A 71499-nucleotide genomic window follows, 5' to 3' on the forward strand; every position below is an offset into this window, starting at 1 on the left:
TTTTACAAATTGCTTTAAATCTTACTTAGATTTATATGAATTTTCACTACGATTTATTGCATATTGCTAGAATACTATATGTGCATTGCATCTTAACTGTCATGTATAAGGGTATGTAGCCTTAAGTTACACATCCTGACACTTCAGTCATCGTCCAATCCTAAGTGGGGGCTAGGGGCATCGCAGATTATGTCTTCTTTCTCCTCTTCTCCCTTAACTCATGTCATTCTTCTTTTATATCACCTTCTAATAAAGTGGAAAGAGAGGGTGTGAGAATATTTTATTTCTAGTTTTCAATTTTTTCATAGTAGACCCACCCTCTCTAGATCCTTTGTGGATGCTAATCTAAGTACCAAACCATGTAAGTTACTATCTCATTTATTTTCTTCCATCTTTTCTTATCTTTTTATATTTATGATTATGTGATTTTTCCATCTTCAAAGTATCCAAACCATCTGACCATTATTTGCTATCTACCACTTAAAAATGAGCTCATGCATCTCATAAAAGGTGACAATACAAGATAAGGCACACTAACCAATAATGAGAAAAAAAACAAGGACGTTGTTAGGTTCACAGATGAATTCCATCGAAGGTGGCCACCGAAAAGAATAAATTTTTTTTTTTTTTTTACTTTTTTCCATACATTTTTTTATATCTTTAAATTTATTTTTTTAAAAAAAAAATTCACAATTTATTTTAAAAATACTTTCTTAATCACTAAGTAAAAAAAATCTGTTGCTGCTTTCAGTGGCCTTCATCTGTGGATTAAGCATTATCCAAAAAACAAGCCTTCATCAGTAGACTTACTTGGTCATGCTTTTCTTAAAATATTGTTGTATAAGACTAAACACACTAACCAATAAGATATGACACTCAAGTGAAAAAATTGGTATAAGGTGGATCACATACCCAAAATGGGGGTTGGGGGTACCCCTTCCAATTTGACTTCTTCTTTTTCATTATTGTTACCCAAATGAATAATTTAAGAAGGAGGTGATTTGGGTATGTTCAAGAAAATCAACAAATATAAATAAACACACGATATAAAAATATGTAAACATAATACTAAGTTGTATTGAACATAAAGAATAAGGACAAGAGAGATGAAAACTCAGTATTTTAATGAGTTTTAGCCTCATTACCTACATTCTCACCTCAAGCTATTACTTGAGAATTCTCAAATTCTCAAATTCAATCATTCAAGACGAAAATAGATAACTTACATCTATAAGCAATTAATACTCATGGAATCCATGTAGAACATATTCTACACTTACGTGTAGAATGCTTACTACACTTACAAGGGTTGTAAAAACCCATTTATAATCATTCAAAAATTGATAATGGGTAATATATCAAAATACACACCTAGATGAGTGGAAATAATACAATGCAAACTATATCTCTCTCAAAATGAACAAGTTGTTAAACTCAAAACTAGAAAAAAGAGATTGAAAGCTTTTAATGAATGAGTGTTGTAAAGCCTGTAATTGTGGTCTTAGAAAATCTCAAATGGACTACTTATGCACATATGAGATGTGGCGTCCTCGATCCCCACGTGTTATTTTTGTGGAGTTCGTGACACCGAGATGTTGACCACACGGATCACGCACCCCAATGACCAATGCTCAGAATGTGTACAATATGCAATAAGTGTACAAAATAAAATTCACAACGGAGAAATAGAAAGGTCTTTTTTTATTAAGTACCAGAATTTGTTCAAAAATAGTAAAGTAACTTTACAAGAAATATACAATCATCCGACAGGTAAATTAAAGACAGGAAATAATATCAGGGAAACAAATCCCATAACGCTGAACAATATCTCAGCAACTCAGACCTTCGGCGGAGGTGATCCCTCGGGTTCATACTCGGGCTCTGTGTTAGACTCTACGGCACCATAAAACAGAACCGTAGGGTAAAACACCATAATGAGATTATGACATCTCAGCAAGTAATTAATCAAAACAACATCCAAGAGATTTAAAACATATTAATAAATTCATGAGTCCTCATACGGACAAATATGCATAATAACAACCCACATTCATTTTTCCCAAAAATACACTTTTAATACTCACACCAAAAATCTCATTTTTGGCCCCGATCATAATTATTACAAAATTATGCATGCACCACGGTCTCCCCAATGGACCGTCCACACACCCTGGCTCTCATCGTCACATCAAGGGTAACGTCCGTGCATGAGACTTCGTAACGAGCGATGCCCAGTTCCGCGCCCAGCGTGTACATGGCCAAGCATCCTCTAACCTCATCAGCCAAAAGGTCACGGAATCGGTACGAGAGCGTTACCGTCTCCTCCGTTCCCGTCGTCGCCCTGCAACAACTCAGGGGACGTCATGTCAATCTGTTATGCTCCCGAGTGACCAGAGGAGCTCCACTGAGATAATGCCTCATCTCGGCTTGGAGTCGTGATACACACACACCCACATATTTAGTCTCATTTACAAACAGACAACGTGACATCAATAACAAAATTTATTAAAGACGATAAATATGCATTACAACAGTTTATTTGAATACATTTAAATAACTCATTTACAATTTCTCAATAATACAGTTTCCCAACTACACGCGTAATCCCAACCTCCAATCCGGCCAAGGCCCAATTCCAACAACTCCAATTAATAAATAAAACCCAACACTTCAACGGTTCAAGGCCCATTTCCAACAGACCAACAAATCAACAGTTTACAAATGAAAATTATAACAATTTATTAATTAAAACTGAAAAATTACATACACACGAAGTTAGAAAAATTCTGAAAGATCACTCGAAAGGGGCGTTGCTCAAGTAGCGACACAACGGCAGCACACGGCAAAGTTCATGGCGGAGCAATGCCATAAAGGCTCTGAACTCACGGATTTGGGTAAAATTACAAGTTAAACTACACGGGTGACTCACGGGGATGGTCCAACAGCCAAGGAAAAATCACTACAAACACAACACAACCCTTCGGATTCACCAACAAAAATATAGAACAAATCTCAAAATATCAAGAGATACGAAATGCTTAAGCGAGAAAGGGAAGATGAGGATTTCGGAAGGATTTAATTGCAGAAGCCGTGGCCTATTAATGGGCCAAGTATGGCAGTTGGAGGGACCGCGCGGTGAAGCTGCGAGTTGACAACAGCCTTTGGTCTTCATGCCGAAAGGCACGGAGGCAACAATGGAAGGAGGAGGTGGCAGCTGGAGGATGAAGTGTGTGACTAAGGTCCGCATGGTGATTGAAGTAGCTGTTGGAAGAATAAGTTGCAGGAAGAAGATAGAAGGAAGAAGAAGAAAGAAGAAGGAGGAGGAAGAAAGTCGTGCGGCGCATTAAGGAAGCAATGGAGCTCTAGCTTCCTGACCAAAAACGGCGCCGTTCGAATTAAAATGGGAGGGCTGGGCTCAGCTTGTGCACGGGTTGGGCCCTCCTTCACACGGGCTGGGTTAGTCTAGGCTCACTAAACTCACACACCCACAGCACACAATGAGAAACACACACCCACACAGCCCAAGTGAAATAAAAACACAGAAATTAAAGAAGTCCAACCCGGAAACCCACACAAAATAATAACATACCATAAATAAAATAACACAAACAACAAAATTAAAATAACACAAATAAAATGAAACAAATACAATTAAATAAAAACTAGAGATTTAAAACACATGAAAATTAGGAATCTCACAACCTCCCCCCTTAAAAGAAATTTCGTCCTCGAAATTGCCAAGTTCCTTCATTGATTCCAAAACAAGATACATCACAAAACTCAAAACAAGCTTGAGAAAGAAAACAAACATTCAAAACTACCCAAACAAGTAAGGGTAGAACTTTCTCATGTCTGCCTCTCTCTCATGAAAAATCCTGAGCCAAAGGATCTCCCCAAGATACCATAACTAGAGGTATCATCTTGGATCTCAATTGTTACTATTTTCTGTCCAAGATCTGAGTTGGCACAACTTTATACGTGAGATCAGGCCGGAGTTGAATGTTTCCTAGATCAACGAAACGTGGCTCTTGCAGTACAAAGCTCTTCTTCAATGACGACATGTGGAAAACATCATGAATCTCTCCAAAATATTCTGGCAAAGCAATACGGTAAGCAACAGGTCCAACCTTCTCCAGAATTTGAAGGGCCAACATACCTCGGACTAAGTTTCCCTTTCTTACCAAAACGCTTAATGCCTTTCATTGGAGAAACTTTGAGGTATACCCAATCACCTTCCTCAAATAATAGATCTCTTCTCCTCGTGTCCGAATAGCTCTTCTGATGACTCTGCGCAGCTGCCATCTTGTTTCTTATAACTTTAACCTCATTTCTCATCTCCTGAACAATTTCTGGTCCAAGTAGATTCCCTTCACCAACTTCATCCCAAAACAAAGGAGATCTGCACTTCCTCCCATAAAGAGCTTCATAAAGGGCCATTTGAATAGTTGCTTGAAAACTGTTATTATAAGCAAACTCTATAAGCGACAGATGATTTTCCCAACTTTCCTTAAAATCCAAAACACAAGCTCCCAACATATCCTCAAGGGTCTGAATAGAGCGTTCTGACTGACCATTGGTTTGAGGATGATAAGCACTGCTGAATTTCAACTTGGTGCCCAAAGCTGTCTGCAAACTCTTCCAGAATTGAGACGTGAATCGTGAGTCCCTGTCTGACACTATACTCTTGTGTATTCCATGAAGACACACAATTTCCTTGACATATAACCGAGTCAAACTTCCCAAAGTATCAGTGTTAGAAATAGGTAAGAAATGGGCACTCTTGATCAACCGATCAATAATAACCCAGATTGAATTCTTCCCACTAGGCGTCATTGGTAGTCCAATTACAAAATCCATTGCAATGTTGTCCCATTTCCACTAGGGAATAGGGAGTGGTTGAAGATAGCCAGCGGGCCTCTGATGCTCAGCTTTAACCTACCGACAAGTTGTACATTTTGCAATAAACAAAGCAATGTCTCTTTTCATACCTTCCCACCAAAAACTCTTTTTCAAGTCTCGGTACATCTTTGTACTTCCAGGATGAACTGAATAAGGGGCTGCATGGGCCTCAGCCAAGATTCTTTCTTTAAATTATGAATCTGTAGGAATCATCCTACGATTGCAGAATAAAAGAATGTCATCTCTGCTTAGACTGAAATGCGCAGGTCCTTGCGACTTCTTGACTCTTTCTTTAATATCTAACAGCTTAGAGTCAATTTCCTGCAAAGTCTTTAACTCCTCAAAATCAAGAATTCGGATATCATGAATTGAAGTCAACACCTCTTCCTACTGTGAACTCTTAGCAAAAAGTCTCCTCATACCAAAAAGAAGAGAGTCTAACCCTGGTGATCAGCCTCATCAATCGAATAAGACTTCCGACTGAGCGCATCTGCAACATGATTTGCTTTTCCTGGGTGGTACTTAATCTCACACTGATAATCAATGATTAGCTCTAACCATCTCCTCTATCTCATGTTAAGACTTTTCTACGAGAAAAGATGTTTTAAGACTCTTATGATTAGTGTAGATTTCACAAGTCTCCCTATATAAATAGTACCGCCAAATCTTGAGAGCGAAAACCATAGCTGCTAACTCCAAGTCGTGCGTGGGATAATTCTTCTCATGATCTTTCAATTGGTGGGATGCATATGCCAGAACTCTTCCTTCCTGCATAAGAACACATCCCAAACCAAATTTGGAAGCATCACTAAAAACCACAAATGGCTTATGAGGTTCCGAAAGTGCCAAAACAGGTGTTGTAGTTAACCTCTTCTTCAACTCCTGAAAACTCTTCTCGCATTTGTCGGACCAAACAAACTCCACATTTTTCCTGGTAAGAGTAGTGAGAGTTCTAGACAATCGAGCAAAGCCTTCCACAAACCTATGATAGTAACCGGCAAGTCCCAAGAAACTCCGAATTTCGTGCACCGTTGAAGGACGTGGCCATGCCAAGACAGCTTCGGCTTTACTTGGATCAACTGCTACTCCATCTCGGGACATGACATGACCAAGAAATTTAATCTCCTCCAACCAAAATTCACACTTTTTCATATTTGCATAGAGCTAATGATCTCTTAACTTACCCGAAACCAATCGAAGGTGACTGGTGTGCTCTTTCGGTTCTCAAGAATAGACCAAAATATAATCAATAAAAACTATCACAAAGGAATCTAAATAGGGTCGGAATACTTTATTCATCATATCCATAAATGCTGCAGGGGCATTGGCTAATCCAAAAGCTATCACTTTAAACTCATAATGCCCATACCTAGATCTAAAGGCAGTATTAGGTATATCCTGATCCTTTATCCTCAATTGATTGTATCCCGACTTTAAGCCAATCTTTGAAAAAGTTGTTGCACCTTGGAGTTGATCGAATAAATCATCAATTCGAGGTAGGGGGTACTTATTCTTAATGGTTACCTTATTGAGCTCTCGGTAATCTATACACATTCTAAGGGTACCATCCTTCTTTTTAACAAATAGTACTAGTGCTCCCCAAGGTAAAAAACTAGGCTGAATAAACCCCTTATCAACCAGTTCCTACAATTGACTTTTCAGCTCTTTTAATTCTGCTAGCACCATTCGGTACGGGGCCTTATGAACAGGTGCCGCACCGGATTCTAGATCAATGGCGAACTCCAAATCACGAACAGGTGGCAAGCCAGGCAAATCATCCACAAACTCATCAGAAAACTCCTTCACAATTGGAATATCTGCTAAAGATTTCTTCTCCGAAAGTGCAGTCACCACATGAACCAAGTACGCATCTGCCCCATTAGCTAAGTCCCTGCTTGCTTGAATGGCAGATATAATTGCAGGTTTTGCCTTTATCTTACTTCCTGCAAACTCTAAATACTTTCTCCCAGGTAGTTGGAAACTAACTATCCGACTACGACAATTAATGCAGGCAAAATACTGATATAACCAATCCATTCCTAGAATAATGTCAAACTCAAGTAATTTAAACTTTATCAAATCTGCCTTAAGAGTCATTCCATTAATAACCAAAGGACAACCTAGGGTAACTTTTGAACACCACACAGTCTCCCCATTTGGTAACTTCACTACCAAAGACTGCGATAAAGGTTTAAAGACTAGGTTGCACATCAATGCAATATTAACAGATATGAACGACTGAGATGCTCCCGAGTCAAACAAAGTGCAAGCATAAAAATCATATAGTCGAACTCTACCTAAAGAAATTAAAACTATTGATGAAGTCTATAAATCAAATCACACAGTAGCAATTTCAAAAGATTAGATAGAAATCTATACCTATGATGACTCCAGCATTTTGGGTTTCCGGAGCTTCATCATCTACCTCACCAGTGTCACTACGTAGACTCTAGCTTGAACAGTTGGTTTTGGGGTAGTCCTCCCACCACGGTAACCGCCTCGATTCGCCTGCATCATGGTAGGGCAATAACGAGCAAGATGTCCCGTTTGCCAGCATCTGAAACACTGTATCCCAGACAAATGGCACTCGCCTACATGAGACCTATTGCATTTGCCACTTATTGGCACTCGTCCCCCCATTCGTACTCCAGTGGCCATCTGCGGTCGGGCTCCAGTCCTAGTAATAAACTTAGGTGCAGACCCCGAACTACTTCCTTCCTTGAAAACTCTTCTCTTTTGACCGATTGGAGCAGCAATAGGATCAATAAACTCCCACTCTGCAATCGTGGCAACCTCCACTAATTGCTGAAAGGTCAGAATTTGCAAACAAGCAACCTGTCTACGGATCTCTAGCCATAGACCCTCCTGAAATCGCTCGATCTGCATCTCTTCTGTAGCAATCAAATGTGTAACAAACTTCCCAAGTTCTATAAACTTCCGGGCATACTGCTCGACCGTCATCTCCCCTTGCACTAAATTGTTAAACTCTCGGGTCTTCTGTTTCCTCATAATGTTCAGGAAGAACCGATCATTGAATTCCTTTTTAAAACGCGGCCAAAATACCGCAGCAATTGATCCTAACTCCATTTCCAGAAGCTCCCGCTTGGTCCCCCACCAAGCAGTCGCGTCATCTTGCAGCAGGTAACTTGCGTATAACACTTTCTGAGTTTCAGTACACCCACAGATCTCAAACGTCTTTTCGAGATCACTAATCCACCTCCCAGCACTAAGTGGATCCTCTTGTCCAGAAAAAGCAGGGGTTCTATGAGCTAAAAAACGTTCATACGGACAACAGTTCTGTTGCTCCATTTGTGGAGGAAAATTTTGTTGAAAAAATGCTGTCATACGAGTTAAAGCTCTAGCCATAGCGAGATTCCCATCAATACGAGACAAGTCATTCTCAGGTTCCGGATGTGGCATTCCTGATCGGTCCATCTTTCTGATAAAACGCGCCTTTTAAAACTCGATATTTAATAAACAAGTTAAAATACAATAAAATATTCTGGTACTGCACCTAGGTATTTTTACGGTTTTACCCAGAGTCAGACCGCTCTGATACCACCTGTGGTGCCCTCGACCCCTACGTATTATTTTTGTGGAGTTCATGACACCGGGATGTTGACCACACTGATCACGCACCCTAACAACCAATGCTCAGAGTGTGTACAATATGCAATAAGTGTACAAAATAAAATTCGCAGCGGAGAAATAAAAAAGTCTTTCTTTATTAAGTACCAGAATTTGTTCAAAAATAGTAAAGTAACTTTACAAGAATTATACAGTCATCCGACAGGTAAATTAAATACAGGAAATAACATAAGGGAAACAAATCCCATAACGCTGAACAATATCTCAGCAACTCAGACCTTCGACGGAAGTGATCCCTCGGGTTCATACTCGAGCCCTGAGTCAGACTCTATGGCACCATAAATCGAAACCATAGGGTAAAACACCACAATGAGATTATGACATCTCAGCAAGTAATTAATCAAAACAACATCCAGGAGATTTAAAACATATTAATAAATTCATGCGTCCCCATACGGACAAATATGCAGAATAACAACCCACATTCCTTTTTCCCAAAAATACACTTTTAATACTCACACCAAAAATCCCTTTTTTGCCCTGATCATAATTATTACAAAATTACGCATGCACCACGGTCTCCCCTATGGACCGTTCGCACACCCTAGCTCTCATTGTCACATCACTGGTAACGTTCGTGCATGAGACTTCGTAACGAGCGATGCCCAGTTTCGCGCCCAGCACGTACATGGCCAAGCATCATCTAACCTCGCCAGCCAAAAGGTCACGGAATCGGCACGAGAGCGTTACCATCTTGTCCGTTCCTGTCTTCGCCCTGCGACAACTCAGGGGACTTCACGTCAGTCTATTACGCTCCCTAGTGACCAGAAGAGCTCCACCGAAATAATGCCTCATCTCGGCTTGAGGTCATGATACACACGTACCCACATATTTAGTCTCATTTACAAACAAATAACGTGACATCAATAACACAATTTATTAAAGACGATAAATATGCATTACAACAGTTTATTTGAATACATTTAAATAACTCATTTACAATTTCTCAATGATACAGTTTCACAACTACACGCGTAATCCCAACCTCCAATCCGGCCAAGGCCCAATTCCAACAACTCCAATTAATAAATAAAACTCAACACTTCAACGGCCCAAGGCCCATTTCCAACAGACCAACAGATCAACAGTTTAAAAATGAAAATTATAACAATTTATTAATTAAAACTGGAAAATTACATACACACGAAGTTAGAAAATTCTAAAAGATCACTCGAAAGGGGCGTTGCTCAAAGTGGCGGCACAACGGCGGCACACGGCGGAGCTCACGACGGAGCAATGCCAAAAAGGCTCTCAACTCACGGATTTGGGTAAAATTACAAGTTAAACTACACGGGTGACTCACGGGGATGGTCCAACAGCCAAGGAAAAATCACTACAAACACAACACAACCTCTCGGATTCACCAACAAAAATATAGAACAAATCTCAAAATATCAAGAGATACGAAATGCTTAAGCGAGAAAGGGAAGATGAGGATTTCTGAAGGATTTAATTGCAGAAGCCGTGGCCTATTAATAGGCCAAGTATGGCGGTTGGAGGGGCCGCGTGGTGAAGCTGCTGGTTGACAGCAGCCTTCTGTGTTCATGCCGAAAGGCACGGAAGCAACAATGGAAGCTTGAGGTGGAAGGGGGGGTGCGTGGAGCAGCAGCTGGACAGCAGCTCTTCGGAAATTCTCAACCGAACAACACCGAGTAGAACAATGGAAGGAGGAAGTGGCGGCTGGAGGATGAAGTACGTGACTAAGGTCCACATGGTGATGGCAGCAGCTGCTGGAAGAATAAGTTGCAGGAAGAAGATAAAAGGAAGAAGAAGAAAGAAGAAGAAGGAGGAAGAAAGTTGTGCGACGCATGAAGGAAGCGATGGAGCCCTAGCTTCCTGACCAAAAACGGCACCGTTCGAATTAAAAGGGGAGGGCTGGGTTCACAGCACGGGCTGGACTTAGCTTGCGCACGAGTTGGGCTCAGCTTGTGCACGGGTTGGGTTAGTCTAGGCTCACCAAACTCACACACCCACGGCCCACAATGAGAAACACACACCCACACAACCCAAGTGAAATAAAAACACAAAAATTAAAGAAGTCCAACCTGGAAACCCACACAAAATAATAAAATACAATAAATAAAATAACACAAACAACAAAATTAAAATAACACAAATAAAATAAAACAATTACAATTAAATAAGAACTAGAGATTTAAAGCACATGAAAATTAGGAATCTCACATGAGAAACTTGTTTTCATTTTTCTAAGTTGTCTTTTCAAATTTAAAAAGCTTCTTTCCTTTTAGAAAATGTCAAAAGGAGTGTTCCTCATTTTTCAAATTTTGAACAAATTTTCTCACTATTTGTAAATGTCAAAAAGAGCATCATTCATTTTTCAAACTTTCAAACAAAAGTATCTCCTTTTTGTAGATGTCGAAAATACTATCACTCATTTTTAAAATTTTTAAACAGCACTTTCTCCTTTTTGTAGATGTCAAGAAGATCATCATTCATTTTTTAAATTTTCAAACAAAAGCTTCTCTTTTTTGCAAATGTCAAATACATCATATCATTATCTTTCAAATTTATCTTGCACAAGTGAAAGATGTAAAATCGATTTTTCATGAGTTTTGAAATATTTTTAAGTCTTCAAATTATTAAGAAATGTACAAAAAAAAATTTGTAGACTTTCATTGATAAACATGTTCATTTCTCATGCTCAATTTGTTGATGTTTTTATCCTTAAACCTACATTATGTGGATAATCTTAGACCCCTTGATGCTTGAATTTGAGTTTATTTGTTAGTTATCGTCAGAATTTATAAGCAGGTATGACTTCCTAGATCATGTCTGAAAATTGAACAAGGCCATGTATGGATTCAAACACGTGCTATGCATTCCTCTACAATTTTGTTGATCCGTCATTTTTCATGTTTGGTCAACCTCGTGGTGTTTTGGTTCTCCTTTATGTGGATAATATTACTATCACATGTTCTAATAATGTGCTTATTGGTCATTTCATCTCAATCCTCTACTCCAAGTTCTCCATGACGGGCTTAGGAATGTACTATTACTTGTTGGATGCCGAAGTAACTCCTGCTCCATTACTTCTTAGTCCAAGTATGGATTAAGATAATTGATCATGCTTGCTTGTAAGGTTGTTTCTACTCCCTTATCTCCAAGCATAATGCCTCCATTTATGACATACCTTACTCTAATCTAGCTCATTTCGGAGCCTCATGGATGCTCTACAATACCTTATACTCACTCGTCCGGACCTTGCCTTCAATGTCAACTACAAGCTTATACATGCATAGGTCTACACTTGTCCTTTTCTAGCACCATGGATCGGCTTGCTACCCCACCACCAAGCACTTTATAACCAGCGATTGTACTTTTCTGGTACTAATCTCTAATAAGATATGCATTCCAGCATTGTTGTCGTGACTCTCTCCCTACATAATCTCCATGTATGGTAGATTAGGATCCCATGTATAGCAAATGCATAGTTGTAGGCTAGCTATAAATGGTAGTTGTTGACCTTTGTATACTTTATTCAAATCAATACAATGCCTATGTCTCTAGACGGCATTCTGGTTTCCTCACATGGTATCAAAGACCCCTGAGGCATCAACAATGGATATTTCGTCTACCTTTTCGATCCCTCTTATACCTAAGTTTTCTTCTCTTGATTTCTCTCCTACCAGCACCCACCTACCTAATATCTCTATTAAACAAGTCTCTAGTAGTTACTTGTTGTAGAAAGCACAAGTGGTCCATGTTTTGCATGGTCATGGCCTTCTTAGCTATGGCCATGTCCACCAAGAACCATCATCGGCGAGGATGGTGCATTATGTTCCAACCCAGCGATAGCCCATTGGCTACGCATTGATTAACTAATCCTCAGTCGGCTCAATAGGTCGTTGTTTGATGCCCCTCTATCACAGGTCATCAGCAGTGAGTCTTCTCATGATGCCTGGACTATGTTGGAAACTTTGTATGGTAGCCATATACGAGATTGTGCCCAATAGATGAATGATGAGCTTCAACCGCTCACAAAGGGTGCATCCTCATTGGAGGATTATTTGCACAGAGCCAAATCCTTGGCTCTCTTCCTTCGAGGTACATGAAAATCAATGGATGACAATGATTTCATCATGTGATTCTCAAAGACTTGGGTTTTGAGTTTGACCTCATCATGGCCGCCCTCTCGTGTCACTTTTCCTTTGCTTGAAGAGGTTATTAGCAAACTACGAAACTTTGAAATGCGCATTCTTGCTGCATGGGAAGCCTCCTCTATCGCTGCTCTCTATACTAACCGTGGAGTAATAATTATGGGCCTTAAAGAGGTTGTGGCAGCCATGAACATAGTTGATCCAACACCCAACACGTCACTCACTCGAGATACAAAGGCAAAAGGGGTGATCGATCTCAAGGTGGTTCCTTTAGTGGTCATCCTTAGCAATCACCAAACTGTGGGGGTAGAAATTCTAGACGTGGTCATGGTATCACTTGTTTCTACTATGCCAGTTTGAACAACAAAGTCGTTAGTTGCTTTGCCTCAGATGAGGAGGCCGCCCAATACAAGGCCTCTCCTACTCTGAAAGTAGGTGATTCACGTGATGATACTTGGTATCCTGACACTGGGACAAAAAACCATATGACCTCCAACACTACTAACGTTGAAGGTATTCAAACTTATTCAAGACATGATTCTATAATGGTAATGGGTTGCCTATTTCTAGTATTGGTCATGTCGCAAACCTGCTATTGATATTAAATTGAAAAATGTTCTTATAGTTTTTATTATCAAGAAGAATCTACTTTCTCTCTCTCAACTTAGATGAGGTTATAATTGTTATTTGATGTTTTATCTGTGAGTTTTCTTCTTAAGGACTTGAGGACGGGTCATGTGATGCTTAAAGGATCAGTGGTGGATGGCTTGTACCCAATCAATCCTCACACCGCTCCAGTTGGACATATGAAAAATACAGTGTCTAGCAGCTTGTGGCATGCCTACCTCGGACACCACCAAGCCTTCTATAACCGGCTACAGTACTTTTCTAGTACTAATCTCATCTGTTGGTGTGCTAAAAAACAACATACTATTTCTCACTCATGTACTAAGGCCAAATAGCAAGTTATGGTTCATAATGCTACTTAAATCACATGGTAGGCCTTTGTTGTACATGATTTCAGTGGTCGTATGTCTTCTCCACCAAAATTATTTTGTGACTATCTAAGTGCTCTATACATAACAATTAACGTAGTTTTCCATGCACAGAGCAAACATATTAAGATCGATTACCATTATGTTCGTGAACTTGTTGCCCTTGGTCTACTCCTTAGTCAACATGTGCCATCTTCTTCTCAGCTTGTTGATATTTTCTCCAAGCAACTTTATAAGCCTAACCTTTTTTCACTATGAGACTAGCATGGCCATGTATCACAGATTAGTTTGCAAGGGGTTATTGAAGGAGTCGGACCTTCCTCTGAGATTGTTGAAGATTTTGAGGATCAGCTCGTACAAGATCATAGTTAGCATAGTCAACTATTTCCTTTTCTATTCTCTAAATTGTGTTGTGATTATGTATAATCCCTTAGATTGAGCTCCACTGATTGTAAAGATATATACCATATGTTATAAATAATATAGACTCTCACTCTAACAAATAGAGCGAATCAATCATAAAATCACAACCCAATGCTCTTCTTTTATGCGTACCGTTTTCTTTTCTCCTTTCTACACTTTTAAAAGAAGTTGGTTTATGGTTTCAAACACTCTGTCCCATACAGAGAAATCCAGGTCTTCTACTGTGAGGTTTATAAATTTCCTCTCCAGTTCTTATATTAACATGTCAAATGATGTTAAATAATTTGTTTCAGCTTACATTCATGCATTCAACTTTAAAAGACGAAATTGTTGAGCTTTGAAAATTTGATGCAAGATCTATTTAGCCAATATGTATCAATTTTAGAATTTGTTCACTCAATCATACTCGTTCCTCAGTATTTGTCTCCAACCAACTAGTATTAGAAAGATATAATATTTCAATATCATTAAATATACTTATAAGTTAAACATATATTTTAGCAGTCCACTCTATACTTAAGGCACTTAGTGGTTCTGATTAACAGGGAGAGAAAAAAATAATGGATTTAATATGTTTTTCCAGTCATATGGTTTTGGGGCCATAATGCCAAGAAGTGAATGCTTAAAAGGACAGTTTTTACAACTATCACAGTCAGTGATGGTCCTGGTGAGGTTTTTGCTTTGTCTCTTGACAAACATATTGTCTCTTGGGCGATAGTCCATAGAGTCTGTTACGATGGATGATGAGATTACTAAATGATGGGGGTCTCTGAAGCTCACTGATGAAGAACAACAGGAGCTTATACTACCAGAAGATGCAGTTACTTTAACCAAGCTCAGGGGCAGCCATTGCCTCCTTGCACTCATCCTTAACGACAAAATTGCAAACCGTGAAGCTTTCAAGACCACAATGGCAAAGGCGTGGAATACTACAGGATGGATAACCTTCAAGGAGCTTGGCACCAATAGATTCCTTCTCAAGTTCCAACTCTTATCGGATAAAACAAAGGTCTTGCAGGGAAGACCATGGTCTTTTGACCGTCACCTTGTCTGCCTTAAGGACTTCGAGGGAGAGCTATCTCCAAATGAGGTGCAGTTCTCCTCAAAACCCTTCTGGGTTCAAGTCCATAACCTCCCTTTTGCAGGTATGAATAAAATGTTGGGGAAGAGGATAGGTGCAACCATAGGCAGGGTGCACACAATGGAAGTTGATGCCCAGGGGTGTGGATGGGGCAGCTTTCTAAGACTCAAGGTGGATGTGGATATCACCAAGCCCTTGAAACGAGGCCAAATGATCAACCTGAGAGGTAAGCCATGCTGGACCTATTTCAAATACGAACACCTCCCTACTTTCTGCTTCAAGTGTGGCCTACTGAAGCATGTGAATGGGAAGTGCTCAAGCTTTAATCAACCCCCTCAGACTCGAGAACAATACGGTCCATGGCTTAGAGCTTCCTCTACATTCCCTCAACCATCCTCTGTGAAGAAGTATGGAGGCTCACCGGAAGTTTCCTCTCAGGGACCTGCATTCCAGGAGGAGTCAGAGGAGGAAGGTAACCGGGATACTGGTAATGGGCAGTCTCAATTAGCAGCAGAGGCAGAGGCCTCAAGTCAGGAAATCCCAACATGTTTCAAGGAACCTATCTCAGTCTAGCCTTTCTCTAGCCAAACCAACCAAGATAGCAACAATTCCTCTGAGCAAGTCTGCAGTCCATGAGCTTGTCTGAGGATCCCCTCTTTCTCGGGATTCCTGCTGAGCCAAATGAAGCTCTCCTTGGGGTGCAGAGAAAAAGGTTAGTCACATAAGCCAAAACTTGCCTTTTCTTATGAAAGAAAATAATAGGGCAGCTGTCAATAACACCACACCAAAGGCAAGCTTTCCTAGTAAGTCAAATCCCCCTAATTCTGGAGTAGCTGTTAGTCACAAGAAATTGCTCTCTTCAGGGGAGCTCCTCCAAAATGGGAAATCGAGAGAAAGAGAGAGAATAAAATAGGGTTTTTGATTACTATTTTACATCACTAACGGCGCCTATTATAAGGTCACCTACCCTAACAGATGAAAATAAAGAGCCATGGGCTGACACACTTACTAGACGCGAGATAATAATTGGACGGTGCTCGTTTGCATTCAAAACTCACTTCAACTCATTTCATCTCATTATTATAACTTTATCAAATTTTCACACAAAATATAATAAATAATTCAACTTTTTTAAATTTCAAAATAATTTTTTCAAATTTTCACACACAAAATATAATAAATAATTCTATTTTTATTTTATTATTCATAAATTATCTCAACTCATCTCTGAATCCAAACTACTCGTAAATTAAATAATATGGACTCAACCACAAACTCGTGCCCAGGCTAGACCGTTAACCCATTCGACTCTACTGGACTTATTGTAAACTGCAGCAAGACCCAAACCCAGCCCAGTTCACTTGCAAGTACGTTGACCGAAGCTTCCCTCTTCAGAACACTTCACTTAAACAAACACGAACCTTCCTCTTAAGTTCTTCTTCTTCCTCTTTAGTTACCTCGAGATGCATCTCCTCCGCCGCTCCTCTTCTCTGCTCCTACAGTTCCCGGCGGCTGTGTTACACACTCGCATATAACGAGGCTGGATAGCAGAGACGGAAAGACACCTCCTGCCCAAGCGAGTGTGGTTGCCAGGATGGCCGACTGCCCAGGACCAAGGTACATAGGCAGGTAGCAGGCCTAATCTAGAGACAAAATAAAAGACCTGGAAATGCATATGTATAATAAGATTTGTGAGGGAGAGGGGTAGGCAGGTGAGAGGAGGATTAGGGAGGAGCAGGAGGTCCTTCCTCTTTCTTCCCGAAGAAACTGAAACAAAGGCATTTAGAAGGTGAGAGGGAAATGGGAATCTGGGAAGGAGCTTCCGTCATAAAAAGCTTTTTTCAACACAGTAGGAGAACAATGATTTCTCTTCGACTTCTTTTTGTTGATTAATCTTTTAGTTGCATTCAGTAAGTTTTGCAACCCATTCAAATGATAATGGTTACAAACACATGGAGAAGTTTATCGTGGCTCCACAATAAGCACAGTGGTATACTGAAATTTAAGCATTCAAAGATGCATTGTATAAGATCAGCCATCATTACCATGTCATTGTACAACTACAAGTGTAGTAAAGACATTTCTGAGTTACGCGTTTGGTACAAGCAGGGTGAGGACTCTCGATGTAAAGGAATCTTCATTAGTTATAAGGAAAATGATAGGGGATAAATCTGGGAGTCAAACACGCGTTGTCACGTCTACATCAATTCCATTTTTTGGCTTTCCCATTTTTAACCCTCTCTCTTTCTCCACCCCTTTTTTGCCACCTCCAAGCCCAGATCTGAACTTCTCCTGCCATCTTGTCTCTCCAGCTCTTCATCTCTCCCATAATCAAAGACAAACACATAAGCAGCAGGGAATCCATACGCAGCAATCATAGCATCCGACAAAACAACCTTGAGCTCACATTCCAATGAAGAGTATTCCACGTACCAACTTCTTGAATACATGCTAATTAATGAACTAACCACAGCAACTACAAATTAATTGAAGCCAAACTCGTATTTCAGAGCATAAGCATGAATCTACCACCCTGAATAAAAATATCTCAACCCAACCACCCTGCAGAACTCCTCAATACACATCCCAACAAGTAAACTAGCAAACAAAAATCCCGACTGATTCATTTTTGAACAAGCTGAAACTCTGCTCGCTAAATTCCCATAAAATAAAATTTGCGTTTGCCTTCAATAATGGGGAGAGATGAATTACTAAATTGAGGAAATGATAGAAGTTTATATCTGGGCTTGAAGGAGGCAAAATGTGGGGAGAGAGGAAGAGAGGTGAAAATGGAGGGTGGCAGAGGAAGGGAGAGTTGAAACTTGGAATAGATGAAAAGAGTGCATTCTGTGTTTCTTTTTCTTTTTTAAAAAATGCTGAGAATCTTCAAAAAATTAAGGATCATTTACCTACTTGGTCGCATTTACTTTGGAGATCCAGGGAGAACGATTTTTTGTGAGTTTTAACTGTTATGTTATCAGGAAGTTTGTCCAAAACAAATCGAGAAAAATTGTAGAATGTGCATATGCTTTGTTTCTAGCTTATTCAGCTCTTCGAAGGAAAGGGTATGCCAGCCTGATCTGTTTGAAATCTTAAGAATTTCAGGACTACATACATTTCATGTACAATATTTATCAGAATAGAATGGAAATTGTGCATCAATTGTGATCAAGCTACACTCAAAGGTGGTGGAAAATTTAATCAAACATTTGCTAAACAAAAACTTCGATGTAACTTATGAATGTGTCCATTAAGAAATATATCTTGAAGCCTCACACAACAAATGGCAACAAAAGTTAGATCGCCTTTACTTAAAGAATCTGGCACCTGCAACGTTGAGAATCCTGGGGTCCTTCAAACCACTGATCCCATAATGGGTTTATAGGGCCATTTGTTCTGAATCAAAATAAATTGATGGCTAAAAATTGAACCCAAGAACAGCACGTATATAAGACAGACAAAGTGGAAATAAGTGCTAGAACTTACAGTGGGAGAAGTGGATCGGGAATCATGTCTATGTTGCGCAACAATCTGAGAACCAATAAAAAAACAGGTTACCATGCAGTCCACAAATCTTTTGCCATAAATTTTAGTGATGCTAGTTGACAGCATATTCAAGGTGCTAATGGATGGAATGAGCTACGAATAAGTAAAGATATACTATCACTTTCTTGCAATTGCAAGAAAAATCCAAAAGAAGTTGCCCTACAATACTTTTTTTTTTAAAGTAAAAGTATTATATATATATATATATATATATCAATAGGAGTAACCAAGTACACTGGATATATACAAGAAAATCCCTAACCCATACTAGAGAGCAAGTTGCCCTACAATACTTATAGCCTATTGGATGGAAAAGAAATATGAGACCTCTTCCACCTGCCTATTGTGGAAAGTACTTGCATTATTTTCTTTTCTCTTTATTTCTTTCAAATAAATCGATTGTTATACTTACTCCTCACATAAGGTTGAGACATTCTCTGTTCTTTGAAACTCTTCCAATTCTTCCTGGGAAAATTTCACGCGAAAGCAAAATAAAATAATAAGCTGTGAATTACAATTGTATGCATAAAACACAACAATGACTCCCAGCAGCAATCCTTTGCAAAGATTAAGGCAGAGATGAGAAAGGCATAAACTTATAAACTACAGTGCCATCAACAGGAGAAACTGGCAAACTGAAGCTAATATGGATGAAAAGGAACAAATTATCATGGCTTTCCTTCTGTCCTATTTTGTAAGTCTTTTTAGTAATTAAAAAATAAAAATAAAAGAACTGAGCGAAAATGAAAGAACTGCATGCTGTCCTATTTTGTAAATTGAATGAATTTTTTTTAAAGAATTGGCATATATATAGGTATGTGAGTGAGAAGCAAGCCTATATTAGTGACCTAAAGCTCCAAAAAACTTATGGAGATAATCATTTCAAACTCAGCTGAACTACATAAACTACCAAGTAAAACCTTGACCTTAGAATAGGGAAACTTAAGACAGGGCTGGGAGAACATTGAAGCCCAGATAAATTTCTAGATGCTGAACAACTGTTGGACTACATCGCCGATGAGCATTTTCAATATCTAAGAGGATGTAGACATGTACCACAAGATTGCTTATGATTTCTCACCTAAACATGTGCATGGTGTACATATATGTAATATGATAGAGCATGATACAGTTCAGATTGGATACTATTGGTAAGAAATGCTGGAGAAGTTCTCAATATTTAGAATAAGGCCTAAAATTATCCAGGAGATTAAGAATTTTGAATAATAAAAAACAAGACCTAAATGTATTCAGCAACATAGTGCTCCTACATATGTTAGAGAGAAATCCACATAGGCAGTTTTGAAAAGCTGACAAAACCCAATAGCATTAATGATTTAAGATATGAAGATATACAAGAGCATTGCTAGAACTTGGAACTTGTAGAAGAGAAGTGGATAAACATTAAAGAAGTTGAGTGGTTAAAGAATATTTTTTATTTGACAATTTAATTATGCACTGGAGGGGCATATGCTGTGACATTACACCACACAATGCACTCAAAAAATGCATGCATTGCCTTGGTCAAATTTATCTCAAAGCTCCTCATAGCCAGCAAGAATCTAACTTCAAGTGCTCACTTCCATGCTTTATAATTTAGGATACTAATTGAAGCGTGCCATCGTAACAGAGAAAGAGAGATGAAAGACAAGTTGCCTAACTACTTTGCATTTAACACGTTCAATTGGCTTAAGTAAAACAATTGCAACACAGATAAAAATAAAGGTTCGTTATTCAGAAGCCATAACATGTTCAAGCAGTATGTTTTTGATAAAACAGTTAACGCATGACAACACTTGGTCACCTACCAAAGCTCCTAGCATTATTTCTTATTTGATGACCCACCTAACATATATTCTCCAGTATTGTGTCTTAAGCATTTTCATTTTGCAAAAAAAATATGGGTTCATGAGCATTTGCATTGACATCCACATCCATCCGGGCCCAATTCTTGATTAGTGCCAGAAAACAATTGGCAAACCTTACAAATAAGGCAATTGGCAGCACTAATTCCACCACGGCTGCCAAAGCAAGATATTCCAACTTCTTTCCTTCACTTTGTTGAGATTTAAACTTAAGATCTACCGCAATTCCAGCTCCACCCATTACCATTTGATCCAACCGCCGAGTAGTAGGATTAATTTGGGCTGATCTTTCGACACCCAAACCCAAGTTTTGATACAATATCAAGGCCTGGCACCTGGGTCTTGACTCGGTTTGTAAAAGGTGAGGCGGGTCGGAATAACGCTTAGGTTTAAATCTTACCTCCCAACAAATGCTACAGAAGTCTAAAGGAATTAACCGAATATTAAGCCAATATCAAGCAATAGAGTGTTTCCCCTCCATCCGTACAGACCCTTCGGCTCCAATTCTTTCACAGACACAATCTTTTTACTTCTTTAAGCAAAGTGTGAAATCATTTTGTTATTATCTTCTCCGCCATCTTTTAGTAGCTACAGACGCAATACACACACACCCACATATATATACAAGGAGAAAACAAATTCTGGGTATGTCTTTTTCCATTGAAAAAATTCCTGGAAACCAAAATTCCAAATTACAAAGGAAATGCATCTAAATCCAACTCAAACCAAAACTATAAATTAAAAAGAATAATACCAACAACCACAACAATAATAATACAACCAGAAGAAGAAGACAGTAACCTCTAAGAATCTGCATTCCTGTTCAACACGCTTGAGTTGGGCGACGATCCGGTGGTTGCCTCTCTTATCAGCTGCTGTTGTGACCACTGAAGCAACGGTGGCTTCGTCCATCGTTGACGCTGTTTCAGACGCCATTAACCAAAAAGTCAAAATTCAGAAGAGCAGCTCCAAAGACGACGCTCATCCCAAAACGGAGCTGCCCATTTTTCTTTTCCCACTTCCTAAGTTCGAATTTATATATATTAATACTATTAGAGGTTCATGTGACAAGTATGCACAATGCAGCTGAACCAAGTCTCTCCGCATCCTCTCGATAATATGATGTTTTCCTATCAAAAACAAAAAAAAAAAAACAAAAACAAAAAGAGCCTCTCCACATCCGAAAAAGTTGTTTATTTTTTGTTCTATCCGTACAAGCTTCTTTGGACATATTTATCTTCTTTCAACCTATAAAATAAGTCAAGTTTTGAATAAAAAACAAACAAAACATATTTTTTTTTTTTGAAGGAACAAACAAAACATATTGATAATATATTTCTAATCCCAAACTATTTATTTTGATAGTTACTAAACTTATCTTAACTAATTATTATTATTTTTTTAAAATTTTAACACAAAATATAATAAATTATTTATTTAATTTTTTCAAATTCTAAAATAATAATATTAAAAAATAATATTTTATCATCTCAACTCAATTCAATTCAACGTCTAAATGCAGCCTTAGTTTGTATTTGTATTTTGAGTTGAGTTCTTTATGAATATTAGTGAGTTGAGATGGTGGAGTGAGTTATGTAGGGCCACCTAAAATGAGTTTAAATGTGCCTAGATGTTAAGATGAGTTTAGATATATTTATGAAAAATTAAAAAAAATTATAAGTCTCACGTGTAAAGAGGTGTTAACTTGAAAAAAGTTACGTGTCTCACGTATAAAGAGATTTCGAGTTTAGATGAATTTAATATTTAAATGTTAAAAGATGTCTAAATTTAAATCGGTCAAAGAACAGTGTTAATGACAAATTATTAGGCTTCTTTAGAATTGTCTCGTAATGATTTCAAATAAGTTAATGATAATCTATACTCATTAAAGTGTTTATTAAGACTCGACTTGTTTCTTAAATTATCTTTAAAGTCATATTAATAGCGCAAGTAATAAAAATGTTCTCGATTTTTTTCTACTTTTTTATTTTAAGAAATACGAACTCATTATCAATTAACCAAGCAGTTTGAACTTTGGCCAGTACAATTGACAGAAGACGAGGCAAATTATTTTGGATTTCAATCCTAACAGAGTAACAGTAATATCACGGAAAGCTCTACCGCCTTTTATTTTCAATAGGGTTAACTAGGACTTAAAAAAAATAGTATTATACCTATCTTATTTTTTAATTGGAGAATTTTTTCAAGAAATATATTATATTTTTAATATTTCTTAATATGGCATCAAATAATTAATAGATAAATAAAATATAATAAATAATTTTTCAATTGTTTAATATTGTCAGATAATAAGATGATGATTAGCAATACTCTTTATCTTTTCAAATGTAAAACATGTTAATATAGTTATTATGTTAATTTGGGTTAGCAATCGATCTTTACTGTTTATGAAAACAATGTTGAAGTGATAATGCCTGATTCAAGCAAGGAGACTCGACTATAGTTCAGATCCTAGTGCCCCTTCTAGATTGCTTGGTGAAAATTCTTAACCAATGGGTATAGGAAATCAGGGAAATAAGGGGTCCGGATTTTGTCAAAACTCGTGGCTTTGGGGTTACTTAGGGCCAGCCAGGTTCTGGTTCTGAACTTGGTAGCAGGGAAGAGGGGCTCCGTGCCACCCCAAACGAGCACCCCGCTTCCACCTGGCACTCAAGCTCACACACAATCGCCACTGCCAAGTCCTGGTCATGCTGCTAAAGTTTCTTGCGAAGGAGAAAGGAAAGTAGGTTCGCTGTATCCTAGGTTCTTTGTTCCTCCTTCTGATGTTGTTTTCGCTTCAGTCGCCGGGATGTCCTTCGAGGAGTTTGGGACCCCGTCTACAGGGTTTGGCGACTCATACGAGACCAGTGCGAGTGTAGTGACCATTCAACTTTAGGTTCAATGGGAGAGATGCTCTTGACCGAGGACTAACACCCTTGTGTCCTTCTTGGCCAAGAGTCACCTCCGACACCTAAGTCAGTTTCCACCAAAGAGATTTTTCTTGATTATTTAAATGGGAGGGTGTGAGCATACCTCTAGATCTTCTCGTTGTTCTTTATTTGTATCTCGCGTTTGACAGGAGTCTCACCTATTGCTTTCGATCTTTGGTAATTATACTTCTCTAAGAAAGCATGTCATCGCATTTAATGCAGTAACCCGTGGTACTTAGGACCACGTTGGAAAGCCATTCAAAATAATGGGCTTCCTTAATGAACCCTCAGCTAATAGGCGTTTGACCTCCTCTGCTATCGACGTGTACTTCTTTGTATTAAAAGTCCTTCACTTTTGGCAGATCTTCTTGGCCTCTAGGTCAACACAAAGGTGGTGCTCAATGATCTCTGTGTCGATACTCGGCATATCCTCATGGTTCCAGGCAAACACATCCCTGTGCTCTATTAACAGTTGTATAGTTTCCATTTGACTTCAGGCCCCATCCTGGTCCCAATCCTCGCTATTGCCTCTAGGCAATCTTGATCTAAAGTTTTGAGCTCCAAGGGTTCATCGACCTCACCCTACTTCAGTCTTTGCTCATCCCACATCTCAATCACATGCTCAATGAGCTTAGGGGCGGTGGCAACGATGCTTCTTCAGCCATTTCCCTCGCCTTCCCTTTGTTATGTGCACATTCATTCCTTCGTTTCTAAGAAAAAGGTTGACCTGCCCCTAGAATCCACAAGATATCATCCAGATTTCACAATAGGGTGCATAGTTTTTGAGAGGGCTTTGGTGAGGATTGCCCTCGGCATCCACCCGCATCATCTTTCTTCAGTTCAGGCTCTCACTTCTTTGGGGTCCCTAGGTCTGTCTTTGCCACCTACTCATCGACTATCCTGGGGGTGAGGTGTGTCGAGCAACCTATCGCTCTTATTCCCCATTTTCTTGCATTGTTGTTATCCTCCTTTTGAGGTTAAGGCATCTGTCCCGTGTCCTTCCGTGTTGTGGTTGGCGTAGAAGTGGCGAGTTCCTTTGTTGTGCTCGTCTCGTTTGCCATCCCTATACGCATGTCCCCCACTTCCTGCTTGCACGTTTAGGTTCGCTTGTATTACCTAAAGCTCCGACCTTAGAGGGTGCATCACCAGCTCTTCTCTTTTTGTACGGGTGTTTTCACGTCTTTAGTTCATTTTGGTAACCCTTGTCGCTTCTGGTTTCTTTTGATCTTCTTTCTATTTGCTCCATCTTGGATTCTCTCAAGACAGTTAAGGCTCTCAAGGTATCCTCTGCATTGACAAAGTCATTTGCTTTGTCCATGATCTCTCGCAATGTTGTAGGAGTTTTTCTTGTCAATTCTGTCATAAAAGGGCTTCTAGGCCAAATGCCTCCTAAAAGTGCTGCAAGTATAATCTTCTCATCCTAATTATTTGTTGTCACGCATTCCTTATTAACCATGTAAGGTATGCCTTCAAGCTTTCATCTTTTCGTTGCTTCATTGTAAGAATATACTCAGTTGGTCATCTTCTATGTCTATTTGTCATAAACTGGGCTAGGAATTGCTTGCCCAGTTCCTCAAAATTGTTGTTTGAACTTGGTTGTAAAACTTCAAACCATGCACTCACTATCCCTTGAGTGTTAAAGGAAAAGCCCTACATGCAACTTCTCCAGGGAAACAATGGAGTGTCATGTGGGCCTTAAACTGTGGAGTGTCAAGTGTTTAACAAGGTCCCTAGATCCGTCATATGGGTCGATCTAGGGGACTTTGAACTTAGGTAGGAGCAGTACCACTATGATCTATGTGCTGTAAGGCAACTCTATAATACTGAGTAGGTGGTTGACGGACGAGGATAAGCCTATCTTTCTAGCCATTTCCTCGTTTTGTCCATAAGGTTACACAGCTCGTTGCGCATCCTTCTCTTTTTTTCGTCATCAAAAGTTTGTCTTATCCATTCTAGGACTCCACTTCGTTCTGCTCATTACGGCTTGGCGCAATGTCTTCCTCGAACCCCGTGTCTCTTCATTCAAAGCTTGGTTCTTCCTTTGGAGGTTCTTCACTTCTAAGGGCATCTTTCTTAGCCTCTCCATTATCTCGGCAAATCTTGTACCCATTTTGTTGCTTGTTCGCCCATCAGTAGTGAGAGCTTCTTCATCACGGGTTTCTTGGGAGCACCTTGTTGGAGGCATGTGAAAGATAAGTTGAGTTTTCCAAGATCCCATAGACGGCGCCAAATTCTTCATGATGTGTTTCGCACATTAGCAATTGTGTCTACGTTAATCCTAGGTGATCCCCTTCAGCTCGAAATAAAAAATAAAAAATAAGATGCGCTTGGCTTTCTTGGCTAGAGGTCACCTCCGATGCCTAAGTCAGTTGCCACCAAAGATTGATTGTCCAAAAGAGAGAGTGTGAGCGTACCTCTAGATCTTTCCTCTATTTTTTATTTGTATCTCGCCTATGGTGGGAGTCTCACCTACTATTTTTTATAATTTGGCAGTTGTACTTTCCTAAGGGAGCATGTCGTTGCATTTAATGTGGTAACTCCTTAGGCCTTAGGACCACTCCCGCCTGTCAAGGACTTGGCCTCTGAGGTTCCCGATGAGCCCCTTCTTGACACGGATAGGTTCGTTTTGCAAGCTCATTGGCGTGCTCTTCATGGGCTTCTTATGAGAGATGAGTTGGGCTATCACTTTCCTCCGGTAGCTCTGCCCCCATCCCTAACTGACAGACCTTTGGGTCGCTCGCTCGACCTTATTACCTTATGTGCACAATTCAATGAGCTTGTTCAATGGACCTAATTAGGTTTTATCTTTTTATTAACCCAATAATAAACTTTCTTTAAAAGTGTACTCATAAATTGGTTCCCAAATTTTAGTGACAAGTGTATAATTTCTTTTTAAAAGAATGGTTACAAGTAGTCGTCACAAACAATTGAAGAAGAGAAAATGCCCATGCAGTATTTGTTGTCAAGCCATTCCGTTTTGTTTGTTTCCTTGACATTTTTCTTAAAGAGTTTTGCTACTCATCATCACACACAATACACTTATTTTTATTTTTTATTTTATTCCTCTTAAACTAATGGAGTTCTTCTACTCAAAATCCGTACAACACAAATTTGATAAGGAAAAAAAAAATCATGTATGGTGTGTGGTGTGAAGATGATGAGTAGAATTTTTCTTTCCTTAATGTCATCCACTTTTTAGGAGTGGAAAACATGAGGACACTAGCACAGTATCTGCCACTGCTCATCCTTTCTTTTTTATTTTTTATTTTTCCTTTCATTTCAAATTTTCAATGTTCATACTCATGCCTATGCAAGCAAGAGTAAATATGTGGGTGAGAAGCATCCAACGGTTCTTTCTAATTCCACATGATCAAGATTTTGGAAAGGCATTATGTCAGTGATGCCAATAGTAATAAAAAATTCAAAAATTTTGATCAGAAAAGGAGAATGTAATTTTTGGTTTGATAACTGGCTAGGTGATGGAACAGATGCGGAATTGCAAAATGTAAGGGGAGATGATGGTTTAATTGTGGCTGAAATCCTAACTAAGTCAAGTTGGGATATTCCTAAATTACATGCTCTTGTGTCAAAAGAGATGGTTGAGAAGATAATTGCTTAGCTGGGTTAGATAATTGCTTGGGCGGGTCAGAGATGAGATGGAATGGTTTTAAATGAAAAATGAAAATTGAAAAAAATATTATTAGAATATTATTTTTTAATATTATTATTGTTTTGAGATTTGAAAAAGTTGAATTGAGATTTGAAAAGGTTGAATTGTTTATTATATTTTGTGTGAGAATTTAATAAAATTATAATGATGAGATGAGATGAAACACTTCATAAATCTAAATGGGCTTATATCTAATATTACTGGTATAAAAGATTGGCGGCTTAATGCCTAAGCAAGTTAGGCAATTGCCTAAAGCACCCCCACGCAACTCATGACCTCTTAAAAAGTAAATTATTAATGTCCTCTATTAAGAAATAAAAGCCCTTAAATCCTCTAAGAAATAATATTGGTATTCTAATTATTTAGAAAATAATATTAGAAGGCCTCCAAGGAAGTAGTTTTCTAAAAAAGATAAAAATAACTTTAAAGAAATAAAAACATCTAGAAATCCTAGTTTTTATTAATTGAAATGAAAAGTAATTGACATTATAAGCTTATATAAGAGAAAAAAAAAAGTTGTTAGTGTAATTAAGAAAAAACTAAATGAAGATCAACAAAAGCACTTACAATGGTTAGTGTATAATTACATAACTAAGAAAAAGTAAAAATTTGTAGCATTTATGTTCAACATAATAGTTTGTTACATTACTGTATTAAAATAAATAAAAACAAAGCTTCTAAAGTTTTTGCCTTAAGCCTCAATTTTGATTGAGCCGCCCCTGATAAAAGACACACGATTCTGACCAAGTTTTTCCTAGTTCATGTATGAACATTATAGATAGTCTCGAACATATTTTTTGCAGATAAGAAAAGTGGATACAAATGTTTTCTATATTTTCTAAAAATATGATAATTAAATTAAAAAAACATAACCATTAGATAAAAGAATAAAATATGACCATCTGATCTGCAAAATAATACCATTAAAAAAGTGGATAAAGAAAAATAAATAAATAATATTTTATTATCGTAGAGAATTAGATGGCAAATCCTATATGAGGTCAAGTTTTAAGTAGACCAACTAAAATGCCAAAAGTAGCACAGGAGCTAAACTATAACTAAAACTTTGTCTACACCAATGTGTCGTCTCAAGAGAGTTGAGATTGGTTTACTAAAAGTTCTAGCTGAAATTTGACTAAGTCCCGTTTGATTTTATAGATAGTCTCAATTCATCTCATTTCAACATTCAAACATTATTCAAGTCTGAGTTAGTTTCACTAACATTTGAAATCATCTCATTTCATATTATCTCATCTTCTCTTATTTTAACATCCAAACATCATTCAAGCCTGGTTTGGTTTAATAAACATTTGAAATCATCTCATATCATCTCATTTTATATTATCTCAACATCCAATCATCATTTAAATAAAAACAATTTTCAATTTTCAATTTCAAATTTTTAACTTTTTAACTTTTTCATTTAATCATTACAACTTTTTTAAACTTCCAAACAAAACACAAAAAATAATTTAAATTTTTCAAATCTCAAAACAAAAATTATATTGAAAAATTATATTCTTCTTTTAACTTTATAATTTTCTTATTTAAATTTTTCTCTCTTATTTCTCAAAAAAGCTCATAAAAATCTTAACTTAAATCATTTTAATATTATTCACAAATTATCTCACTACTATTCACATTTTTTTTTAATCTTATCTCATCTGTGTAATCAAACGAGACCTTCAAACACTTTCAATTTCAAAATTTTGAATTTTTAACTTTTTCATCTAATCATTATTTAATCATTACAACTTTTTCAAGTTTCTAAATAAAACATAAAAAATAATTCAACTTTTTCAAACTTTAAAATAAAAATACTATTAAAAAATTATATTCTAATAATATTTTAATTTTATAATATTTTTATTCAACTTTTTCTCTACTATTTTTCAAAATCTCATAAAATATTTTAATTCAAATCGTTTCACTATTATTCACAAATTATATTATTATTATTTACAATTTTTTCCTCACATATCACATGTGTAACTAAACGAAGCCTAAAGTTATCACTTTTTTTTCTTTGACAATTCATTCGAGATGCGCTCCTTAATGGATTAGTAATTTTTTTTTTTTTTTTTGAAATTTTTAAGAGATTGTTTCTTTATTGTACCCCACATTAGAAAGTAATAAATTATAGTTTTTTTTTTTTTTTCTAAATTTAGTGAAACATTACAGGTCATGTCAATTTAAGCTAAAAAATAGCTAAATAGGGAACTTTGAAGATGAATTATAGCGAACCATATATTTTGAGTAGTGAAATGCTAATGCTCATAACATGATTAACAATTAAGGTTAAGAGTATTGTACATTTATAATATTTTAAACCAAAATCATCGGGTTTGAAGTCATCGTTTTACCAATACAAATTAACTATTAACCATTACAAAATAATCTTTTAATCTTGTGGCATGAACTTCCAAACAAGAAGAAGAGAGAATGAAAAGAAGCCTAGAATCCATATCCTAATGCACATAAAAATAAAAGGAAAGAAAATTTCATATCCTAATGAGACAAAGTCAGAAGACGCAGGAAAATAATGGCCATGCTGAATATCACTCACTGAATGACAACATTCTATTTTTTTTCCTAATTTTTTTTCTATTTCGTGCCATTAATTTTAATTTTAGAATCTTGCTACACAGAAGTCTCACACTCTACACGCCATTTAAAAATATATAATTTTACTTTTTTATTCTCATATTTCATATGCAAAAACATGTGAACAGAACCAATATGCAAAAATTTGTAACATTTTATCAGAAAATCTTAAATCGATTTTCTGTTAAAGATGTAACAATTTTCATGAGTTTTTGAAATAGTATATGTTTGTTCAACAATTTTAACATTGAACTCAGTCTTAAAAATAGACTGAACCCAAGTAGTTTTGTAAATAGATTTAACATAAATCTTTGGAATACTCTATCAATTAAAATCAATAGAATCATTTCATGAAATATGAGGATAAAAAAATAAAATTATATATTTTTAAGTGGTGCAAAGGCGTGTGGGGCTTATGTTTAAAATTTTTCTTAATTTTATAAGAGATTTGGGTTGTGAGTCGGCTGCAAAACATTTACGGTTGTTGAAATGAATTTATCAGATATTATTAAATGTTGAATAAATATTACGATAATTCTTTTATATATCTATTTTTCTATCACTCTTAAGCAACGCATGAATTAAATTTGACGCTGCAAATACAATGAAATAGACAATAAACTAATTTGCTACACAAAAATGAATCAACTCTACCATAAATCTTAACGATTACAGGAAAATAGAAGAAACCTCTCGAATATTTTCATAATCAAGTATGAATAATAATAATCAACAACCACTTAAAATGACTTTAGGCTTGTCATTTTTTTTATAGATTTACAATTGAAGACTTCAAAATAAAATTAAGATAAAAATTAAAAGTTGAATAAATTATTGTTAGAATATTATTTTTTAATATTATTATTATTTTGAGATTTGAAAAAGTTGAATAGTTTATCATATTTTATGTGTGGATTTAAAAAATTTATAATAATTAGATGAGATGAATTAAGATGAATTAGAAGACTTTATATCCAAACAGTACTTATATGTCAGCCTCGTTTGGTTATACAACACAAAATATATAATGTCATCTCATCTATTCATTATAATTTTTTTAAACTCTTACATAAAATACAATAAATAATTTAATTTTTTAAATCTCAAAACAAAATTAATATTAAAAAATTATATTATAATAATATTTTATTTAATTTTTAATTTTTATCACGTCCCACCTCATTTGTATAACTAAAAAATCATCACTCGAGAATCTAGTGAAAGCTTCTGCCTAATTTTGGCTCGGCCAAGCGTTAACCAAGTATCAAGCCAACCCTTATTTTGAATTTTTTGAGTGCTATTTTCTTTCTTATTTAAGCTTATCTTGTCGCATAGATCTTTATATGTCCTTACCGTCAATGCACACATGTCACTCTAACGTGAAAAGTGTGACAGCCATTTTTTTTTATCATAAATTAGATCATAAATTTATAATGTGTTAAACTTACCTCAAATTAATTATTAATAATTTTTTTATAAATTTAAGTTCATCTCAATTTATTTTATACATTTTAATCTAAAAAAATTAAATTTTTCTAAACTTAAAAAAATTTAAATTTATAATATTATTATTTAGTGGAGTCACTTCGAAACGTAATTTTAAGGAGACTTTAATCGAGGAAGAACCCACCACATGATTGGCACGTAGCAAACAAACCACGCAAATTGTCTGTACTCAAATTGTCGCTATGGGCTGTGGTTGGCTGAGGTGCTCGTTCTCTCCCTTCTCCCACAAACCCACTGAACTGGTAAGTCCCTTTTCTTCCGTTCTCCTAGTTTAGAGATATATTTTATCTGTTATTTTAGTGAATAATAACTACCCCACATGTGCATGCAGAGTATGATTCTCACAGACTAACCTACTAGAACCCAAAACTGCTTAGATTAAATTTGCTTGTGGATTTTCTTTATACTCATCAAATCGGTGTATTCAGGTCAGGTTCTCTACTATTCCGTACTGGGTTTTCTGTGTTTTGATATATTCATAATTTATGGCTTCTGCAATGCTCAATGGAGCTGAAAACCTCACACTCATCAGAGGAATAACCCCAAAAAGGTTAGGATTTATCGGGTCAGATTTTCATGGGAGGCATCTTTCCAAGATGGGTTTGGTGTCCTGTAGTAGAACTTCCAGGGGTAGAACCATCTTGCCCAAGTGTAGTGCATCGGCTCCAGGGCCGGCTTCACAGCCTAGGTTCATACAGCACAAGAAAGAAGCATTTTGGTTCTATAGGTTTCTCTCGATTGTGTATGACCATATCATAAACCCTGGGCATTGGACTGAAGACATGAGGGAAGATGCGCTTGAGCCTGCTGACCTCAGCGACAGGAATATGATAGTCGTAGATGTCGGGGGTGGAACTGGTTTTACCACTTTGGGGATTGTTAAGCACGTGGACGCCAAGAATGTTACAATTTTAGACCAGTCGCCTCATCAGCTTGCTAAGGCTAAGCAGAAGGAGCCCTTGAAGGAATGCAAAATAATCGAGGGTGACGCAGAGGATCTCCCTTTTCCTACTGATTATGCAGATAGATATGTATCGGCAGGAAGGTATATTCTGCAATATCTTTTTGGTCTTATTCTACCTTTTCTTTATGCGATATTGTAGTGTACTTTTATTCTCTACTGTCCTTAATTCAATTCCTAACCATGTAGTGCTTTTTTTTCGTAGTATATGGTCTTGGTTGTGGATCATACTTAATTCAATTCCATACATCTACATATTCAATCTTCTCCTCCCCTTTCCGTGCCAAGCTCACTGGATTTGGGTCACCGGAAAAAAAAAGGAGGAACGATTGTAGCTGCTAAGTCTGAAGAATAATTTATCAATATTGTGCTTGAGCTTGTTTACCAGAGTAAAATAAATATGAAGATTTTTCTTAACTTTATTTTCTCCATTAAAAATGAGTTAGCCAAAATTCTATTGCAATTTTCATTACCAATTGATACAATTAGATAAATTGTTTCTATGTGTAGGGTATGTATTGTGCATATGAATGATAAAAGCATGATTTACGGAGAACCTTAAAGGAATTAAAAACAAATATATGCCAATCTTAGAGAGAGATTTTGTCTCTTATGGGGACTCTGATTGCATTTTTCAGTATTGAGTACTGGCCAGACCCACAGCGTGGCATCAAGGAAGCTTACAGGGTGTTAAAACTTGGAGGAAAAGCATGCGTAATTGGCCCTGTTTATCCAACATTTTGGCTGTCTCAATTCTTTGCAGATGCGTGGATGCTCTTTCCAAAGGAGGAAGAGTACATGGAGTGGTTCAAAAAGGCTGGATTTAAGGATATCAAATTGAAAAGGATTGGCCCAAAATGGTATCGTGGGGTTCGTCGCCATGGGTTGATAATGGGATGTTCTGTTACAGGTGTAAAACCCGCATCTGGGGATTCTCCATTGCAGGTAAAATTCTTCATTTTAACTTTTCAGTTGTTATTACATCTTTTTAGAGTTTAAATAGCATTTGGAGTGGTGTATGCATTTTTATTTGTTATACCATACCTCCTATCTGTGAAAATTTGATCTTTCGAATCTATCCTAGCGTTGTGACTTCTAACAATAGCACCAACTGTATCCTTACTTTTCCCATATAATTAATAATGAGTATATTTAAGTGCATGTGAAGGCCTGCTAAACTCCATTAGTCTTCCAAGAAGTATAGATGCTTGGTTCTGTCAACGTGTGTTTTGGTTCTCTCTTTATGCTTTGGCTAAGTGTAATCCATACCATATTGATTTGTTTTGGCAAATTGCTGCCTAAGAGTTAGACCATATACCAACTGACTCAATATTAGTTATGGATCTGTTAATTTAAAATTTGATGTTTTGTGAAGTTGCAAACTGAGGTATTCTGTAACATGAAACATGTTGTATAACAAGTACAACATGATATTCAATTACCAAGAACGAAAAACAAAATAAACAAGAATGATATTGATACAACTCCAACTATAGGTAGTACCATGGATGATGTTGTTAGAATAAAGAGCGTGCAGCACTAGGAAGAAGATATGAGTGAAGCATTGACATCTTCTTTTATTGTGAGTTTTCAATCATTTGTGATATTCTACATTTCTACATGAATGGACATTAAGATCCACAAGTTTGGCTTGAAGAATTGGACAGATGGAGTCTTGCTATTGTGGGGTCTTTCGAAAATTAAAAAATAAAAAGTAACAAAGAATTCCTTTATAATGAACTCGTGTTGTTCTTTCATCATGATTATTTAGGTTTTGTACTCATCTTAAGTTTGTGACTGTGATTTATGGATTGAAGCTTCTTGTAATTGAGTTAATTTGGTCTCAGAAGAGACTAAGGTGTTTGAACTTCTTTTAGTTTCTTTTGTGCTTCCATACACGTGAATTTCCTGTAACCCTTTAGTTTTAACATTGGATTGGGACCTTTAATTTCACTACTGGGTTTTAAAAAGATCTCATTATGGTAGTTTGGGAGAAAGTCCCAATATTTGGAGTTCTGGAAAGCCGATAGGTTGCATTTTAAAGGGAGGGTTCAATCAATTAAAAAGCATTTTTTGCTTGTCAGGGTTCAGTCTCAGTGGCACTGTCAGGTCTCCACTTTCACTACCAGAAGTGCTAATTCCCTTTAACTAGAATATCTCAATTTCTCGGCTTAAGTCTTGAAACAAGTAAATGGCAAAAGAAAATTCATCCTGACTATTCAAATTTATCCCCCCCAAAAACAGAAATTGTGCTTTTACTTAAGACCTGGCTACCATTCGGCTTTACTGGACGGCCAAAAAAGGTTCATGCTGACCACCCAATATTGTTTGGGTATTAATTTTACCAAGCTTGGTTTTCCGTGGTAGTAAACAATCGTGATCACAAAGTTTCATGTTATTGTACTAATTTAAAATGGGACTATAATTCGTTGGAGGGATAGTGGGTGTACCTGTATGCTTGTGTCATATCAGATAATTCTAACTTCAATGCTTTACAACAGTTTGATTTCCCAACTAACGACAGCTTCTTTCCACTTGTTTTTGGGTCCATGTTCTCTGGAGACTTACAAGCTTTTTGGATTTTAATGCAGCTTGGTCCGAAGGCAGAGGATGTAACAAAACCTGTAAATCCTTTTGTGTTTTTTATGCGCTTCATATTGGGTGTCATGGCGGCTACTTACTATGTTATCATTCCAATTTACATGTGGCTCAAGGATCAAATCGTACCCAAAGGACAACCAATATGAGACAGTGAGATTCTGGTTGGCAGTTGTACCTGAGTGTGATGCTCTTCTCAGAGTAGATTTTCTTCTCTTATAAAATAAGTTGCGCGTCCGTGGTCTTTTACTTTCGTTTCTATGTTTCTGTTTAAGGGTATAGCTTGGTTCTTCTAGTATAAGTTTCTACCAGAATTTTCGGTTGTTTAAGTGTCATACTGTTCAAAGTTTTGTGAGTAACCAATGTTAAGATGACTATATTTCTGATAAGGTATGCTACTATATGGAATTTATATCTGTTGATTAACTCCTGAGCTAAGACAGCTATTGAAAATGCCATGGTGATCTTGTTATTCACTTGATACATGTAATCAGTTTCTTTTTCTGCTTTTCGCTAATTTGGTAGGGAAGTATCCATGTCTGTGAGTTTTATTGTGCTCATTTAAGATTTGTGCTCATTTCTTTATTTCACGTTGTTGGAAAAAGAGAAGGAAGAGATGTACTTGGACATAGCCTTGCTATATGGGATTTCTTATAATTCGTATTTTTGGGTCATATTCATGTCATGTTATGTCATAAATATTCAACTATATCGATGAATTTGAACCCAATTTGTCAAGTTAAATGTGTTAAATTTTCAAATCTTAATACGACTCATTTAAATAAATAGTTCTGTCGTGTCACTCATTTTGACCCGTTTAATAATTAATTAGAAATAAGTAAACACAACACGACTCATTTAAATTTGTTTTATATAAATGGGTTAAACTAGCACACATAATCCATTTGACCTGATTAACATAATTTGACATAAAAATTAAAATTTATATTTATTAGTAGCTATAGTATCTTAAAGAAATAAAACTACGTACTAATAAAAAATATCAATATTTTTCAAATTTTAATATATAAAAAAAATCAAGATTGCAAACCTTATAATAATAAATATGAGCATAGGTCCTAAATTAAAATCTCGACAATAAAACATAAATATATTGAGAAATATCAATATTACAATCTAATAATAATAAAATAGTGATTTTGAAATAAAATCAAAACGAGTCAAAATGGATTCATTTCAAGTTAAACGAATTGACTCGTTATTAATTTGTTTATAAATCATGTCTTTAATAGGTCAACTTGTTTTATCTCGAACCTATTAACATCAAACTCAAACCTTTTTATTTTAGAAAAAATCTAATTATAAGTGATTCTGCGCATTAATACGTGCACATATTCAATATGATTAATCAGAAAATAGATTTTATTGAAAACAATGCTAATTTGAATTTAAAATATGAAGGCAACAACATTAATACGTAAATTGGTACGCAAATTTACTTGTATATAGCAAAACTTTTTATTTTATATTGTGTTCACGTTGAATTAGGATTCGTGTCAAGTATTGCCACCATATAATGATATATGTTTTTGTTTTGTTTTTATGCTTTTCGGCAAAGTATATAAGGACATTTGCCGTTGTTGAAGACTTTTGTTTTTGAAGGGAGCCTAGGCAGTTTCCTAGCCCTTCAGCTTCGAGCCCCTCAACTTCCATTTAAGGAATTTTTCTTTTCAGGTTGGAAAACGGAATTCTTCTTTGCTTCTGCAAAATATATAGGGTTAAAATTTTTGGACAAATTTTGCTTAGTTACGTAGTTCAGATGAGATTAGATGAGATGTTTTGTTAAAAATTGAATAAAATATTATTATAATATAATTTTTTGTTTAAAATTTGAAAATGTTCAATTATTTATTATATTTGTGTGAGAGTTTGAAAAAGATGTAATAATTATATGAAATGAGATGAAAAAAGATAGTTTTTATATTATAATTTTAAAATAATTTTACTGCCTATTGAGAATGCATCTCGTCCATATTCTCATAATAAATTTTCGATTTCCATTATGTTAATATTTTTTAAACCTAATCGATTCACTTTATAATTACTAAAGAAAATAATGTTAAAACAAACACATGCTTTTGTGCATTGAGTGCAGGTTTAAGATTACGGTATGAAATATAGCTTATAGTCTAAGTAATATGTTATATATTCAAAATTTTACTGTTTAATAATCATACGTTTAAAACACTTTAAAACATGTTATATTTGTTTGGAAACAAATAAAAAAAAGTGATTTTTGAGGTAGAAATGACATAAAAGATCATTTGATTTTTTAAAAATTATGATCATATTCTTGAAAATTTGAAAGTTGTAATTATCTAAAAGTTGTATGGATATTTTTGCACATTGATAATTTTTTTAAAATTGAATTTATGTTCCGCATTATCCGAAAAAACACGTTTGAAGAAAATCACAATTTGGAACTAGCCATTACTGATCGGAACCAACTAGCCAAGTCCAAAATCGGCCGAAATCACGATTAGAAATTGACATCGGTTGGTTTGATTCCAGTTTAAACTATGCTCAATCCAACGAACCAACCAATATAATATATTATTATTATTATTATTATTGTTATTATTATGATTATATATATAACGTCGACATTTAACTTGAGTTAAACGACATCATTTTGTAGCTAAGTTTTTTAAAAATATAATAAAAAAGATGTTGTTTGGTTTAATATACCAAACAACACCGTTTTGGATTAGAGCTGCGAGCCCGCCATTCACCTCCTCCATTTATTTTCTCCAGCATCATTTTAGATCTGTCTCTCATATTCTCTCATCTCACTCTCATATATCTCTCTGTCTATCATGTCCGGCTATGTCTCTCGCGTCTCACTTTTATCTATAGATTTTTCCTTTCTCTTGCATCTCTTGATTCTCTATTTCTCTCTCTCTCAAACTGTTGGCCTTGTTGTTGCCCTGATGTCGTTACTTTCTCCCTCTGATTAGAAAAAAAGTCCAAAAGGCCCAAGTCTCACGCTCTCAGTATGATTTTAAATTTTAATACTTTTAAGTATCGATTTGATTATGAAATTTAATAATATAAATATCTAGTATATTTAACGTTGTGCTCCTATCTGTTACTTCCATTTGGTTACTCATATATGTTGCTTCCATTTTCTGGGTACCCTTAGGTTTTTTTAATGATTTTCTCCGTGTTTGAGGTCTGAGAAAGTAGATGATATTGTTGTGAAAGTTGTTGATGGGGCTCTAAAGGGAAAACTGAGGAATTGATCAGAACTGGTCGAAACTACGTCGGCCAGTTTTGTCCTCCTTAGTCGGTCGGTTTTGAACCATACAAAAACTAGTCAGTTTGGTTTCGATTCGATTTTGGGTCGAATCCGAATCGACCAGTTTGGTTTTTAGCCCTACCTCAAATGTAATTTTTAACTTATTTGAGATTAAAAAATACTTGATATGTAACACCCAAGCAACTTTTTTTTTTTTTTAAAGTACTTTTAAATAATTCCAAACAAGTACTAAGTTATTTGTTGAGCGCCTGCCTTCGCATATAACATATACATGCACACACACCAGGAAAGGAAATAAAACACAAAAAAGGGAAAATTACAATGATAGCATAATATTTTGATTGTTTTCCAAAGAAGTACATGAGGCAAAAAATATTTCAAAACAATTCTAGAATCAACAAACCTTTTTTATTAATATTTTGAGGTATTTTTTGAAGTTTTTTTTAATGTTCATATTTTCTTTTTTTATTTGAGATTTTTAAACTTTGAGCGGTGTTGTGTAGCACAAGAGGGTCTCATAAGGGTAAAAAAGTTTTTTTTCATTCATTTTTGTTGGGAATATATTTTGAAATGCTTTGTAAACTATAGAATATGTAAAATAACAAGAACAAGTTAGAAAGAGAGAACCCGGTGTTGAGGTACGTTGTGATAGACGTTTTCCTTAGAGTAGATTCCGCCGCCTCCAATTATAAACATGCATTAGGTTTCTTGACAGTCTACTCCCAAGATACAACAACGTCGGTTCCCGTTAATCTCCTTGTCGGTGCACACAAAATGAGATTCTTGAGCCCGATATAAAATAGCCAAAACTCAAAGAAAGAAAGACAAAAAGAAGGAGGAAGTGTTTCTCTAATTTTTGTAGATAATTTGGAGATCTTGAATTTGTGGGTGGGGTTTCCTATTTATAGAGAATAAAATAGCACTTGTGAAAAATCACAATTAGAATAAAATGACACATGTGAAAAGTTACAACTTATTTAAAAGAAACAGTACTTGTGAAAATCATATCATATAAATGAAATAGTACATGTGAAAAATTACATCACATAAATGAAATGGTACTTGTGAAAAATCACAATTTATATAAATGAAATAGTATTTGTGAAAAGTTACAACTAAAATGAATGAGCACTTTTGAGAAGTCACAACTTCTCAAATAATTAAGAATACATTAAAAAGGTTTCTAATTCACCAAAGGACACAACCATTTGTTTGGTTGGGAAGCAGTCAAGGCTCATATCCCCAAGAGGCACACATTGATTCAAGTACCAAGACACCTTTTCATTTAAATCTAAACAACCGAATCGATACATTAAACAAATGTAATAGTTCATGTTATTTTTACTTTACATCAAATATTTTAATCATTTCTAAGTTTAAAAATCAACAATCCCTCACTTGATTAAAATATTTTAAAGAACAGAATAAAATACAATTTTTTTCTGGACTAACTACTATACATCAATAGAGGTAACATGCGGCTTTGAACGTCTACCTAGTGTTAGTGTGTTTCCATCTGAAAGATCCATGGTGAACCAAGTCTTGAACCATAATCTTTTAACTTAGGCTTCTCCACATCACACATATAGTACATCATATATTAGGTTCCTTTCAAGGTGGTGCATAAAGGTCGTGCACCGTATATTGGATTCATGAGCGCTCTGAGAATAGCCCAATTACCATAGACTGCAGCCCCACAGTCACACTCACATAGGTGAGTCCTCCAAGGGTACCTGCAATTCAATACTTCGCCTTAATCTTGGACTCATTCAAAACATTTTGTTTTTCCTTTGTCATTGCATTTGTAGCACTCACACCCTAGGGATGGACCTATACTAATATTTTAATAGTGCTATCCAGTCACTCAAATAGTTTGTTCTTCCCATTGAACATTCTTCTTGGGATCTCCAGTTAGAAAGGTTGGGTTGTCGCTACCGATGACCTAATTAATGCACTTCAGTCCCATCCCCCTTGATATACATATAACCTTCGACTTTGTCAATCCTTTCGTCAAAGGATCCGTTAGGTTATCTTTTGACTTTACATATTCTAAAGTCAGGTATCTATTCTTTATCAGGTATTTTATTGTAGAATGCTTGATGCTCAAATGTCTCCTCTTATGATTAAAGTATTTATTATTACAAACACTTATTACAGCTTGATTGTCACAAAAAACAGAAATAGCTGTCATTGGTTTTTTAGCTAGTGGAATTTCTTATAATAAATTCTTAAGCCACTCTACCTCATGTCCGGTAGTATCTAAGGCAATTCAACTTCTATAGTAGATCGTGAAATCACAGTTTGCTTGAAATATCTCAAAGCCACAATTGCTCCACCGAGAGTGAAAATATATTCACTTGTTCCCTTACGATCTACTGTGTCAATTATTCAACTAGCATCACTGTATGCTTCTAATACAGTGGAATACCCAGAATAATGGATACCATATGTCATGGTTCATTTCAAATATTTAAGAATTCTTTCTAATGCCTTCCGATGAGAATCATCAGGCCTACTAGTACATCTGCTAAGTCTAGTCACAATATATGAAATATCAGGTCTAGTAGAATTAGCAATATACAGTAACGTACCAATAATTTGAGAATATCTCAATTGTGACATAGGATCTCCAAGATTCTTACTTTAATGCAAACAAGGATCAAGATGAGTACTGACAAGTTTGCATTCAAATTTCTCAAACTTTTTAAGAATCTTTTCAATATAATGAGATTGATTTATGTTAATATCATTACGAGATCTCATTAATTTAATACCAAGAATTACATGTGTCTTTCCCATGTCTTTCATGTCAAAATTCTTGGATAAAAAATTTTTAACATCAAGAACAATATCTATATTGGTACCAAAGATGAGAATATCATCAACGTAAAGACATAGCATTACGCATGCACTATCAACTATTTTAGTGTATAAACACTAATCAGATTCATTTATCTTGAAATCATAAGATAAAATTATTTCATCAAACTTTTGGTGCCATTGTTTAGGGGTTTGCTTTAAACCATAGAGAGATTTACTAAGTTTACAAACTTTCATTTCCTGTCCTGGAACCACAAACCCCTCTGGTTGATCCATGTATATCTCTTCTTCTAGATCGCCATTAAAAAAATACGGTCTTTACGTCCATTTGGTAGATCTCAAGTTTATGGATCACTGCTAGAGCAATTAGAACACGAATTGTAGTTATTTTAGTAACAGGAGAATACACATCAAAATAATCGATACCCTCTATTTGTGCAAAGCCTTTTGCAACCAGCCTAACTTTAAATTTACCAATAGTACCATAAGGTCTCAATTTCTTTTTAAAAGTCCACTTACATCCAATGGTTTTATATCCAGAAGGAAGATTACATAAGTTTCAAGTGCCATTAGTTTTAAGAGATTCCATTTCATTATTTACTGATTCTTTCCAGAAAGTAGAATCAATAGAAAGCATGACATCCTTGAAAGTCAACGGATCTTCCTCCATAGAATAAGTATAAAAATCATGTTCAAAATCATTTTCTTTTCTAACTCGTTTTCCTCTTCCAAGTTTATTTTCTAATGGTAGGTTGACTACTTGTGAAAAGAAAACTTACTGTATGTAAAGATCTTTCTAACTTATTTTTGAAACGAAATAGATCTTCAAAGAATGTCGCATCCCTAGACTCTATAATGGTGTTGAGATCAATACCTTGGACTTCTGATTTGATAATAAAAAATGTATATGAAGAACTATGTCTAGCATACCCAATGAATACTGCATCTACTGTGTTGGGACCTAATTTCATTTTCTTAATTTTTGAAACATTAACCTTTGCAAGACAATCTCAAACTCTAAAGAAATTAATATTGGGTACTCTACCCTTCTAGAGTTCATACGGTGTCTTGTCAGATCCCTTAAATAGTACCTTATTCAAGATAAAATAAGATGTAAGTATTACTTCCCCCGCCATTGCTCAGGTAGACCGAAACTAGAGAGCATGTATTTGACCATATCTACCAAGGTTCTATTGATGGGAACTAAGGTGGGCCTACTCTTAAATATCCTTTGCAAGTTCCAAATGGACCAATTACAATATCAAGGACCAAGAAGATCAAGGAAGCAATGCAAGGATTGGTACAATCCACTTGAGATAAAGCTAGCAAAAGCCCAATACTTAAGATGAGCTTGAAGGAAGGAAAACCCAACCTTTGTGGCATTTTTCCTTGTAATCTGGGTTCTTGAGACGAGTTCTTCAACGAGTCTAGATTTTAATATAATCTAGGTTCTTGAAACAAGTTCTCATCGGATCTAGATTTTCCATCTATTGACTTGATTCTGGCTTTCTTGGGAGTTTTCAAATTGATTTTAGCTTTCTTGGGGAGTTCAAGGGATTTCATTCCTGCGGGTTCATATCATCTATTTTTACTTTTAGAAACACCATTGGATTGAGGAGAATATGGAGCAGATTCCTCATGTATAATATCATTCTCCTCACAGTATTGAACCAATTGATTAGAGGAGTATTCACCTCCTTTATCAGACTTGATAATTTTAATATTTCTCTTCAATTGGTTTTCAACTTCAGTTTTATAGATGAAAAATTTACTAAATAATTCATCTTTTGTTTTCATTAAGTAAACATAACAAAATTTGGACATATCATCTATAAAAGTAATGAAGTATTTATTACCACCTTTAAAGGAGACACCATTTAAATAACAATCATCACTATGAATTAATTCAAGTAGCAATGAATTTCTTATAACAGATTTAAATGGCTTTCTAGGCTGTTTGATTGAACACAAATTAAACATTTTTCATCCAAATCAACAGGAACTTTAGGAATAATTTCTAAATCTATCATTCTTTTAACATTATGATAATTAACATGGCCTAATCTAGCATGCTATATTGAAGAGAAATATGTAGAAAATGCAAATTTATTATTAGAATCAAGTTTGTCTACTACATTATTTTGAATTTTTATTACAAGCAAACCACCACTCCCATAGTCTTTCCCCACAAATGACTCATATTTAGTTACAATAACTTTATTGGATTGAAATAATAATGTGTAGCTTGCCCCATTAAGTAAAGATCCACTAATTAGGTTTTTTCTCGCCTTTGGTACGTAAAATACTTCTTTTAAAAGAAGAGTATTTCCATACGTTAATTGAGTTCAATTTTTTCTACTCCAAATACTTGTGCAGATGTGGAGTTACCCATCATCACTTTCATGCCGCTTGTGTCTTGATATGTTTAAAAAATATTGCGGTTAGAAGTGACATGTACATTGGCTCTTGTGTCTACTATCCAATCAGTAGCACTATAAGCCAGATAAACTTGGGGACTTATGGTTACATACCGTTCATCGGCTCCAACAAAGTCGGTCCCGGAAAGCACCATATGAGTCTGTGGGTTAGGCGATCTTAGTTGTTCATTGCCTTGATATTTCTTGTCCTTATAATGACAATTTTTGGCCAAGTGACCCAGTTTGTTACAGTCAAAACAAATGAGTCTTTTATCATATTTGTTAATATAGGACTTTGGTTTCAAATTATTCCCATAATTAGTTTTACCCTTATTGAATTTCGATTTCTGATGTATTGAGTTCTTATGTGTTTTATGGCATTCTATAATATTTGCTTTAAACTGAAAATTAGAAACCAATGGTCGGATGGAATCATTTTCCAAATGTTGTTCTTGGATCCTAATGGCAGAGATCAAGGTTTCCATGGTCATATCTTCAGTCTTATGTTTAAGAGATAAGCTAAAATTCTTCTATGAAGGAGATAACTTGTCTATTGTACAAGCAACTTGGAGACGCTCGGTAATACCCATTCCCCATTGGCCTAATTCATGTTAAAGGATAGTTAACTCATGAGTTTGCTCTACCACAGATTTGGAATCATCCATCTTGAAACCAAGAAATTGGCTTGCAGTGTACTTATCCATTCCGGCATCTTGTATACTATATTTCTTATTAAGAGCATTCCAAATATCTTTAGCAGATTTAATGTGTAGATAAACATAAAAAAGAATATCACTTAAATGATTTAAAATCATACATCTACACAAATTATATTTTTCTACGTATGATTGCAATTCAATAGTACGTGCGGGCTCATGTAAATCATCAGAAGGAGGATCATTTTTAATAACAAAATATCATCCAAGCATTTTAAGAAAGATTTTTCATTTTTTCTTTCAACGCTTAAAATTGACTCCTCCAAATTTCTCGGGTGCAATGGGTTCATTTGAGGTCATGATGGCAACCAATCAATTAAAACACACATCTAGTTTAACAAATATAATCTACTCTAAGATTGTTGGGAATATATTTTAAAACACTTTGTAAACTAGATAATATGTAAAATAACAAGAACAAGTTAGAAAGAGAGAACCTGGTGTTGAGGCATGTTGTGATAGACGTTTTCTTTATAGTAGATTCCGCCGCTTCCAACTATAAACATGCACTAGGCTTCTTGATAGTCTACTCCCAAAATACAACAACGTCGGTTCCCGTTAATTTCCTCGTCGGTGCACACAAAATGAGATTCTCGAATCCGATATAAAATAGTCAATGCCTAAAGAAAGAAAGACAAAAAGAAGGAAGAAGTGTTTATCTAATTTTTGTAGAGAATTTGAAGATCTTGAATTTGTGGGTGGGGTTCCCTATTTATAGAGAATGAAACGACACTTATGAAAAGTCACAATTAGAATGAAATGACACTTGTAAAAAGTCACAACTTATTTAAATGAAATGATACTTGTGAAAAGTCATATCATATAAATGAAATAGTACATGTGAAAAATTACATCACATAAATGAAATGGTACTTGTGAAAAGTCACAACTTATATAAATGAAAGAGTATTTATGAAAAGCCACAACTAAATTGAAGGAGCACTTTTGAGAAGTCACAAGCTTCTCAAATATTAGAGAATACATTGAAAATATTTCTAATTTACCAAAGGACACAACTCTTTATTTGGTTGGAAAGCGGTTAAGGTAATAATTCACATATTTTCATTTAAATTTAGACATCCGAACCGATACATTGAACAAAGGTAATAATTCACGATATTTTTACTTTACATCAAATATTTTAATCATTTTTAAGTTTAAAAACTAACAATTTTTTATATTTTTAAATATTTTTTTAAAAATTTACAACATTATTAAAAAAATATTTTTTTAATCATTATATAAAAAAGAAAATTTGTCGGAGCCAGTGGGACTCAGCTTTGGTGGGAGTAGTATTTTTCTTAAACTTTTTACTTCTTTAGTTTATTATTCGTTTTGTTTATGTTTTCGATTAGTTTGTTTTTATCATCTGTTTTTCTTTCTAACTGTGGATTTTTTTTTTTTAATTTAAAAATTTATATTATTTATTGATGCTTTTTAATTTTTAGTCTTTTTTTTATTGATTTACATATTGATAAATCATAAATACTTTTAACTTCTTTTTTTAAAATATTGATGAAAGAGTCTGTCATAAATAATTTTAATTAATAAATTGATAAAATTTGTAGACACGTTTTTTTTTTTTTTTTTCAATATTGAAAGAGGGGTCGAGCCCATAATCTCTATTTTGAGAATGTGAGTTTTGAAAAAGTTATTCATATAATGTCAAGAGAAGGCTCACATTATATTTTTGAATTTTGAAACGTAATTTAAAAGCACTAATTAATTGTAAAATAAAAATTGATTATTTGAATTCTGTATTTTAGAACTTTTTTAACGAACCCACAATAACCAATTTTAAAAAATATTAAAATTCCAAGTAACCACTGCATTAATTTTTCATAAAATAATAATAATAATAATAAAAAGTTAATAGGTAAAATCTCTCTCAATCTTAAACGGAGCTCAGCTACGCCACTGAGTTTTCAGCCTCCAGCGTCTACGAAACATGCTAACCATTTTTGCTGCGGATTTTGATTTCGAGATCTAAACTAGACCACTCAGTTTGATTCACGAGGAAGCAAGGTAGTCTCTGCGATTTGTTTCTGTGTCTTCTCCTTGTTCTTCTTCTGTATCTACTTATAGGGTTTTAAGCCTCTTCGATTTGTGATTTTGTCGTGTTTTTTAAATTCGATTTTCCGCCTTCATAGTTGGATACATTTCTACGAACTTTCTTTCATGCAAATTAAGTTTCTTGGGCTGAGTGACAGCATGGTTGGCTAGTTAGGGTTTTGTGTGTTATGCCGCTTTAAGCTTATTAATCAAACATACAAATTTTTTTACCAGTATTTCGAGGAGCTTTGGGATCCGCAAGATTTTTTTTTTTTTTTTTAATGAAAATAAATTTCTTGAGTTGATATGCAGCTTGGATGAAGATTAGGATTTAGGCTTGCGTGGGTTTTATTCCCAATGCTCTAATCAATTGAAAAGCTTTAAAGTGGTTAGATTTAGTTTTAATATGTTTTATGATAATGAAGTCTATTTAGCTTGGATAAAGATCTGTGGGTTCTGTTTGTGGTTACATATGGTACGGAGTATTTCCAAATTCGAGCTATTCTTTCTATTTGATTAATATGTAAGTGTTAGATAGAAATCCACGGGGAATATAGTCTATGCATTTTTTTCCAAGGAAAAGCAGAACCTTTGGATTGATTGTATTCATTGAAAAGCAGAACCTTGGAATTGTATATTGTATTTTTCGTCTCATTTTTCTATTGTTGAAAAAGGAAAATTATTGGTCGTCGTTTTGTAAGTGAGTGTATCTTTGTTTGAATTTTGAATGCCATTGGTCATTGGTCAGTCTCATGTTTACTTCCTCAGGAGCTTACTTCCTTTTCTTCAGATGAAAATAAACACTAGTGTTGATCAAGACTTATGGTTGAAATATCTAGACTTATCAAGTCTAATGATAATGAAAGCATTCCAAATTAACCTTTCTCAAGACAATATGAGTGGACAGTTTTGGTTGTACAAAATATAGACTTGAACTTCATATCAAGAATCACTGAAAATAATGGCTGCATATATGATGGTGATTTCTTTCTGAAAATCCAGTGTGTTTGAAATATTTGAATAAAATGACGGATGGCATTCCAAAGCATAAAATGATGTATGAATTTATTTATGCTGCAATGTGTATATTATATTAACTATAGCCTTTTGTTTTCTTGTACCAAGTTTACTTGAACCGAGCAGATATGAGCGAGAAAAAGAACCCGTTTGTGTTCTTAGATGTGTCGGTTGATGGGGACCCTGTGGAACAAATTGTGATTGAGGTGATAAAATACCCCAGACTTGTTTTGTCTTTCTTGTTTTGGAACTTGAAGGTTCCATTTCAGTTTTGGATGGAGGTAAAAAATTTTTATAATGAATTGTGCAGCTTTTTGCTGATGTTGTTCCTAGGACGGCAGAGAATTTCCTGGCACTCTGTACAGGTATGATAGAATTTTCAATTTTGATTATGATTTAAGCCCTCATTCCATAGTTATGTATGTCGTGTATGGAGTTGAACACTTCTTAAACAAGTAGTTGCTATTGTCATGTGATGAATAATTGGCTCAGATTATATTTCAAGTGGCTGGGTTTATTGGGTTTGGAAGACTTATAATTGAATAATCTTGAGTCATGTTATTATGCTGTTCTACTGTAGGAGAGAAGGGCATTGGAAAGTCTACTGGGAAACCTTTGCACTTCAAGGGATCACATTTTCATCGAATAATTAAAGGATTCATGGCCCAAGTATGTAACCTTTTATCTATTGACCTTTTTAATCATCAAACTTCACTTCCAATGATGGATTTCCCTTAACATTGGTGATTAAATTCAAGATGCTTCTAACAGTTGCATTCTTGTAACGATCAATCCAATTAGCAGTTAATATTCCTTGATTCTTCATGGTCCCAATACTATCTCCATATTAATTACCTTTGCATGTGAGGACAAGAATCAGCTCTCTTTGCATGGGCCACAAATGTTTCTTAGAGGCTGGTAATCAATTATATGTGCCTCATCAAAAGAGATCGTCTCAAAAGTTGACCTGGTTAGGACTTATAGATATCCTTAACTGTCCCCTTATTACAGTCAATGGACTATGGATATCTGAACCCTTTAAATGTCATTCTGAGGTTTGTTTTGGAGTTAATCTCAGAGCTGCAGCCATAATCTTATCTTATATACGATAGACAACCAAGCTCCTGTATGACGGCAAAAGACTTTACCTTCTAAGCTACTTCTCCCACAAATAAGTAGTTTTTCTTTTGAATTTATGATGCATTGATGCTTGGGGCCTCATGTCATGCTGCCTTCATTTTGGATAGTATATGACAATATGTTAAGACCTTTGATGAGGCTTAGAGGTCCTTTGGTATGAACAAGTTCTACCATGTTTTAAAGGGCACATTTCTTATGATACATACTTGGCAGTCTCCCTGTTTCCTGTTCTACACTTTCTATGCTTTGTCCTATTCCTTGCCAGCGACTAAAGCACTGTGCTTGTTTTTTCACATGTAGTTCCTTGTAGTTACTTTCCTCTTTTACACCGTGTTGAATCTTGTGTGAACCTTTTTCTGAGAGACTAAAATTAAATTGCATTGAATATTATAAATTAAAATTTTATAGAAATGGAGGATCTCACTAGAGTTTGTCGAAACAGAGAAGGATGAATTTTTATATTATTCCCATCTCTTCACAATAGGGCAATTTTTTAATTATCTTTTTCTTCTTAAGTATATATCTATTCATATGCAACTTTATTCTCAAACATATATCTGATAATAGATAAATTGTTAAATTTCTTTTGTTGTCCTTACAGGGTGGTGATTTTTCAAAGGGAGATGGTATGTTTTTTGTTTGCTTGATTTATCTCTCTTGATTAGTGTGCATTTCTTGTGTTAACTTCTATGTTTATGCCCAGATATGTAATGAACGACCTTTAATTGGTTTGCAGGCACTGGTGGAGAAAGTATATTTGGGGGAAAGTTTGCTGGTAATTTTCTGCATTTGACCAATTTTATGCATGCCCGATGAGTTAGTTTCGCAATTAATCATCCCAATTAGCATTCTACATGCAGATGAGAATTTTAGGCTGAAGCATGATGGAGTAGGTCTTCTCTCTATGGCAAATTGTGGTCCAAACACAAATGGGTCCCAGTTCTTTATAACCTTCAAGCGCCAACCCCATCTTGATGGGTATTTCACATTTGTTTGTTATGCTCCTCTTTGTGTTACTCATTACTACCTAAGCATATTTCACCTGTCATTCCCGCTCTTCAATTTGCAAAACTTGATAATATGTTAGGTGGGTGCTTCATACATTGAACTAATGAGATCCTTATTCTCTCATAATGATATTTTCGCCTATTTCGTAGGAAACATGTTGTTTTTGGAAAAGTTGTGAAGGGAGTAGAAATTGTGAAGAAAATTGAACAGTTGGGAACAGCTGCAGGGAAGCCTGCTCGACCTGTGAAAATTGTAGATTGTGGGAAAACTTCAGAACGTAAGATTCAGGATGTAGTTGGGAAAGAGAAAGGTAATTCTAGTTCTCATGGATGATTCCACTGAAAGGATCTTGTGATTTAGTTTCGACTTCATTGAACAGTGTATTTGATTTTAGTTCCATTTGTATGCTGTATGATGTGTTTTCTTTCAGGGAAAAAGAAGAAATCAGTGAAGGTTCCATCTTCTGCAGATAGTTCCGAATCTTCTGATGTGCAAGTGCGAGGAAGACACAAGAAATCTCTGAAGGACAGAAGAAAGAAAAGAAAAAAGAGATACTCTTCATCTGATTCTTACAGCTCTGATACAGAGTCTGATTCTTTTTCTTCAGATACTGATTCGGCATCTGATTCAGATTCATCACTATCTGATTCAAGTTACTCTAGTGATGGAAAGCGTAGGAAGAGAAGGTCCGTAAAAAGAGAGAAGCCCCAACGTGGGAGAAAAAGGAAGGATGGGCAAAGAGAGAGGAAGAGAGGCCGCCGTGAAAAACGATCAAGGCAGAAGTCCGAAAGGCGCCCTCTACGGTTAACTGCTGCCTTTCTTTCTTTCTTTCTTCCATTATAATGTCCTGACTTATTTTTCCATATATTAATAACAGCCTTATTGTCAGCAGTTCACGTTCAACTGATGCAAAAAGAGAAAGTGATGATACTAGTAGTAGCAGAAGCAGTTCTGATGATGAAAAAACTGATAATCGTGTTTCTGCTCAGAACACAAAACATGTAAAAGATAAACAACCAAGGAATCTCGGTATGCCATCTATTCCATTTTTCACATATAATTATTGCTCATAGTTTGTCCATGTTTTTATCCCTACCTTATATATTACTGTGACTAAAAGGGATTAAGGTGTGGATTTCTGCCGCACTCTGTCATTACATTGATATTGTAAGCTTAAATTCTTGGCTTCTTGTGACATTTCAGATACTGGAAAGGAATCCTCAGCTCCTCTCTCATTACAAAAAGGTATTGTAGAGCAACAGAAGGATCGTGAGATGAAGACCACTGAGGACAACTCATCACATGAAGAAGGTGAATTGTCTCCAAAGAATGACAAACTTTTGAACAATGGCCATGGCAAAGAAGCTAGATCTGATAAGCATGCTAATAAGCATTCCTATTCAGATGACTCCAGTAAATCCAGGTTTTTGCCATCTCCCATATCCAGCTATAATTAAATTACCTAACTCCCAAAACTGGGATGGTAACCTTTTTTGTTTAATCATCCTTGTCATGGGATACTTGTGTTCCTGCCTTTTCTCAACCTATAAAAAAAAATCCAGGTTTTTGCTCACGATCAACTCCATCTGTGTATATTGTTTTTCTTTTGACTGGGTTCTTTATACTTCTATAAAAATGTTTTGTAAAAGTTTCTTTGATTATTTAATTATTAGGACTCTGACTCCCAAAAGAAGGTCAAGAATCAGCCCGAGGAGCAGTCCAAGCACAAGTCCAAAAGGAGTTCCCAGTGGAAGTCAGGCTACGAAGTCCAGTGAGCAAAATCAGGGAAAGGCTTCAAAGAGTGCATTGGGTAGTCCTGCTCATAAAGTCCGTGAACCTTCTTCAACTGAGCATGACCAAGGTATGTTGAGAAGCTCATCTCCAAATGGTGCTCCCAAGCGCGTCAGAAAAGGGCGTGGCTTCACTGAGCAGTACTCCTTTGCACGTCGGTACCGTACTCCATCTCCAGAGCGTTTGCCTCGCAGTTCCTACAGTTATGGTAGAAGAAATTTTCTTGGAAAGAACCAGGATAGGTAATCTCAATTAAATGTAAGTTAAGTAAAATGAACACTAAAGTTGTGTCCTAAGTTCTTTTTTCTCTGTGTAAAGGTATTCAAGCTACAGAAGGAATTATGAGCATGCACCACATGGACGTTACCAAAGCCCACCTGGAGGTAGAAGCCCTCCAAGGTTCACTCTCTCTCTCTCTCTCTCTCTCTCTCTCTCTAGGGCATGAAGAGTATGCCTGGTTGTGTCCTTTGTCATGGTCAGAACTTCTGCATTTAATTATTGTGTTGTGTAGCAACCTTGATCTAGAAGAGAGGACAGGTAAACCTCTTTTTCTTGGCGTACCCTTTGTATGGTAGAAGTGTCGTTGGGTGGTATCCGCCCCCCCTCCCTCTTGCACTTGTAGGCAACATAAAGGATTGATGTTCTATCTCCTTCCTTTCTTTCTTTTTCCTCTCCAAGTTGTACCTTTACCTTTTTGTTATCAACTAAGCACATAAAAAATGCAGGAAAACCTTTTTATTATTCTTCTTGCAAATTAAACTGTGCATTTGGAGAGGTTGGAAAGGCATATAATTGGTTCGCCTGATTCTGAACTTAATGTTAAAAAATACCAGTTCCCTATTTTCAAACCTAGTTCATTGTCTTTCCTAATTCCATGGCTGTTCAGTGTCTAGTGACTTCAACTCATCTATGTATTTAAGTGGCCTGACCTAAGTGTTGGTTGTTCCCCCCCCCCCCCCCCCCAAAAATTTTTTTTTTCCTTTTACCTTCTTGCAGACTGAATCAGTTCATTAACCTATATTTCCCCTATCATGCAGACACCATAGCCGGAGAACTCGAAGTAGGAGCGTTTCCCGAAGTCCAGGTTATCGTCGCTATTACAAGGACAGGAGCAGGAGCCGGAGCCGGAGTCGGAGCCGAAGCAGGAGCCAGAGTCCAATAGATACGAGACCTCCCATAAGTGATAGATTAAAATCTCATCTCGGCCCCAGAATTGATGATCGGCGCTCTCCAGCCAGAGGAAGGTTGAGATCCAATTCAAAAAGTCATGTTTCCTCTCAGTCCAGATCTCCCGATGCTACACCACCGAAGCATCTTGAGAGAATGATTTCTGCTTCTCCCAGCGGCTCTAGATCAAGATCAAGCTCCCCATCTGGGCAAAGAGGGTTGGTTTCCTATGGAGATGCCAGTCCTGATTCGGGGGCAAGATAACTGTTTATGGTATCTTAGTCATGGTGGAGTATTAAGGATCTAATCTGAGTAAACCCGTCTCCATTGTGTATCAATCTGATTGGATGACATTAGAGAAACTGTTCCTTTTGGTTTATTGGCATCTAACTGTAGTATGAAGTTATGAACTGCCATGAGCTTGACTGGTCATATTTTTTATTCAATCGTATCATCATCTATGACTGCTATTGGAATACCTGGGTAACAACTGCAATGGAACCATGAAGTACGGAAGCTTCTTTCCACCATGTATGCCGATTGATGCTTTGCGGGGGAGGCATAATCTTTGGGGCATGTGGCCAAGCACAGCCATTTAGTAGCAAGTGTTAGACTGATGGGGGGATTCTTGGTGCTAGAGACACGTACGGTTGGACTTTGCAATGTAGCACTGCATAATTCAAATCCTCTAATCCTGTCACTTCACTAGGATTAGCTGCCCCTGGTCGATTCAAACTCTTTTAGACCTTGTTTGCTTATGTATAAAAAAGGAAAACATTCCAACTCTTTTAACTACTCAAAACATAGTATAGGGATAAGGTGATACTTTCATTTATTTCCATACATCTCCTTCCTTGTTAAAGAAGATTTTGGGAATGTGATGGGAGTAAGATGTGTACTGTAGAAAAGTGATAATTTACATGGTAATTAGATGAAAAAAAAGGATCTTTCTAATTTAAAAATAAGCACTAATAATCAGTTTGAGAACATTTTGTATTTCATACACCTTTTATCATACCAAGAAATAACAATGATAATCAAAAAGATTCTAAAAGTGTTTTACTAGGTACAAGTGAGTTTGTGCACCTTTTTGCGTACCGATGATTTTTTAATTTAAAAAAAATGAAAAAATTTTTTTTGAGAAAAGAAAAAAATCTCCTATATCATAAAAATTATTTTCTTTTTTAATTCACATCGTTTCGTTAAACATATGTATTATATATCAATATTGGTGCACGAATTGGTGCACCAACTTGCTTGCAATAAGATTTTTCCATTCTAAAAAGCTGGCTGGCCTAAAATTATTTTATGGAATTTATTATAATAACTTTTTAGGAGAAAAAAAGTAATTTTAGACTCTTTATTCCTTTAAACTATTACTCTTTTTGCAACATTACAATTTACCTCAAAAACCAAAATTATCATTTACTCTTAAAGAGGTTGCAACTTCCTATAGTACCTCCACGGCTGCAGATCAGATGCCCCGTTATGTATAAATATTTGAATATTTTCTTGTATATTGTCATTTTTTTTCTTTTTTAATTTTCAAAAAAGTAAGGGATGGCTAAATCAACAACAAATTAAGATAAAGCCCGCACATTATGTGGTATATTAGCTAATTCTATCTAAAAACCAATAACCCGATTAAATATATTAATCATTTTATTTTTGAATAAAATTTATTGATTTAACTAGATATATTATTTTTTTATACAATTGGAGGATGATATATATGGCTTAAATGGAATAGTACTTCTCATTTAGTAAGTAGAAAAAATGAGACAGTAAATGATCATGTGACTTCATGATTATGCTTTGAGAGAGAGAGAGAGAGAGAGAGAGTTACATATAAGTTTCATGACAGAAGTAATACTACTCATTATACCAATTCTCATCATCTCATGATGTGTCATTAGATGATTAGAGACTATTTATTATATTTAATTTGTGAACCTATCATCTAATGACACATCATGAGATGATGAGAAAAAGATGATGAATAAATTTACTCTTCATGAAAGTACTTTACCACTCCAATATTTTTCTATCTGTAAAGGGTTTTAAGTTTTCCTAAATTTTAATTTGTAGCATCTCATGATGATCATGTGAATCAACCCTCATGCTAACATGATGGCCTAATTTAGTATCAATTTAAACCATATATGCATGCAGCTAGCGTTGTCTTATAAATTAGACTTTGATCGGGTAGTGGCTAGCTGCTAGCTAGCTTGCTTCTTTTGAAAATAGACTCCCTAGCTATGAGGTCGACATGATCAGATGTATTCGTCTTCATTTATGTCCTTTCATTTTTAGCTTTCAATTATTTTCATTTTTTCAACAATATCATAAGATTCTGATAACCCAATCTTTCCATGCAAGACGTATATATGCCACGTGGAAAAAAGAAAAAGAAATGTCGAAAGAGAAAATGAAGTGTGGACACAACTCCACGAATTTTGACTTAGGGTGAATCCTTTTTCCCAAGTTCAAACATATAAAGAGCAAATTATCAAAGTCATGGTCATATTGACATGAATAAGATCAAATTAAGATGGTTAAGATCAAAGGCCAAAAATCATGTATTTGAAATTTCTCATTTTTAATTGTTCGACAATTAACTGATCAAAACTGACTTTTAGAAAAGTTCCAATGTTGAATGGGGAATTTTTCTCCTGCATGCGTGTCTCTTTGACTCTTGAATATTAATGCAGAAACCTGTTATATTATAACTTCGCTAGAACCCACTTTCTACGACGTACCATTTTGTCTGCCTTTTATCTCTCTCTCTCTCTCTCTGATTTTGATTGCATTTCCAAGCATGGCAGATGCATTGACAGAAGATCAGGTTGGCGAATTCCGGGAAGCCTTTTGTCTCATTGACAAGGATTCCGACGGTGTGTTTCTCTATATATAACTTCGTTTTGTTCTTAACTTATGCTTAGAGTACGTACGTAGGCTGTAGCAAACAGCTTGTTTGATTTTGTTTTTGTTTTTGTTCTTCTTTTAAGCCATATAGGAAATTAATTGAAGAAATGAAGGTTCTTTTTTTTTTTTTCTTTTCTAATTTCTTTCGTGTTTTGCCTTCCAGAGAACCTTCATGTTTCCAAGAAAAACACCCCACAATGAAAAGAAAATAACCAAAAAGAAAAAAAAAAAAACTGTTTCGGTATCATAAGGGAAACAAGTTCTTTTATCCCTTTTTTGTTGTTTGAATTATTGGTAATGCTGTAGGCTATATTACAATGGAAGAACTGGCAGCGGTGATTCAATCATTGAATGAAAACCCCACAAAAGAAGAAGTTAGAGACATGATTGGTGAAGTTGATGTTGATGGGAATGGGACCGTTGATTTTGAAGAGTTTTTAAATATTATGGCAAGAAAAATGAAGGTATTTATTATCATTCATGTATAACTTACATGATGTAAAGTTTTCTGGTTAATATGGGGGACTTAGCCAGCTTGGGGTTGGCGCTAGATTTTGCTATAATTTTTTGAAGTATAATCTGTCAATTAGAGGATGATGATGAAGAGATGATGATCATGATCTGACTGTATTAGGAAAATGTTGCCGAGGAGCTGAAAGAAGCCTTCAAAGTATTTGACAGGGATCAAGATGGATATATTTCAGCTAATGAGGTAAACCTAATTGGCCCATTTTCATTTTCGAATAACGTTCCAACATATTATATGTCTAAAGCGTTTGGTGTAACTCATTCTAGTGTTCCTTTATGGGCTCATATCTAATTCTATCTAGGAGAGAGAGAGAGAGAGGTGTGCAAAAATGGATGAGGTCAAAGTTTATTTATAGGAAGATTTCTTGCCAAATGTCCGTATGGTATTGGCATTGTTCAAATAATTTGGCATACGAGAAATGATATTTGTAATTTTAGAGTGTGCAAGCTACACGTGCTTATTTTGTAAAAAGTGGATTATAAATATGAAACTCACGTCAAAACGTTATTTTTCAATGGTGAACCTCACTTTTTTCAAAAAAAGTGTGCGGTACTTACATAGCATATGACTATATTTAGCATTAGTACTCCTAGCCTATTTTACATTGCAGCTAATTAGTTGTGCACGACACTCAATACTACTGTCCCTAATTCAATGGGTGCATGCCCAACAAAGGTGCTTAACGTCCGGACAATAGGCGTATGTCACTCACAGAACATTATTTCGCTTTGTCTAACACAGCATGCAATGGTCTTAGAATGTTTAGTACGTACGTAGCTCTTAGATTTTCTGATGTAATTAAGGTGGTTATAAAACATTATCACGCCACTATATATAATAGCATGCATATATAGTTAATTATAAGGTCGATAAGTACTGGTGTGATCTGTTTTGGCATAAATTTCTTATCCATTCATATAGCTTAACTTTTTCTGAAAAAAAGAGACGACATGATCTCTCTTATTATGTAGTTGAGGCAGGTGATGATAAATCTGGGAGAGAGATTGACAGATGAAGAGGCAGAGCAGATGATTAAAGAGGCTGATTTGGATGGTGACGGTCACGTTAGCTATGAAGAGTTCGCAAGGATGATGATGCTGAATTGATTTCGAAATCAAGTAGAGTGATGCATCCACCTTGACCAATTATATATATATGGTCAATGGGAGCTGTGAGTCCCATAAACAGATGATCACTAGTCTTAACACAAGCTCTCCTATTAAATTGGTTATTTTTTATTTTTCTTTTCTGATCTGATCAATATGCAATTAATATTGTATTAGTAAATTAAAGACGAGTATTTTTAGAGAGTATGGGAGTGACAGCTCCCAAATCGGACCTGAGGCTCAATGCCAAAACATCTCACTTCCACTACTTTCTATTTTAAAGCACTCCATAGTTTTAGATCTAGAGCTTCGATTTTGGAGCAATTGGAGTTCTAGTTTTGTAGTACTTCGCAATTAGCTTTAATTTTATGGAAGTTGCTCAAGGGTGAAATATCCTTTATGACCAGTACTTAGTACGTATAAGCTTAACTTAGGTTTAATATATATATATATATATATATATATATTTATAATTGCAAAGGATCACAACTACAAATAATAATCTATTTATTTTTTCCACATCCCCCTATATTTATTATATTTGTATTTCATCCTCATAGCTATTGCATTCAACAAACCCATACTTTCAACACAACTCTCTTGCAAGTGGTCATAAAGTCTCGAGAGCTCCTCGAAGTACATGTTTGTAGTAGGATATTTTTTCCTAGATATCCACATAGTTATGCCATAAAATAACTTCAAAAATTGAACAAAATACTTGATATTGGCCCAATCAACTGTGTTCGGCGCAACAAGCCCCCTTCTCCCCCCTAACTGACTCTAGCAAAACATATCTCATGCCCCCATCCGTGACCTCTATTCTCTCAAATGTTGTTTAGTACTTATGCTCTACATCCAACATCATGTATGTAGAGTTCCATTGAGTCGGAACGTCCAATTGCAACGTACTGGAAGATGAGATCTCAACTTGTTCGGCTATTGCCTTAAACTGGTGGAGCTGTTAGGGGGAAGTCCTCACATATCTCTCACTAGGTTCTGAACTTTAATAATGGATTCATCAACCTCCTTGAATCCCTCATAAACTATGAGGTGGATGATATGGGCACAACATCAAACATAAATAAAATGGTTCTCATGAATGATATCCTCCTTTACCGTAATATTTCGCCCGAACCAATCAATGACAGTGTTTTTTCTCACTGAAATTATCAACCGTGATACCAAGTACTTTTTTGATCACCCAATCCTTTATATAGTCATTTATCTCCTTGCCAATAGATAAACCCTTGTGATCAATAATTTCTTTGAAGCTGATAATCCACTTCTGCAAAGTCCACTCACTATCAATAAAGTGGGTTGTGATACACGTGTAGCCCACATTTTGTATGGAGGTCTATTTATTAGTCGTAAATGATAGTCTTTGGTTAGTGGCGACAAACATTTCCTTCATTGCTGCCTTCTCTTTGGCATGCTTCTTCAAACAGTTGCACATCACAGTATACCGTGAAGACATGAGAAATTGTGGCTCTAAAGTGTGCTCAAGTTTGAGGAAGCTTGCCTTGTCAACCGTGGTAGAATACATCTCATCAGTGATGATCATCTCCGCAAGAACATCCCTCAACATCTTCTCATTGTATTGAGGGATTGATAGCTTCTTAATCTACGTGCCATAAGTGGCCATAGAAGTCTCGTAACTCAGCTTCATCCGATTAGTTGCTACCAACTCTTTGTGTATCTTATACCACTGGCAACCCGTAATATGTGCTATTAATATTGACGTGCTTTGCTTCTTCGAATGACAACCGTATAGTTGCCCATAGTAGTGGCATAGAGCCTGCGGGTTCTCACGATCACCGAGAACATTGGTGAAATGTTTCCATATCCACGACCTTTTTTTACTAGGTCATTGCTGGTGGATCGGCCTCAACATTCATTAACTCCTCCTCCTCATTAAGCGTATCAACGCCTGCTAGATCTAATGAGACTTGACTACTTGCATAGGAGGTAGCTGCTCTAGATGGGGTCCACTGCCTAAAGTACCAGTTGGTGATGCCAACGGTTGTGCGTCATCCTCTTGTGGAGAATCGCAGTGAGAACGAGATGGTGTAGCATCCATAATTTGAGCAAATAATCTGAAACAATTAAAAAATAACCATCATTTTATATGTTGTGATAATTATCTACAAATTGGTAAGTGGAAACACATTGAAAAGGAAAAAACATATGTGTCTAGTCATGTTTAGGGTTTTAAAAATAAGTAAAACATAAAAATAAAAATAAAAAATGAACGTCCACTCGAGCCACACACGAGCGAAGGGTCGAGCGAACAATTTGTGTGATGTTCGCTTTAGCCACACTTGAGCGAAGGCTCGATAAAAAACTCGAGCGAAGGCTCGATTGAACAATTTGTGTGACGTTTGCTCAGGCCACACTCAAGCGTTAGTTACCTGGAACAAAAAAAATCCAATTTTTACAAAACCTAAATCCCTCAATTCTTAAATTTAACAGCCTAAAAATTAAAATCATTGAAATGAAAACAAAAAAGAAGTTGAAATGAACAACAAATCATACACATTTCACAAAGGGAGTTACAAATCACATTTCACATTTTACATTTTTCGGAGGAACAACAAATCTATTGGAGGAGGAAGTTACAAATCATTCTTACAATTATTCCGGTGATGGCAGAGTCACAGACGGCGGCCTCAGGTGACGACAGACGACGTTCGGAGCTTAACTGAGTTGTGCAAAAGTGACTTACTAGTGACTGTTGTGCGAATGTGAGGGGAGAAGAATGGGGTCTTGCGTTTTTTACCCCCTTCCTTCACGAAACGACGTTCAAGTGGAACAAGATCGTTTACTTACCTGATCAAGACAAAACATTAGCAGGGCCTGCGAAACGGCATCGTTCCTTTTGAAGTAGAACAACGTTTTTTGATCATGTGTATTTTTTTTTAAAAAAATCAGAGTTCGGAGCCTAGATGGGCTTTGACTCCGACTCCAAACTCCAACTATTGGAGTCAGAGCAACTCTGACTCCGACTCCGAATTTCGTAAACTCCAACTCTGTTGGAGTTAGAACCTCGTCGAAACTCGGACGGAGTTTGGGCTCGAAAATTTTGCCCATCCCTAGTTAAACCCATGCTCCTCTTACATGGCCATACCCCTCTTACACGTCCATACCAGCCCTAAAAGGTGTCCCCTCACCTCAGGTCGTTCCTTCCTCGTCCATGCCTCTCTCCCTTTCCTTTGATGCTTCTCTCACACACTAGCTCAAACCATCATGACCCATAACTCTCTTACAAGACCCTTACCTCTCTTAAGAAATGCAATCCCTGACTTGCTGCCCCTTGTACTAGTTCTAGTCAGCTCCCCGACTCCCTTGGAATTCACTTGAAAAGCCGGCCACTCCCTCACCACCCGATTGCTTGATTCACACACCTACACAAGCCTAAACTTGCAAGCAACCCTCCATGTCAAGCCATTCCCTGCATTGCATGTCCAGCCTACTCCAAGGACCTCTCCCCCTTTCTTTTCAGTCCCCTCATGTCCCACATGCTTGCCTAAGTCAAATTCTACACACTCAAAGTCAAAACAAAGCCCTTAGTGTGCAACCTGGTGAAGGAAAAGTAAGGTTCCTCTCCTTTAGCTTTCTCATGCCCACATTCACTTCCATTTCCTTTAGATTTTCCTCACTCACTCACGCGCACATGCGCGCACACACACACACACTCATACTTTAGCCCTTGTTCACACAAGAGGAAAAAGAGCAACTCATGTTTTAGTCACAAACTGAAAGGGTCAAGTGTGTGTTGAAGTGGAGAGTTCTCAACCACTAGCCGAGAACCTCATCTTTTGGTAAGCAAGTTTTCTTCCTTATACTTTTATAAGTGTTATATGAATAAGTTAGTAAATTATTGGAAGTTTTATCATGAAGAAAATGGTTGGTTTTGTAAAGTTGAGTGAAATAGAATTTTTTGGTTAGCATGCTTTTTGTTAAGTGATGTGTAGACAAGTTTATGTTTTGTAAAAGTTAGATTTTTATGACTTGAAGGGTGATTGCAATTCATGTTTGAACTTGTAAATGGAGTATATTACTTGGTCGTATGATTTTTATTTGAAATTCATAGTATTGGAATTTAGAATGCCATATAGAGTTAGTATATGTCTTGGTTAGTGTCTTTATGTTGAGCATGGTTGACTTTGAGTTTTAATCTTTGTAAGTGTTGGATTTTTATGAACGAGATAATGCTCAGGGTTGGATTAGGCTTATGAATGTTTTCATGGGTTAGATCTAAAAAGAGATTCGTTTGAATCAATGCATAAGCATGCTGATCAAGAGTACCCAAGCATACCACCTTAATTGTGTATATGGTTTTCTTTCCAAACATGTTTCGGTTTGCTAAGTTTATTGGAAGTGAGAATCTTCAAGAAGTGATTTTGATCATGTTGAGGTTAGAACATTTTAGTAACTTTGACGATTTATTCATTGACTACTTGATAAGAACAAGAATCACTAAGTGAGGGCACAATTGATGTTGGATTTCCATGATTGTGTAAGTTATCATTTGCAAATATGATCCTTTATGAATTGAAACAAGTTCATATGAGCAAGGAATAGGCTATTGAACTCTATTTTAGAATATGAGCAAAGAATAAACTTGGTTAAATGGTTGCAAGTGAAGGGCTTTAGGATTAAATTTTAAATAGCAAGATGTTTACACTCTAGGGTTTTCAGGCAGGCAAAACTTTGTGGGTGTGACATATGAAAACAACATTTGTAAGTTAGAAATGGATTCAAAATAGAAAATATATGAGACTTATGAAGTTTGGGTTGAAATGCAATTATGAAAAGTTTATGGGTCAAGTTGCAATTTTTGCAAAAATTGAAGGGACTATTTGCAAATTTCTATTTTTTTTGTAGTAGTTTTGATGAGTTTTTATGGTGCACTAAATTTTCCCTAACATTAGTGTGTATTTATTTCAGCTGTGAGATTTTATGTGCTAAAAAAGTCCGTAAGTTAGCTTCTAATTTACTTCTTGTTTATGTTAGCATGTTTAATGATAAATGCCATGTTAGACATCAAGGTTATTATCCTGAGTTTCCATTAATATATGAAACATTCATGTTATATTATATTGTCATGTGTTATGAAACATGAATATATATCATGAAGCATGAGTCAATCATGTAATTTTCTCTTGTCACAAATCCAATGCTAGAATGAGGTATTATCCTAGTGAAACTCCCTTGTCCACTGTGGAGTGGGTAATAATGTTGTGGAATCTCCTGGGTTGATGAAGAACAGTCAACAAGCTTTGAATGGGAGTAAAATGTTTTTGGAGCAAAGTCTTAGCACCTAACGCTAGTGGGTGCGAAATAAGATGCTTTTTGATGAAGACAATTCGATTTAGCAAAAGCTAAATGGTACTTATGGTGAAAGCATTATGATATGCCTGAGTATTCCTTCTCTGGATGACTTGTTCACAATTGGTCTAGAGACTTGTGATATGGTGCGGTAACGAGTAGGAGCACACGGTTTATGGGGAACTGTGAGGCATCCACACTCTATAAGAACAAGAACAAGAATGAATGATATCTTATGAAAGAAAGCATATCATAAAAGTATGAAGTTTCGATGACTAAGTTATTTTTACGAAAATAATCATGTCATGAAGTACAAAGTCCTTGGTGATGATGATGTTTCTTTTTAAGCAAGTTCATGTTAAGCATGCATATACATTATTTTTATTATTGTGCATACTTTGTAAACTGTTTGTAGATTAGTAGTATAACTTGTTGAGATTTGTGAAATCTCACTTTGGTAGTCCTAACTACCATTCTCACCTGGAATGGTAGAAGTTGTGCTAGGTTATCATAAAGGAGGACATTCCTGCTTGGATGAAGTCGAATAAAGAGGGACTGGACCTGGATGAGCTCATGGAGTTCATTCTCCAAATTTTTAATGTTGTTTTGCTATTGATAGTCGAACTGCATGAGCGGCTTAACCTTTGGACTAGAGAATATGTAGACATTGTAATTAAGAAGTTCTACTCTAGTACAATATTATTTTGTAGTTAAGGATAAACACTTTGATGGATAATGAACTAGCGTATAATTTTAATGTTATGAAATGTATTTTTGGATTTTTACTTTTTTTTGGGTACATTTATAATTGAACAAATTTTTTGCTGCGAATAATGCATACTGCTAGATACATACTAGATACATTGCGTATTAAGGCTGATACTTGCATGGTGTAGAGTGAGGTGGACCCATGCGGGGGAAGGTTTTGGAACCCCGCACCCCACCCCAGTGCCAGGGCCAGGGTCGGACACCTCGTTCGCCCCACCCCCCACCCAATTCAATGCTACCCTTGCCCATGGGGCCTAAAAACTATTTTTGGTTCCAAAAAAATATTGTTGGACCCAAATTATCACATAGTTTAAAGTGTAAATTAAAATTTATATATACAACAAAAATTTAAAAACTAATAACATAGTTTTTAAACTTATTAGAGTTGTATTCACTTCGCTAGTAGTACACTACATTATACACCACAAACTGATCATCACTTACACTAGGTACAATGAACCGAATATGGTTTGTCGCCTAACTAAATAGTACATCTTAACAAAATACAAATAACTAATAACAGAGACAAAGTTCCATTTTTATGACTTGGGCAGGACCAGTCCTTCTTCCTCAGAAAACTCATCTTGGGCTACGTCTGCATCAAGGTCTACGATTCCGGTAAATGAAACCGTAGGTAGGTTAAACATCTATGACAGTACTACCAATGAGAGACAATATAGATGAATATGCATGTACTATTTCATGTAAATGATCTGTGAACACATATTTATGTATGTCGAGGAATCACCCTGAGCAAATCCCACTTATGCAAAGTTATTATTAAGGTAAGGAATCACCCTCTAAGAGCAAATCACGTAAAATTCATCATATCTTATCATATAAATACCAAGTAGGGAACCGCTCACCGTTCAACGTAGGGAATCACTCTACCTGGTCATCGTGCAAGCTGATTCACCAATTTTAAATCATTCGATATGGGAAATCACTCAACCCAGTTAACACGCCGGAAGATAAAACATATGATCAACCTGGGGAATCTCTTTACCCGTCTATCAAGTGAGACCAATACGAAAATGTCCCTCCTCGATCATCACCAGAACTCTCTCTACTCGTAAGAAACTCATAGCAAAGTGCTATAGGAATGATGTAGGAACTCCTTAGCCCGTCCATGATGATTGACACAAGATAAGACTCCACACACACCCCAAACAAAGACAATCTCAAAACCATAGTGTAAAGGCAATCCATAACCATAATGAAGAAGATATATAATTTGTCATATAAAAATAAGGAGTTACAGAAAATGCAAAACCTAATCTTACAATATACTCACAAAAATTTACCCCACATTTCTAATATGGTGGCTTTGGTGCCACTACTCCCGCTGCACCCTTGGAAGTCACTACTTTCTTGAAGACTCCGACTCCAATGAAGATCAAATACTATACAATCTCAAAAGTGAGATTTTGTCCATTGTCCAAAGCCTTTTATAAGGCGGGACCGTCATTCATCCTTCTAGGTCTTTCTGACTTCTTATATGCTTGAATAGTAGCTCTTTGATCTTGACTTTCCATTTGTCATCTGGACTTGAACATTTGTAGAGACTAAGTGACTGATGGGACAAGGCATGCATGTTCTTGCTGCTTGCCTTGGGCTCAATCTTGCTATCCTTCCCTAATAAGAGTCTCCCACATGGCGCTAGACCATACTTCTGAGATTAGACTATATGGCCTGCATATTCGTAATCCTTTTCCTCCATGCTCACTCTAGACACGACATCTCTATGGAGTATGGGCCTCTATGTATGACACCTGCTGCCTCTGAGTAGGGGTGCTACCCGCACCTCCTAGAAAGGGGGTGCCCCTATCCCACCCCCTGCCCCCACATGGGCCTTCAAACCTTGGCACCACTCCCTGCGGGCAGGTGCCCCCGTCTAGATGCCAGGGGCGGATTGGCCCCCAGCTCGTCCGCTACCCCGTCTTACAAATAAAAAATTCCAAAGAAATTTATAAATCTAACAAAATTGAAAAAAACAATGAAAACATTACAGATCTTAAGGATCCAAACAAAAACCAAAAAACTAAAATTACAACCAAACAAACTTAGTCTTACATATAAAAAAAAAATCACGAATCAAACAAAAAACCTAATTGAATAAATCCCATGAGCCATGGTCATGGTCATGGGTCACAGATCTTCTGAATTCGATGTCACCCATGGTTGTCACTAGATGTTACCCACGACAACGAAGTTACAATTCACGTAGAGAAGTCCACTTGCCAGCAAATCTCTAAAGATCTGTTGTGACCCACCACGACTTCTCTCATCGATGCCAGCTTAGAGGAGGAGGAGAAGAAGAAAAAGAGAAAATTGAGAAGAAGAGAAATGAGAGAGAAGTCGAGGGACCTAGTATGTGGCCGTGGCCACTAGCACTGTAGGAGAGGGGGAAGGGAGGCGGCTAGGAGTCGAATGAGAGAAATGAGAGAGAGAGAGAGAGAGAGAGAGAGAGAGAGAGAGAGAGAGAGAATGTCATATTTATACCCGTAAAGGTAGGGTTTTGTAACCCTGTAATGAAGCGATGTCATTTCATTATAAACTTATTATATAAATATGTGAGGACCAGACACATTATCTCGGAGAGCCCCCACATCCATATCGATCTTATCTTTGACCGATGCTCGCCCTTTGACCATTATTCTCCCTTGCCCGTAGTTCACCCTTTGCTATAGACATTCCTTTCCAGAGCTACTAGCCTTTTCAATTCTTCGTTCTCATCTGAACGCGGTTAGCATACTTCTTGCTTGCCGGTCACAGGGTGAATAGTCCTTTATCACCCAGTGTGGGACTGTGTCAATCAAGTTTTCTACATAGTATTGCCCGCCCTCATTTGGACTAGCTGCACTTTGCTTGAACCGTTTCCTCATCTTCCACAGTACCTTGCCTGTGGGAAGGGATCTATTCCCGCTTTGGCATGGTCCTCACAATAGCAATATCTAGAGAAATCATCTATAAAAGTCACAAAATATTTTTTACCTCCTCTAGTAGGCATGTTTTGCATGTCACATACATAACTATGCATTAATTGCAATAAAGATGAAGTTTTATCTACTCCAGAAAATGTTTTTCTTGTAATTTTCGTTTGCAGGCATATTCTACACTTATGCATCATGTCTTTAGCATATTTAGGAATAAAATTTAAACTAACTATCTCATCAAGTCTCCTAACATGAATATGTCCTAAACGACAATGCCATAAAGAATATGAATAAAGCATATAAGCAAAAACATTAACTTTATTATTAATATTGAGTTTGTAAATATCTGACTCAGATATCCCTTCCCCACAAAATTTCCTCCCTTTGGTCAGCGCAAATCTATCTGACTCAAAGACTAACTTAAACCCATACATATTTAAAAGACTACCAGGTACAAGATTTTTCCTAACTTCTGGTACATGATACACATCCTTAAGAGTAAACACTTTTCCAGAGGTAAACTCCAAATCTATTACGTGTTTGCCTTGAACTACAATAGTGGATGATTTTCTAATGGAGATAACTAGCCCATCTTTCGCTAACTCCTACTTTTTGAACAAACTCTTGTTTTTGCAAATATGTCTTGTTGCTCCTGAGTCAATCCACCACGAGTTGTCTCCTTCGAGAATATTGACCTCAGAAATCATGGCCATAAAATTCTTTTCGGAGTCAGAGTTTTGTTGTTTCTTATTAAGAAAAAGACAATCTTTTTTGTAATGGCCCAGCTTGCCACAATGGAAGCAACTTACTCTCAGTTTCTTCTGATTCTTGCCTTGGGAGTGACTTTATTTTCTTCCAAAGTTATTCTTTTCCTTTCAGCTTTTATATCCGGGTTGATTGGATTGTCCAAGGTTGTGGGTCTTACCTTTCTCTACCAATTGCATATTGGAGGTCAAAGAGTCACACTCTTCCTTGCCATCTCTAAGCCTGATTTATTCTTCTATATGAAGATGTTGGCCTAGATCTTCCAGAGATAGTTTCTCCTTTCTATTTTCAAACTTCTTTTGTAGTCTTTCCATAACGGAGGAAGCTTATCAATAATGGATGAAACCAATATAGAATCATCCATTTTCATATTGTGTTGCGTAAATTGATTAAGAATATGCATAATTTCGTTGAATTTTTCAACAATAGGTCTAGAGTCTATCATTTTATAACTGAAAAATTCGGTAGTTAGAAATTTCTTACTTGTAGCATCTTCTAAAAGATATTTAGCCTCAAGTGCATCCTACAAATCCTTGGTGGTTACTTTGTTCTAGTAAGCGTCAAATAATGTATCAGACATTGCATTGTAATAATGTCTGTTGGAGATATAGTTGTCTTTTTCCCATTTGATCATTGCCCGACTTTGAGCTATTGTCTTATCCTCATTTGCAGAAGGTATACGGGTGGTTAGAATATACACCACTTTGAGAGTAGCTGAGAGAAAGTGCATGTTCTTTTGGTAGCATCGAAAATTGGCTCCATCAAAGTGTTTGAGTTTTGTACAAACGAAATTAGACTTGAATACCCTCAAATTTTCTATTCTACTAAGAGATTATACTATTTATGCAGTTACACAGAGCCTAATAACAAGTTTTGAATAAGTTAAAAACTTTTGTGTGAGAGAATTTTGAGATTGGCTTATGAGATTATAAATTTGCAGGCCTAATGGGTCTATTTATAGATGATCAAAGTATGCCAACGAAAAGCTATAACTTTTCATCTGAATAAACTTGGTTCCGTATAGTATATATATTGCACTTGTTGCCAAATGACACAACTCTTGAACTGGGTACTGCAATCACTAGCACCTCTACCAAAGGGTTAGCAATGGCTCGAATCCCACTAGCGCACCCTTTGTTATTTATTTTTAAAATAACTTTCTATGCACCCTGTGGTTGGCTGAGTCGCACGCCTAAGTCCGTGTGGAGGCCCATCCTCTAAATAAATCGTTAAAACCCTTCTTGACATAAGAGTGGTTCAAACCACCATCGTTAGGGTTAGTAGTGGTGCTCAATACCAATGAGCCATTCAACAACTATATCTCATAAAGTCGACCCAAATTATTATAACCATAAGCATAAACTTATAAACTTTCTATAATTTCTCTCTTTCCAAAATAATTCATAACTTTCAAAATAAATTCTAAAATATTATTAAATATAATATATAATTATTTTGAAAATATTTCCAACAACATGAATACGATTTTTTTTTTTTAATTTTTTACCTAAAGGAAGAAGTTAATACTCTTGGCAAAAAACTAGCAACTAAGTGGAGGGAATACGCCTAACTATCGAAAAGTTGCAATCGTATAGCCTTGAGCATAAAATTAGGCTAATTAGCTATCTTATTTTTTGTAAAACTATTTCGACAGAAAAAATTGCAGTAATTGTGGCCATTGTTAATTCTCGCCGGAAGTTTATTGTTGACAGGAGTTATTTTGGACCACTTAGTGGTGAATGAAAATTAAAAAAATTAATTATTTGCGACTAGACAACCTGTTAATGAGAAGATCTTGCTTGGAGGGTCGAATGGTCCCTCATAAACAGTGGGCCAAATCCACGACCAAGAAAGGCCCTTGGGGTAGAGAGCCCAAGGTCCTTGACCCAAGAGGAAGGGGCCTCCAGCCACAACGTTCCAATACAGAATTCAATTTTGTCCGTCATAATTAATGAAGGAATGGGCAGGATTATGACCCGCGCGATACGCACCCATGATACTCACTCGGGGTATTACTTCCCCTTGCATAATGACTCATTTGGGGCTCTAATAATTTACATCCTAGCGAAAGTCGAAGAAGATCAAGCCGTGAGGCAAGTCCTCTCACCACACACCCACTCATATAAATTGAGGTCAAAGGGCCCGCTTGTGGTAACTTCTGAACTCCATATATTCAAAATACTTTCCAAAATACATACTAACTTAGGTATCAAAGGTGTTCCTAAACAAACCCAGCCCCATCTACTTTTTTATTGCATGTTACTAGCAGAAATGTGCAAGAAAAGGCCAATATGATAGGAGATGAGATAGGGGTTCATCTTCTCGAAACCCCAAGTCAATGCACACAAACTTGAATGTGTAGTTGGGAAGCGAGGAATGCACACGAGATGATGGCAATAGAAATCGGTGAAATTACCATTTTTGCACCTACCACCAAACAAAAGGGTACAAAACGGAGGATTGCTACACCCTGAAAAAGAAGATAGCGACGATAAAGGAAAATGGGGAGTTGGCGTAGTTAGTCGCTCAACAACACCCAGAGGGCAATCTATGGGACAGAGAAGGGAGCCGACTTGAAGGCTGCATAGAAGCGAAAGCCCAAAACGACGTCAGGCCATGTGGGGAAATCTCAAGGACATCCCTTACCAAAGCCTAGCTAGGGGAAATACTCTTTTATGTGAGATCCAGCCGATAACAGGACGATTCACCAGAGGTGGCTCCACTTCCTCTAATAGAAAAGTGTATGCACGGAGGGCTAGATACGAGGAAGTCTTCTAAGCGGAGAGGCCCCCAAAGCAAGCGAGGAACTAGAAGATGGTTGCCATACTTTTGGCGATGAAGACTTGTGAAGGGGTTATGTACCCCATGATGACGCACCAATCGTAAGATTTCTAGTCGCCAAATATACCATCAAAAGGATTTTAATTGACAATGACAGTTCGGCCGACATCCTTTTCTAGGATGCCTTTACAAAAATGGGGATCGTCCCAAGTCGATTATGCCCATCACCCACATCGCTAAATGGATTCTCAGGAGATGCAGTTCAACTCGTGGCCACCATAATGTTGCCCGTCTCTACTAGAAAAGGACCCTACATCGTCGCCACAATGATTGAATTTCTGGTGGTGAGGGCTAGGGGTGTAAATTTAAACCGGAAAAACTGGTCTGATTTTTGAACCGGTCCGGTTCGGTCCGGAATCGGTTCCTATATTTTGACCGGAATCGGTCCAGTTTCGGTTCCATAGTTTCCGGGACTTAACCGAACCGGTTGAAAAAAAAAATATAAAATTAATTTTGAAAACAGGCCGGAATCGGTCCAGTTTCGGTTCCGTAGTTTCCGGGACCGGACCGGACCGAACCGGACCAGTTGAAAAAATAAATATAAAAATTAATTTTATATATTATACAAAATATTATATATATATATATAAGTTTTATATATAATATATAATTATATATTAAAGTTTTATATATAATATATATAATTATATATCATATATGAAATAATTTCATATTATAATTTATAAATTATAACATGAAATGTTAATCTTAAATATGAACATTTGAAATTTGTTTGATTATATGTTATTAATATAATTATATATACGATAATGTTATTATAATTTATAAAATAAAAGTTTAATCTTAAAGATGAAAATTTAATTGATCATATGCTTTAAACATAAAAAATATATATTAAATTATTAATAACATTTTATCATAAGAGATAACATTTTATTATATATTTTTACATTTAAAAAAAACCGAAAAACCGGACCGGAAACCGGTAAAACCGGAGATACCGGTTTAGGAGGCTAACCGGGGCGTAGTCGGTTTTGAAAAATGTAAAATCAGTACATACCGGTTCGGTCCTAAATTTTGTCCAAAACCAGACCGGACTGGACCGGTTACACCCCTAGTGAGGAATCCTTCCTCTTATAATGCTATTCTTGGATGCCTGACCTTGAACAACGAGAGGGTAGTGGCCTTCACTTACCACCTAAAAATAAATTTCTCAACGGAGGCGAAGATAAGAGAAGTCCGTGGTGAGTAGGTACTAGCACGAGAGTCCTATGTACAATAGCTCAAAATGGAGGAAAAGAAGAGCGGATGGCGAAAAGCTCAGATTCTGGTGAAGTGCCGCCACTGCGACCTTAGGTCTTTGACCACGAGGTGGAAATGAGAGATGAGCATAACCTAAAAAAAGTTGAGGCGAATAAACCCCTAGAGTTGGAGGCCCTAGACCTGAACCATCCTGAGGCAACCGCGAGGATAACGACTAGAATGGGGTCCAAAATAAGGCAACAACTAAAACAACTCCTGATCGAACACACAAAAGTGTTCACTCGAAGTCATGAATACATGCTCGGGATAGACAATGAAAACATTGAGCATCATCTTCATGTAAGTCTAAAGGCCAAGAAGGTCCATAGCTGAGGAAGTTGATCACCTGCTAGCTGTGGGGTTTATCAGATAAGCCCATGACCTCGAATGGCTTTCCAACATAGTGTTGGTAAAGAAGTCAAATGGCAAGTGGAGGATATGTGTTGACTTTATCAACTTGAATAAAACTTGTCTGAAAGATAGCTTCCCGTTGCCTCGTATAGATCTGATAGTAGACTCCACAATGGGACATTGCATGCCGAGCTACATGGACGCCTACTCATAATACAACTAGATCTGGATGTACCTAGATGATGAACAAAAGACATTATTCATAATGGATCGTGGGTTGTACTACTATCAAGTTATGCCCTTTGGATTGAAAAATGTTAGGGCCACCTATCAAAGGCTAGTGAACTGCATGTTCAAGAAGTGGGTAGGCCAAAACATGGAGATTTACATAGACAATCTACTTGTAAGAACCCAAGAACCTGAGCAACATATAGC

At 36.2% G+C, this 71499-nt stretch overlaps 6 protein-coding genes across 8 annotated transcripts; 3 read left to right on the plus strand and 3 right to left on the minus strand.

The window, feature by feature from the left end:
- Positions 1-3938: 3938 nt before the first annotated feature.
- On the minus strand, positions 3939-4833 carry LOC121260187. The gene is made up of 3 exons (XM_041162029.1): positions 4572-4833; positions 4225-4376; positions 3939-4127 (listed from the first exon to the last, which is right to left on the minus strand). The coding sequence occupies exons 1-3, from the start codon at positions 4831-4833 to the stop codon at positions 3939-3941; spliced, it is 603 nt and encodes a 200-aa protein (XP_041017963.1).
- A 1710-nt stretch (positions 4834-6543) lies between these two features.
- Positions 6544-8334, minus strand: LOC121260188. Its single transcript, XM_041162030.1, has 2 exons — positions 7330-8334; positions 6544-7224 (listed from the first exon to the last, which is right to left on the minus strand). Exons 1-2 carry the CDS (start codon positions 8332-8334, stop codon positions 6544-6546), a joined length of 1686 nt encoding a protein of 561 aa, XP_041017964.1.
- Positions 8335-18294: 9960 nt separating this feature from the next.
- Positions 18295-21674, minus strand: LOC121260885 (guanine nucleotide-binding protein subunit gamma 2-like). The gene is made up of 4 exons (XM_041162950.1): positions 21377-21674; positions 19123-19175; positions 18651-18695; positions 18295-18560 (listed from the first exon to the last, which is right to left on the minus strand). Exons 1-4 carry the CDS (start codon positions 21509-21511, stop codon positions 18476-18478), a joined length of 318 nt encoding a protein of 105 aa, XP_041018884.1. The 5' UTR covers positions 21512-21674; the 3' UTR covers positions 18295-18475.
- A 9718-nt stretch (positions 21675-31392) lies between these two features.
- LOC121260337 (2-methyl-6-phytyl-1,4-hydroquinone methyltransferase, chloroplastic-like) lies at positions 31393-35320 on the plus strand. 2 transcript variants are annotated; one of them, XM_041162168.1, is made up of 4 exons: positions 31393-31527; positions 31714-32330; positions 32885-33191; positions 34838-35320. In XM_041162168.1, exons 2-4 carry the CDS (start codon positions 31771-31773, stop codon positions 34991-34993), a joined length of 1023 nt encoding a protein of 340 aa, XP_041018102.1. In that variant the 5' UTR covers positions 31393-31527; positions 31714-31770; the 3' UTR covers positions 34994-35320. The 2 variants fall into 2 exon arrangements, with proteins under 2 accessions (XP_041018102.1, XP_041018103.1); XM_041162169.1 differs by having other exon boundaries at positions 31439-31527; positions 31719-32330.
- A 10630-nt stretch (positions 35321-45950) lies between these two features.
- Positions 45951-53037, plus strand: LOC121259776 (peptidyl-prolyl cis-trans isomerase CYP63). Its single transcript, XM_041161516.1, has 14 exons — positions 45951-46102; positions 47255-47352; positions 47457-47511; positions 47727-47815; positions 48888-48912; positions 49023-49061; positions 49147-49264; positions 49444-49604; positions 49725-50097; positions 50187-50323; positions 50498-50717; positions 50968-51327; positions 51404-51484; positions 52123-53037. Exons 2-14 carry the CDS (start codon positions 47275-47277, stop codon positions 52514-52516), a joined length of 2130 nt encoding a protein of 709 aa, XP_041017450.1. The 5' UTR covers positions 45951-46102; positions 47255-47274; the 3' UTR covers positions 52517-53037.
- Positions 53038-54995: 1958 nt separating this feature from the next.
- On the plus strand, positions 54996-57308 carry LOC121259777 (calmodulin-like protein 11). Of its 2 annotated transcripts, none has more exons than XM_041161517.1 (5): positions 54996-55146; positions 55484-55641; positions 55812-55889; positions 56678-56891; positions 57005-57308. In XM_041161517.1, exons 1-4 carry the CDS (start codon positions 55071-55073, stop codon positions 56810-56812), a joined length of 447 nt encoding a protein of 148 aa, XP_041017451.1. In that variant the 5' UTR covers positions 54996-55070; the 3' UTR covers positions 56813-56891; positions 57005-57308. The 2 variants fall into 2 exon arrangements, with proteins under 2 accessions (XP_041017451.1, XP_041017452.1); XM_041161518.1 differs by having other exon boundaries at positions 56687-56891.
- The last annotated feature ends 14191 nt before the right edge of the window (positions 57309-71499 follow it).

Source organism: Juglans microcarpa x Juglans regia, chromosome 4D (genome assembly GCF_004785595.1).
Source record: "Juglans microcarpa x Juglans regia isolate MS1-56 chromosome 4D, Jm3101_v1.0, whole genome shotgun sequence".
NCBI lineage: Eukaryota > Viridiplantae > Streptophyta > Magnoliopsida > Fagales > Juglandaceae > Juglans > Juglans microcarpa x Juglans regia.

Coding starts and splice junctions, on each gene's coding strand:
- LOC121260187 (XM_041162029.1), bottom strand. CDS start 4,833: ATGACGCCTAGTGGGAAGAATTCAATCTGGGTTATTATTGATCGGTTG. Junction 4,377..4,571: donor TTATCATCCTCAAACCAATG/GTCAGTCAGAAC, acceptor TTTGGGATGAAG/TTGGTGAAGGGAATCTACTT. Junction 4,128..4,224: donor TATTTGAGGAAGGTGATTGG/GTATACCTCAAA, acceptor ATTCTGGAGAAG/GTTGGACCTGTTGCTTACCG.
- LOC121260188 (XM_041162030.1), bottom strand. CDS start 8,334: ATGGACCGATCAGGAATGCCACATCCGGAACCTGAGAATGACTTGTCT. Junction 7,225..7,329: donor GAGTCTACGTAGTGACACTG/GTGAGGTAGATG, acceptor TTTGATTTATAG/ACTTCATCAATAGTTTTAAT.
- LOC121260885 (XM_041162950.1), bottom strand. CDS start 21,511: ATGGCGTCTGAAACAGCGTCAACGATGGACGAAGCCACCGTTGCTTCA. Junction 18,696..19,122: donor GTCTCAACCTTATGTGAGGA/GTAAGTATAACA, acceptor ATTGGTTCTCAG/ATTGTTGCGCAACATAGACA. Junction 18,561..18,650: donor CCCGATCCACTTCTCCCACT/GTAAGTTCTAGC, acceptor ATTTTGATTCAG/AACAAATGGCCCTATAAACC.
- LOC121260337 (XM_041162168.1), top strand. CDS start 31,771: ATGGCTTCTGCAATGCTCAATGGAGCTGAAAACCTCACACTCATCAGA. Junction 32,331..32,884: donor AGATATGTATCGGCAGGAAG/GTATATTCTGCA, acceptor TGCATTTTTCAG/TATTGAGTACTGGCCAGACC. Junction 33,192..34,837: donor CTGGGGATTCTCCATTGCAG/GTAAAATTCTTC, acceptor ATTTTAATGCAG/CTTGGTCCGAAGGCAGAGGA.
- LOC121259776 (XM_041161516.1), top strand. CDS start 47,275: ATGAGCGAGAAAAAGAACCCGTTTGTGTTCTTAGATGTGTCGGTTGAT. Junction 47,353..47,456: donor TGGAACAAATTGTGATTGAG/GTGATAAAATAC, acceptor TGAATTGTGCAG/CTTTTTGCTGATGTTGTTCC. Junction 51,485..52,122: donor GGAGGTAGAAGCCCTCCAAG/GTTCACTCTCTC, acceptor CCTATCATGCAG/ACACCATAGCCGGAGAACTC.
- LOC121259777 (XM_041161517.1), top strand. CDS start 55,071: ATGGCAGATGCATTGACAGAAGATCAGGTTGGCGAATTCCGGGAAGCC. Junction 55,642..55,811: donor TTATGGCAAGAAAAATGAAG/GTATTTATTATC, acceptor TGACTGTATTAG/GAAAATGTTGCCGAGGAGCT. Junction 55,890..56,677: donor GATATATTTCAGCTAATGAG/GTAAACCTAATT, acceptor CTTATTATGTAG/TTGAGGCAGGTGATGATAAA.